This window comes from Oncorhynchus kisutch, linkage group LG21 (assembly GCF_002021735.2).
Source record: "Oncorhynchus kisutch isolate 150728-3 linkage group LG21, Okis_V2, whole genome shotgun sequence".
Taxonomy (NCBI): domain Eukaryota; kingdom Metazoa; phylum Chordata; class Actinopteri; order Salmoniformes; family Salmonidae; genus Oncorhynchus; species Oncorhynchus kisutch.
Window position 1 is genome coordinate 29014766 of NC_034194.2, and position 72089 is coordinate 29086854.

Consider the following 72089-nt stretch of genomic DNA (forward strand, 5'->3'; position numbering starts at 1 on the left):
GGTTGTTGACTAAGACAGTGTACCAGTGGGTTGTTGACTAAGACAGTGTACCAGTGGGTTGTTGACTAAGACAGTGTACCAGTGGTTCGTTGACTAAGACAGTGTACCAGTGGGTCGTTGACTAAGACAGTGTACCAGTGGGTTGTTGACTAAGACAGTGTACCAGTGGGTTGTTGACTAAGACAGTGTACCAGTGGGTTGTTGACTAAGACAGTGTACCAGTGGTTCGTTGACTAAGACAGTGTACCAGTGGGTCGTTGACTAAGACAGTGTACCAGTGGGTTGTTGACTAAGACAGTGTACCAGTGGGTTGTTGACTAAGACAGTGTACCAGTGGGTTGTTGACTAAGACAGTGTACCAGTGGTTTGTTGACTAAGACAGTGTACCAGTGGGTCGTTGACTAAGACAGTGTACCAGTGGGTTGTTGACTAAGACAGTGTACCAGTGGGTTGTTGACTAAGACAGTGTACCAGTGGGTCGTTGACTAAGACAGTGTACCAGTGGGTCGTTGACTAAGACAGTGGACCAGTGGGTCGTTGACTAAGACAGTGTGCCAGTGGGTCGTTGACTAAGACAGTGTGCCAGTGGGTTGTTGACTAAGACAGTGGACCAGTGGGTCGTTGACTAAGACAGTGTGCCAGTGGGTTGTTGACTAAGACAGTGTGCCAGTGGGTTGTTGACTAAGACAGTGGACCAGTGGGTCGTTGACTAAGACAGTGTACCAGTGGGTCGTTGACTAAGACAGTGTGCCAGTGGGTTGTTGACTAAGACAGTGTGCAAGTGGGTTGTTGACTAAGACAGTGGACCAGTGGGTCGTTGACTAAGACAGTGTGCCAGTGGGTCGTTGACTAAGACAGTGTACCAGTGGGTCGTTGACTAAGACAGTGTACCAGTGGGTCGTTGACTAAGACAGTGTACCAGTGGGTCGTTGACTAAGACAGTGTACCAGTGGGTCGTTGACTAAGACAGTGTCCCATGGCTTCTAGTCCTTCCTGATGGAGGATATTAGTATACAGGGATTCAACATCAATGCAATCCATTGATATTGTGCATTGTCTTGAGGGTGTTAATCATGTCCATAGAATCCCGTACATATGCAGGGAGTGACACTACACTTGGCTTTAGAAAGAAATCTGCAAAAGCAGATAGTTTTTCAATGAGCCAATGGAGGCCACAATTAGGTCTCCCTGGTGGCATATCCAATTGTTTGCAGATTGCCCCTTTAAAGACAAACCCTATTTCACTAGAATAGAGGGAGACTAATTATACTTTTAGTCTTTAGACTATTGCAATCATGTTGTAAGTTAAACACCGTGCAAGACAAGAGATTCATACATTATATGGGAGAGACAATATGTATAACATTATCAGGACAATGCAACCAAAGATGTTGCCACTGGGCACAGATGCCAGCTCAACATCTCGTTTAGAACAAACTTGAACACCAATGGTTAAAAGTTGCATGGAAGAAAGACAGAATTCCCTTACTTTAATGACTTTTTGCAAATCCAATCAGTTTTCCACATTGATTCAACATCATCACATTGATTTATTTTGTTAAAATGATGTGGAAACAATGTAGATTCAACCAGTTTTTTCCCAGTGGGTTATTATGTGTTGTGATATCTACTGTGTATTTCCTAAGTTAGTTTTTCTATTTGATTTTCACCCAGAAAATACTTTCAGTTTTACAGGGAACTGTTATCTCTTCTGTTCTGTTCATTTGATATTCATATATTTCTTCCCCCACATTCTCATCTCCCTAAAGAACTTGTTAGCAGAGTTTCTTCAGTTGGCTCTCACAATCCTTGCCCAGGCCCAGGGGTTGTGATTAAGCTGCTTTGCATTAGAACCCATTGCCCTGTCAATGAGTGATTCCGCGAAAAAACATATTCACTCACCATAGGTACTTCTCGCTTTCTCTGGTTCACACAGACCTACATATAGGACTGCGTGTCACAGATACACCATTATCATTTCCAACAGTATTTATATTTAGAGAGAGAGAGATTGTGATTCAAATGCAAAAGAGAACCAGGTTTCTGCAGTCTCATTTCTTTGAGTCATTTGTGTCTGTCCATAATATATTCCAAGGGCAATGCTAATTTCTAACCAGGAGAACTGAATGATACAGAGATGAGATGGAAGGATCAGCTAGTAATTAACAGAAACTATTGTAATCAGGCATCGGCTAGTCTAGTCTAGCCTACATATTCATTGAGCTTTTCCCAATGGCTGTAAAATTATTATTATCTGAATCTCCTTGAGGTAAATATGTACCAGTTTGGTCTCTGCTGATGGCCTGTTGCTAGCATACAGATGGGTCCTGATGTGCAGTATCTTGATAAGGCATCCTAAGTTACAATGGTGATTCTAGGATCGTGGGGATTGTAGTTATCTGGTGTGGGTGTGGAGAAACAATAGCAGTGGGCACTACAAAGACACAGAGACAAAGCGGCCTGCTCCAATCATCAGTTTCCTGAATGCATAAGTAATCAGAGAGCTTTGAAATCACACCTGCACAGGTCATAATGACCCTACTCCCAATTTGTCTCCTCCCTAGTCTCTCTCCTCCCCCACCTCCCCCTCATCCCTCTCTAGCAACTGTTGATTCAACTGTATCTGAGAAGAGACCCTAGTATTGCAGAGGGATTAATTATAGGTTCTCTAAGTAATCATTTGATCGGAGTACTAATCAAAGTTTTACCCCTTGCAGACTCAATGTGGTGCTTCAATGGTTATTTTCAGATAAATATAGATGTGCTTGTACTGTAGCTGAATGTTTTCTGAGGGAGCTGAATATTTTCTGAGGGAGCTGAATATTTTCTGAGGGAGCTGAACATTTTCTTAGAGAGCTGAACGTTTTCTAAGGGAGCAGAATGTTTGCTAAGGGAGCAGAATGTTTTCTAAGGGAGAATAATGTTTTCTGAATGAGCTGAATGTTCTCTGAGGGAGCTGCATGTTTTCTGAGAGAGCTAAATGTTTTCTGAGAGAGCTGAATGTTTTCTAAGGGAGATGAATGTTTTCTAAGGGAGCAGAATGTTTTCTAAGGGAGAATAATGTTTTCTGAATGAGCTGAATGTTCTCTGAGGGAGCTAAATGTTTTCTGAGAGAGCTGAATGTTTTCTAAGGGAGCTGCATGTTTTCTAAGGGAGCAGAAGGTTTTCTAAGGGAGAAGAATGTTTTCTGAATGAGCTGAATGTTCTCTGAGGGAGCTGCATGTTTTCTGAGAGAGCTGAATGTTTTCTGAGAGAGCTGAATGTTTTCTAAGGGAGCTGAATGTTTTCTAAGGGCGCTCAGTGTTTTCTAAGGGAGCTGGATGTTTTCTAAGAGAGCAGAATGTTTTCTGAACAAGGTGAATGTTCTCTGAGGGAGCTGAAAGGCCTATATGAACAATCACAATAATTACAACAGAAAGTGCACTCAGCTGAGAACTCACACAAAAACAAACAACAGTGTATCTTTTGACCAACATCACTACACAGACTCTTCCATTGTTGTGGTTGCCTGATGCATCATCTTCTTTATCCCTCTTGAGTCAGAGATGAGCCAAGTGTAATGTATCGTCGGCACAACGATCAAAGCTCCATTAGGCTTTCATGGTTAATTTCTTGTTCCTGGTGCTTTTTGTCCTTGCATGTTAATGGGATGAAAAGCCAGAGTTGGTTGCCATACACAGGGACAGTTGAGAAGCTTGTTGACAGTGCCTGTCTGAATGCTTTGGGTTCCTGTCCCAATCCCCCTTCACTATTTATGGATGGATGAAGTATTAATGGGGATCTAAGCACAGGGAGAACATGCTAACACGGAGGTGGGTGCACACACACACACACAGCCTTTGGAGAGCATGATGCCTTTATAATTCATTGCATCTGAGCTGGTAAGATCTCGCGTGGGAACCTCTAGAGGTATAGCAATAGACTTCATTCACACTCATATACATCTCTCTGTTTTTCTCTTTCTTCCCCAACCAACTCTCTCTCTGTTTTTCTCTTTCTCCCCCACCAACTCTCTCTCTCTCTCTCTCTCTCTCTCTCTCTCTCTCTGTTTTTCTCTTTCTCCCCCACCAACTCTCTCTCTTTCTCTCTCTCTGTTTTTCTCTTTCTCCCCCACCAACGCTCTCTCTCTCTGTTTTTCTCTTTCTCCCCCACCAACGTTCTCTCTCTCTCTCTTTCTCTCTCTCTCTGCTTTTCTCTTTCTCCCCCACCAACGCTCTCTCTCTCTCTCTTTCTCTCTCTCTCTGTTTTTCTCTTTCTCCCCCCACCAACTCTCTCTCTCTCTCTCTGTTTTTCTCTTTCTCCCCCACCAACCCTCTTTCTTTCCCTCTCTCTGTTTTTCTCTTTCTCCCCCCACCAACTCTCTCTCTCTCTCTATCTCTTTCTCTCTCTATATATATTTTTTTCTCTTTCTCCCCCACAAACGCTCTCTCTCTCTCTCTTTCTCTCTCTCTCTGTTTTTCTCTTTCTCCCCACCAACTCTCTCTCTTTCTCTCTCTCTGTTTTTCTCTTTCTCCCCCCACCAACTCTCTCTCTCTCTCTCTGTTTTTCTCTTTCTCCCCCACCAACTCTCTCTCTCTCTCTGTCTTTCTCTTTCTCCCCCACCAACTCTCTCTCTCTCTCTCTCTGTTTTTCTCTTTCTCCTCCAACCAACTCTTTCTCTCTCTCTGTTTTTCTCTTTCTTCTCCCACCAACTCTCTCTCTCTCTCTGTTTTTCTCTTTCTCCCCCACCAACTCTCTCTCTCTCTCTCTCTCTCTCTGTTTTTCTCTTTCTCCCATCACCAACTCTCTCTCTCTTTCTCTCTCTCTATGTTTTTCTCTTTCTCCTCCAACCAACTCTCTCTCTCTTTCTCTCTCTCTCTCTGTTTTTCTCTTTCTTCTCCCACCAACTCTCTCTCTCTCTCTGTGCTTTTCTCTTTCTCCCCCACCAACTCTCTCTCTCTCTCTGTGTTTTTCTCTTTCTCCCCCCACCAACTCTCTCTCTCTCTCTCTTTCTCACCCCTATCTTAAGCCCTAGATATTCATTTAACATGTAATATTGGTGCCATATAGATTCAGACTTGGCAGAGCCATTAGTATATGTCAAAAAGGAGGCTTCAACTATTGAAAACCAAGAGATCATCATCAGATATCCAGCAAAACAGTATTACTACGAACCCCCACTCATTCTACTGCCAACCAGCTCTGAATCATTTATGCTTCTCTGTTAAATGCGCTGGTGTTTTCACAACATTATCTCTCCTGATAGCCCTGAGCATGACTTCCTGTGTATTTGTGAAAAACATTGCACTAGTTTGCTTGGTCGGCTAATTTATACATATCAGATGAAACGGAATGAGGTATGAGAAAATCAATAGATGAATTCAGTTAACAGGCATTCCATACAATGTGGACCGTGAACATTAAGGAGTTGTTTATTTTAGATTCAGCAAATGCTGTTGAATACTATTCAGTAACCATTGCCATTCTTTAGGCTACATGTGTGCAATATTGTAAACCCTGCCTACTGCACTATTGTCTCCTATGGAATTTTTACTGCTTACTTAAATGGCATGTTCTGATGAATTATTCACAGATGGTTGGCTATATACTGAACATGGTGTCTCTGAAATGTATAAGACATACAGTACCAGTCAAAGGTTGACACACCTACTCATCCCAGGGTTTTTCTTTATTTGGACTATTTTCTACATTGTAGAATAATAGTGAGGACATCAAAACTATGAAATAACACATATGGAATCATGTAGTAACCAAAAACATGTTAAACAAATGTAAATATATTTTATATGTGATTCTTCAAAGTAGCCACTCTTTCCCTTGATGACAGCGTTGCACACATGGAATAAGGATTGTGAAATGATAGTCATATTGAACATATATTTATTTATTGTATTGTGGCTTCCCCAGCTGTGAAAGCAATACTAACTTTGCTGATAGCTACTTACATGACACTTTGAAATGTTCTGGAGAGATGAAATGGTTTCTTTATTTCGTGGCCTTAACCTTTCTTTAATGAAATTAAACTTCTTGTTTTGCACCCAATTCTGTGTTGCTGACCACTAGCCTGTTGTAAATCCACCGACACAGCTTAGAATCGGGGTGCCAGTTGTTGCGTTCCTCAAACAACTTTATTAAAACGACCGTTGACGTCTTGCTGTAGGCTATTGCCTTTTTGACTGCGATCTAATCTAATAATGACGCAGGTGACGTCCACATCCCTCCTACACCTCTTCCAGTTCAGTCCTGATATATGGTGTGCCTCCCTCTACTTCTCAGACTACAAGAGTCCAGCTACCGCAGCAGAACCCACACAACCGCCCCTACACACACGGATGGAGAACGGGAGCTGGCTTGGCGGTGATGTGGTTAGACTTTGTGCTCTATTTATCAGCTCTTTCTTAGGTCATTTCTACAGGGAGAAAATCTAAGTCTTCCATGATGAAACTTGTGTTTGTTTTTGCTGTGGTTGCGTATTTCTTTGCAGGTAAGCTATTGGTAAATTCAATGTGTTTCGTTGTGCGTGTACTGTAGGGTGTTGCGTGTACTCTAGCGCGTTTCAGCACCACGGAGAGCGCCACTGCTTGAGAGAGTTGCATGCAGTAGTCAGTCATGCATTGTATGGAGCATTTTCTCTGTTAATCTTCTTGAGAAATGTTTTTATAATTGCTCATCTATATCACATATTTATTTTGCAAAACTAAATGGAATGTAATATCATATAGTTATGGAGAAGTTTTTTTCAACACAGAACCATATTCTGACCCATTTTCTCACGAATTTACAGAAAATCTATCACTTCCCGTTGGAGAAGAACGAGAGCGAGAGGATGTGGTACGCGAAATGTTTTTCGTCTCATGTTGGATAACTCAGATTAAAAATAAATAGCATTATTATATGAGGGAAAGTGCACTGTATGCTTTAATGAGAGAGTCGTGACAGGTTGCTTGTTACTGTTTTCCAGGTAACACGGTGCTTGGTTGAGGTCCTGTCCAAGGCGTTGACCAAACCTGACTCTCACCCTCTGGATCAGGAATGTAAAGATATTCTCAAAGCAGGCAAGTCGTTTTTACATGACTAATTGTTGTATTTCAAAGGCAGCAGATAGGAAGGATTTTGAAAAGATAGCATTATATCATTTCATAAACGGTGAAAGCAATATGATGTCAGTGTTTGTTTACAAGACTGGAGTTAATGAACCTTGCACTTGCCTTTCATAAACTAACACGTGCACTTGACTCACCCATCCCCCGCCCCTCCACCAGCACTGACTTTGCTGATAGCTATTCTTTCAAGGAAAAATGTGGTTGTCCCAACTAGCTATTTTAAGATGAATGTACTAATTGTAAGTTGCTTGCATAAGAGCATCTGCTAAATGAATAAAATGTAAAATGTTGGTCTGCCATGATGCTACCAATAAATCACTTTTGCCTGTCTTTCTCTGTAATGTCAATGGAAATGAAGGAAAGGAGACGAGCAGATAAAGCCACTTTAGACTATTGAGATGCAGACTGGAGGAAGAGATGGTGAAAGAATGAGTACAACCAGAGATACCAGTACTGTATATAATGAGGAGATGGTCTTGTCTCCGCCCTAACAATGGGAGTCATTGTCCTGAAGGCTGGAAGGCAGGTGATCTGCTTATCGGTCTGCTTAATGCTGTATTCCTGTGTGGACATATTTTGACGGGAGTGGACCCTTTTGCTTGACAGTAACATTACACAGGGTTACTGCTGTAGGTCATAGGACCTAGTGGGGCTTCGGCTGACACAGAGACCAGAGCTATAGAGCTACAACCTGGCAACCAACTGAGGAGATGAGTAGAGACACCTAAATTAGCATTTGCTTCTTTATTGATGGAAATTCTACTTAGCTGAATTTAAATATGCTACTATGGGAGACAGATAATGCTTTCCCCATATATTGTTGAGAGCCATTTTACAATGGTCCCCAAAATGAACTAATCAAGGGTCTATGAGTAGCTGATTAGTTGAATCAGGTGTCAATGCAGTGCTGGAAAAAAGTGCCATTGCCTCCGAGTAGCTCTTCTGTCTCTGTAATGTTTGAATCGAGGGGGAACTTGCAGAGTTGGGCTTGAGTTGGACAATATGAGACAAGGATAAAGTAGTAAACACTGTGGATATTGTCCACCCCCTCTACAGGTGCCCAACATGCTGCTCCTGTGGAGAAGACAAGCGATGAGCTGCTGACTAATGAAGAGGAGGGCAAAGAACATGAACCTAAGCCTGAGGCACCAGGGGCCGACGTGAAAGACATCGAGGCCCTCCTGAAGTCTGTGGAGGAGAAGAGGGAGACACCGGAGGACGAAGATCGCAGCCAGGAGTCATGGGACCTCAACTACGAGAAGGAGAAAAGGATTTGGAAACCAACGCACAGGTATCATCATAAGAAACCCAATCACAAACGTGATGAGGAGGTTTCTGAAGAAGTGAGAGAAGAGCCAGACGAAGAACGTAGTCAGGAATCCTGGAGCCTGGGCGATGAGAAGGAGAAGAGATATAGGCCTACCTATCGGTACACCCCAAAGAAACACCACAAACGAGACGAAGAGGGTTTAGAGGAAGAGAGAGAAGAGCCAGAAGAGGAACGTAGTCAGGAATCCTGGAGCCTGGGCGATAAGAAGGAGAAGAGATATAGGCCTACCTATCGGTACACCCCAAAGAAACACCACAAACGAGACGAAGAGGGTTTAGAGGAAGAGAGAGAAGAGCCAGAAGAGGAACGTAGTCAGGAATCCTGGAGCCTGGGCGATGAGAAGGAGAAGAGATATAGGCCTACCTATCGGTACACCCCAAAGAAACACCACAAACGAGACGAAGAGGGTTTAGAGGAAGAGAGAGAAGAGCCAGAAGAGGAACGTAGTCAGGAATCCTGGAGCCTGGGCGATGAGAAGGAGAAGAGATATAGGCCTACCTATCGGTACACCCCAAAGAAACACCACAAACGAGACGAAGAGGGTTTAGAAGAAGAGAGAGAAGAGCCAGAAGAGGAACGTAGTCAGGAATCCTGGAGCCTGGGCGATGAGAAGGAGAAGAGATATAGGCCTACCTATCGGTACACCCCAAAGAAACACCACAAACGAGACGAAGAGGGTTTAGAGGAAGAGAGAGAAGAGCCAGAAGAGGAACGTAGTCAGGAATCCTGGAGCCTGGGCGATGAGAAGGAGAAGAGATATAGGCCTACCTATCGGCACACCCCAAAGAAACACCACAAACGAGACGAAGAGGGTTTAGAGGAAGAGAGAGAAGAGCCAGAAGAGGAACGTAGTCAGGAATCCTGGAGCCTGGGCGATGAGAAGGAGAAGAGATATAGGCCTACCTATCGGTACATCCCAAAGAAACACCACAAACGAGATGAAGAAGACGAAGAGCGCAGTCAAGAGTCCTGGAGTCTGGGCGATGAGAAAGAAAAGAGAGAGGAGGATGATGAGGAAAGAAAGAAGAGGATCTGGAAACCCACCCATCGGTACCACCACAAGAAGCACCACAAACGCAGTGAAGATCCTTCAGAGGAAGAGGAGGAGGAGAAAGATAAGAGAATTTGGAAACCCACACACAGATATCACCACAAGAAACACCACAAACGAGGTGCTGACTCATCGGACGAGGAATCAGAGGAGAAGAGATCAGAAGAGTCAGAGGAAGAGGAGGAAGAGGATAGAGAGAAGAGAATCTGGAAGCCCACACACAGATACCACCACAAAAAACACCACAAACGTGATGAGGAGCTTTCAGAAGAAGGGAGAGAGGAGCCAGATGAAGAACGCAGCCAAGAGTCCTGGAGTCTGGGTGATGGAAAGGAGAAGAGAGATGAGGATATGATGAGAGATGAGGATGAGAGTGAAAAGATGATTTGGAAACCAACTCACAGGTACCACCACAAGAAGCATCACAAACGCAATGGGGATTCCTCAGAGGAGGAAGACGAGGAACGAAGGGGCGATTCGGACGAACACGAGGAGGAGAAGAGGCATGGAGATGTCGAGGAGGACGAGCGACAGAGGGATAGGCTGGAGGCTCTGAGGTGTGTATCTACATATTCATATTTTTTCCAGGCTATAAATCTTCAACCATAACAATTTTTACCAAAGGACATTTTAGACAGATGCTTTTGAGACCAAGGACTAGGCTTAATCTGTGTCCGGGAAACACTGAGTATATAGGTTGAGCTGGTGTTTGTGTGACAGGTACCTGGCAGAGAAGAGTCGTCTCCTGGGGGAGGGCGAGGTGTATGAGAAACGTTCTCCCTGGGCTTACAGAGGATACTACCACCCCGCCTGGTGGAAGAGAAGCATAGACCCACACACACCATTGCATAAGGTTTCTATGTACAACCTACATTTTTAGACTGGACTGCTCCTGTATTAGTTTGTATAGTTTGAGCTATTTTAATTATTTTTTTCAATCACTTTTATTATTCTTTACTTTATATATTAAGGTTCCACTTTAAATGATGTTCAGTCCATAAAAGGCTCCATAAAGCCTTCACAATGCCTTTATAAGCGCTACGGAAATGTGTCACACAGCATCTATAACTGTATGTCATGCTTTATAAAGGGTTAATACATGTGGCATAACTGTGTAACATAATCACCAATGTCAAATGTGACATAACCCACTATGTCAAATGTGACATAACCCACCATGTCAAATGTGACATAACCCACTATGTCAAATGTGACATAACCCACTATGTCAAATGTGACATAACCCACTATGTCAAATGTGACATAACCCACTATGTCAAATGTGACATAACCCACTATGTCAAATGTGACATAACCCACCATGTCAAATGTGACATTAACATTTGCTTTATAAAGGGTGACATGTTGTGCTTGATGAAGTCATGTTAGTCACGTTACACCTAATCTCCTTCCAAGACTCTCTGTCCACGGAGGTCTAGTGGACCAACACATAAACCTTCATTAGGGAAATAGGTCCTACAATTGTTTTAGAGTAATAGAACATTTAAGCTTTTATCCAAAGCAACTTAGTCATACATTTTTATGTATGGGTGGTCCCGGGAATCGAACCCACTATCCTGGCATTGCAATACTCTACCGAGATGGTTATAAATGCTTTGTGAAGCCTCAATTTAATATGATTTATAAAGCCTTTAGTAAGCAATGCTTATGGCACCTTTTGTAAAGCACAGGTTTATGTCATATTTGACATAGGTGGTTATGTCACACAGTTATGCCACATTTAATGAACCCTTTATAGAGCATGACATACAGTTATAGATGAGTGATTTGTGGCACATGTATGTAGTGTTCATGAAGGCTTTATGAAGCCTTTATAAGCTGCACGTCATTTAAAGTGGGATCTATATTAATATATCATTATGCTTATCAATTGTTTCCAATTTGATTTTTAATTGTACAGAAATGTTTTAATACACTAAAGTGTGATGTGATTTGATTGGCTAAGATGGAGGAACTGGCGAAGTTGCTGTCCTATAAGAATCACCAGCTGGCCAGCCAATCAGAGCTGGCAGACGAGGAAAAGAAGAGGAGCGTATCTCTAACCCCAGAGGAGGTAACATTTGAACATCACAAATAACCTTTATGAAACATGACACAGAACAATTCAATGGTGAATTACCTTTTCATAAGCCTCCTCTTCAACTTCTCAGAAAATATATCTTGAAAGATGACATATCAGAAGGTTTTGGATGTTTCATGCTCTTAGACACCACAATCCTGCTTTATATTGAAGTAAGAAAACCTTTTTCACGTTATGAAAATTATGAACCAGTCCAATATTGGATGTTGCCCTCTCTGTAGTCTGCTATGGGAAGAGACTCTATTTTTTTATTTTACCTTTATTTAACCAGGTAGGCAAGTTGAGAACAAGTTCTCATTTACAATTGCGACCTGGCCAACATAAAGCAAAGCAGTTCGACAGATAAAACGACACAGAGTTACACATGGAGTAAAAACAAACATACAGTCAATAATGCAGTATAAACAAGTCTATATACAATGTGAGCAAATGAGGTGAGAAGGGAGGTAAAGGCAAAAAAGGCCATGATGGCAAAGTAAATACAATATAGCAAGTAAAATACTGGAATGGTAGTTTTGCAATGGAAGAATGTGCAAAGTAGAAATAAAAATAATGGGGTGCAAAGGAGCAAAATAAATAAATAAATTAAAATTAAATACAGTTGGGAAAGAGGTAGTTGTTTGGGCAAAATTATAGGTGGGCTATGTACAGGTGCAGTAATCTGTGAGCTGCTCTGACAGTTGGTGCTTAAAGCTAGTGAGGGAGATAAGTGTTTCCAGTTTCAGAGATTTTTGTAGTTCGTTCCAGTCATTGGCAGCAGAGAACTGGAAGGAGAGGCGGCCAAAGAAAGAATTGGTTTTGGGGGTGACTAGAGAGATATACCTGCTGGAGCGTGTGCTACAGGTGGGAGATGCTATGGTGACCAGCGAGCTGAGATAAGGGGGGACTTTACCTAGCAGGGTCTTGTAGATGACATGGAGCCAGTGGGTTTGGCGACGAGTATGAAGCGAGGGCCAGCCAACGAGAGCGTACAGGTCGCAATGGTGGGTAGTATATGGGGCTTTGGTGATAAAACGGATTGCACTGTGATAGACTGCATCCAATTTGTTGAGTAGGGTATTGGAGGCTATTTTGTAAATGACATCGCCAAAGTCGAGGATTGGTAGGATGGTCAGTTTTACAAGGGTATGTTTGGCAGCATGAGTGAAGGATGCTTTGTTGCGAAATAGGAAGCCAATTCTAGATTTAACTTTGGATTGGAGATGTTTGATATGGGTCTGGAAGGAGAGTTTACAGTCTAACCAGACACCTAAGTATTTGTAGTTGTCCACGTATTCTAAGTCAGAGCCGTCCAGAGTAGTGATGTTGGACAGGCGGGTAGGTGCAGGTAGCGATCGGTTGAAGAGCATGCATTTAGTTTTACTTGTATTTAAGAGCAATTGGAGGCCACGGAAGGAGAGTTGTATGGCATTGAAGCTTGCCTGGAGGGTTGTTAATACAGTGTCCAAAGAAGGGCCGGAAGTATACAGAATGGTGTCGTCTGCGTAGAGGTGGATCAGGGACTCACCAGCAGCAAGAGCGACCTCATTGATGTATACAGAGAAGAGAGTCGGTCCAAGAATTGAACCCAGTGGCACCCCCATAGAGACTGGCAGAGGTCCGGACAGCAGACCCTCCGATTTGACACACTGACTCTAACCTCTCTGTAGTCTGCTGTGGGAAGAGACTCTAACCTCTCTGTAGTCTGTTATAGGAAGAGACTCTAACCTCTCTGTAGTCTGCTATGGGAAGAGACTCTAACCTCTCTGTAGTCTGCTATGGGAAGAGACTCTAACCTCTCTGTAGTCTGCTATGGGAAGAGACTCTAACCTCTCTGTAGTCTGCTGTGGGAAGAGACTCTAACCTCTCTGTAGTCTGCTATGGGAAGAGACTCTAACCTCTCTGTAGTCTGTTATAGGAAGAGACTCTAACCTCTCTGTAGTCTGCTATGGGAAGAGACTCTAACCTCTCTGTAGTCTGTTATAGGAAGAGACTCTAACCTCTCTGTAGTCTGCTGTGGGAAGAGACTCTAACCTCTCTGTAGTCTGCTATGGGAAGAGACTCTAACCTCTCTGTAGTCTGCTGTGGGAAGAGACTCTACCCTGGTTACATAACCATGCAGAAGCCATATGTTTATCTCTAGGAGACCTGGCTCGGGTTGAGGCTTCACAACTCAAAATGAGCCTTGATATTCTGGAATGGAAACAGCCTGTGTGTGAATGAGCGCAGGTACAAATGCCTACAGAGAAAAGGCCTTTGACTCCAGGCATGTCTTCCTAGATAGTGGTGGTGGCTCACTAAGCAAATTAATAATGTAATGAATATATTATTCTGCAACATTGTTCTTTGGCACTGACAGTCTTCACTGTGATGATAGTAGGCTAAACAAGAGATGTGTGTCCCTGAAAGAAATGGTGTCCTCTGCACTGTGGGATTCATCTGAAAGCAATACAACCACACGTTTAGAAAATGTGCATCTAGCTGCAGAGAAAAAGGCTCTCCCTCGCATGGTTTTCATGGCTGCAGCAGCGATTGCACCAAAACCTAAGTTATTGCATCCCCTCACAACCCACCCCTATTAGAGCCGATAGTGGTCGGCCCGGGTATAAACTCTCTATCACACCACCTGCTCTGGAGCGAGGAAATACAATGGGGAGGGGGGAGAATGGATGACTCTAGGGTATTATTTTTCATCCTGACAGTCTTCAGACTACACTGCAGCAGCATCCCCTACAATGGGACTCCGGTATTGGGAATATCTACACTATTGACTGTATTAAGATTCAGGGAAAGCAGTGGCTAATTAAGGGGAGAGTCAGATTCCAGGAGCAAGGGGTTTAATTGAAAGGCTTGCACTTTTACGGAATAAATGTCTATATGTTCTTTCTTCCTTGGATGGAGGCCAACATTAAGCTACACTGAACAAAAATAGAAATGCAACATCTAACAATTTCAAAGATTTTACTGAGTTACAATTCATATAACGGAATCAGTCAATTGAAATAAATAAATGTGTCCCTAATCTATGGATTTCAATGACTGGGAATACAGATATGCATCTGTTGGTCAGAGACCTTAAAAAAAGATAGGCCTGGATCAGAAAACCAGTCAGTATCTGGTATGACCACCATTTGCCTCATGCAGCTCGACACATCTCCTTCGCATAGAGTTGATCAGACTGTTGATTGTGGTGCGTGGAATGTTGTCCCACTCCTCTTCAATGGCTGTGTGAAGTTGCTGGATATTGGCGGGAACTGGAACACGCCGTCGTACAGGTTGATCCAGAGCATCCCAAACATGCTCCATGGGTGACATGTCTGTTGAGTATGCAGGCCATGGAAGAACTGGGACATTTTCAGCTTCCAGGAATTGTGTACAGATCCTTGTGACATGGGGATGTGCATTATCATGCTGAAACATGAGGTGATGGCGGCAAATGAATGGCACGACAATGGACCTCAGGATCTCGTCAAGGTATCTCTATGTTCATGTCCGTAGTGTTATGCCTGCCTGCCCATACCATAACCCCACCACCACCATGGGGTACTCTGTTCACAACATTGACATTAGAAAACATTTTCCACACGACGTCATACCCGCTGTTTGCCATCTGCCCGGTAAAGTTGAAACCGGGATTCATCTGTGAAGAGCACACTTCTCCAGCGGTACACCGTACTGCAGTCAGGTCAAGACCCTGGTGAGGACAACAAGCACGCAGATGAGCTTCCATGAGACCATTTCTGACAGTTTGTGCAGAAATTCTTTGGTTGTGCAAACCCAGTTTCATCAGCTGTACACGTAGCTGGTCTCACACGATCCCACAGGTGAAGAAGCCGGATGTGAAGGTCCTTGGCTGGAGGTGGTTACGGTTGTGAGGCCTTTTGGACCTACTGCCGAATTCTCTCAAACGGCTTATGGTAGAGAATTTAACATTGAATTCTCTGGCAACAGCTCTGGTGGACATTCCTGCAGTCAGCATGCCAATTGCTCGCTCCCTCAAAACTTGAGACATATGTGGCAGTGTGTTGTGTGACAAAACTGCACATTTTAGTGTCCTTTTATTGTCCCCAGCATAAGGTGCACCTGTGTAGTGATCATGCTGTTTAATCAGCTTCTTGATATGCCACACCTGTCAGGTGGATGGATTATCTTGGCAAAGGAGAAATGCTCACTGACAGGGATGAAAACACATTTGTGCAGGAAATTTGAGAACTTCGCTTTTTGTGCGTATGGAACATTTCAGGGATCTTTTATTTCAGCTCATGAAACATGGGACCAACACTTTGCATGTTGTGTTTATATTATTGTTCAGTGTATTTAGCAGTAATTACGCTCTCTGTGTGTGTGTGTGTGTGTGTGTGTGTGTGTGTGTGTTGTGTTTTCAGGAGAAGGAGCTGGAGAACATAGCAGCTATGGACATGGAGTTACAGAAGATATCTGAGAAGATGCAGGAGGACAGGAGTGAATAGATAAGACATGCAGAGGCATGCAGACAGGGATGCTAAGATACTATCTCAGTGTGCTAACCTTGTGTAACAAAAGACTAGAGAGAGAGATAGACTGACCTGTCAGGGTTCCGGACAAAAAAACACTAACATCCATGAGCCTTGCTGCAAATTCTGCCGTGTTAACCTTTGAACCTGTGAAATGTTGATGTTCTCAAAAGAGACTGTTTAGTTCATATATAAGTATAATAGTATAAAGATAAAGTAGATGCTTTGCTAATTTGTCCGGATATCTATATATTTAAAGTACGCATGACAGTTTTGTTCAAACCTTTGAATGGTTGTTTGTTTGTTCAGTCTGCATTTAATAAAATGAATTATTCTGGGACCAAAATGAACACGTATCTCAACACAGTTGGTTATCAAGAGTAATAGTATTTTAACAGTACTGTATTTATAGAAATTCCCACTAATGCAGCACAGTAAGGAGGCTGTGATAGCAAATGGCTGCTTTACATCATGGCACTTTCTGCTAGAAGACTATAAAATACAAACAAAATGATACATTTGGGAGCTTAGAGCTTTGGAGAGCAGCTCCAGGGCTGAATAACAACCATGAACGTTTAGAACTGGTAGCAGGAGGGAGACACACTTCAGTGATTCTATCCCCATCTCCACAAGTACATGTAAATCACGTCATCAATGATTTAAATTAGACAAACTCTGGGCCTCCTTCAATATTGTCATCTCTCTGTGGTCTCTGAGTACGTCTCTTTGTGGCCGGCTCTTCTGCTGTAGTTGAGCCTGTCTTTGCTTTAGTCGTATCTGTAGTAACGGTCATCCCGGAGAGGAGGTAAGCCCCGCCCCCACTCATCAGCAGCACAGGGTGCGTCCTGTTAGGCAACACCTACACACAGAGACAGTGAGGTCAGAGGTCGTGCTGATATTACAAACATGGACGCTTCCATAGAGACAGTTGTATAAGCCTTATCAAACTGTACCTGGTAATGTCTGATCCAGGAAGGCTGACCAATCCGCCTTGTTCCCTGAGCTTTGTACAGCAATCTATCAGAGGCTGTGGGAGAGAGACAGACAGACAGAGATGGAAATGACAAGAGTTTAATAACAACACGACTGGGGTGAACACGACTGGGGTGAACACGACTGGGGTGAACACGACAGAGGTGAACACGACAGAGGTGAACACGACAGAGGTGAACACGACAGAGGTGAACACGACAGAGGTGAACACGACAGAGGTGAACACGACTGGGGTGAACACGACAGAGGTGAACACGACAGAGGTGAACACGACAGAGGTGAACACGACAGAGGTGAACACGACAGATGTGAACACGACTGGGGTGAACACGACAGAGGTGAACACGACAGAGGTGAACACGACAGAGGTGAACACGACTGGGGTGAACACGACAGAGGTGAACACGACAGAGGTGAACACGACTGGGGTGAACACGACAGAGGTGAACACGACTGGGGTGAACACGACAGAGGTGAACACGACAGAGGTGAACACGACAGAGGTGAACACGACAGAGGTGAACACGACAGAGGTGAACACGACTGGGGTGAACACGACTGGGGTGAACACGACAGAGGTGAACACGACAGAGGTGAACACGACTGGGGTGAACACAACAGAGGTGAACACGACAGAGGTGAACACGACAGAGGTGAACACGACAGAGGTGAACACGACCGGGGTGAACACGACAGAGGTGAACACGACAGAGGTGAACACGACAGAGGTGAACACGACAGAGGTGAACACGACAGAGGTGAACACGACTGGGGTGAACACAACAGAGGTGAACACGACAGAGGTGAACACGACAGAGGTGAACACGACAGAGGTGAACACGACCGGGTGAATACGACAGAGGTGAACACGACAGAGGTGAACACGACAGAGGTGAACACGACAGAGGTGAACACGACAGAGGTGAACACGACAGAGGTGAACACGACTGGGGTGAACACAACAGAGGTGAACACGACAGAGGTGAACACGACAGAGGTGAACACGACAGAGGTGAACACGACCGGGGTGAACACGACAGAGGTGAACACGACAGAGGTGAACACGACAGAGGTGAACACGACCGGGGTGAACACGACAGAGGTGAACACGACAGAGGTGAACACGACAGAGGTGAACACGACAGAGGTGAACACGACAGAGGTGAACACGACCGGGGTGAACACGACTGGGGTGAACACGACCGGGTGAACACGACAGAGGTGAACACGACAGAGGTGAACACGACAGAGGTGAACACGACTGGGGTGAACACGACCGGGTGAACACGACAGAGGTGAACACGACAGAGGTGAACACGACAGAGGTGAACACGACAGAGGTGAACACGACAGAGGTGAACACGACCGGGTGAACACGACTGGGGTGAACACGACAGAGGTGAACACGACCGGGGTGAACACGACAGAGGTGAACACGACAGAGGTGAACACGACAGAGGTGAACACGACCGGGGTGAACACGACAGAGGTGAACACGACCGGGGTGAACACGACAGAGGTGAACACGACCGGGGTGAACACGACAGAGGTGAACACGACCGGGTGAACACGACAGAGGTGAACACGACAGAGGTGAACACGACAGAGGTGAACACGACCGGGTGAACACGACAGAGGTGAACACGACAGAGGTGAACACGACCGGGGTGAACACGACAGAGGTGAACACGACAGAGGTGAACACGACAGAGGTGAACACGACAGAGGTGAACACGACCGGGTGAACACGACAGAGGTGAACACGACAGAGGTGAACACGACCGGGGTGAACACGACAGAGGTGAACACGACCGGGTGAACACGACTGGGGTGAACACGACCGGGTGAACACGACAGAGGTGAACACGACAGAGGTGAACACGACTGGGGTGAACACGACCGGGTGAACACGACAGAGGTGAACACGACAGAGGTGAACACGACCGGGTGAACACGACCGGGTGAACACGACTGGGGTGAACACGACCAGGTGAACACGACAGAGGTGAACACGACAGAGGTGAACACGACCGGGTGAACACGACAGAGGTGAACACGACAGAGGTGAACACGACAGAGGTGAACACGACAGAGGTGAACACGACAGAGGTGAACACGACCGGGTGAACACGACAGAGATGAACACGACAGAGGTGAACACGACAGAGGTGAACATGACCGGGTGAATACGACAGAGGTGAACACGACAGAGGTGAACACGACAGAGGTGAACACGACAGAGGTGAACACGACAGAGGTGAACACGACAGAGGTGAACACGACCGGGGTGAACACGACAGAGGTGAACACGACAGAGGTGAACACGACCGGGTGAACACGACAGAGGTGAACACGACCGGGTGAACACGACAGAGGTGAACACGACAGAGGTGAACACGACCGGGTGAACACGACAGAGGTGAACACGACAGAGGTGAACACGACCGGGTGAACACGACAGAGGTGAACACGACCGGGTGAACACGACAGAGGTGAACACGACCGGGGTGAACACGACAGAGGTGAACACGACAGAGGTGAACACGACAGAGGTGAACACGACCGGGGTGAACACGACCGGGTGAACACGACAGAGGTGAACACGACAGAGGTGAACACGACCGGGGTGAACACGACAGAGGTGAACACGACAGAGGTGAACACGACCGGGGTGAACACGACCGGGTGAACACGACAGAGGTGAACACGACTGGGGTGAACACGACCGGGTGAACACGACAGAGGTGAACACGACAGAGGTGAACACGACAGAGGTGAACACGACTGGGGTGAACACGACCGGGTGAACACGACAGAGGTGAACACGACAGAGGTGAACACGACAGAGGTGAACACGACAGAGGTGAACACGACAGAGGTGAACACGACCGGGTGAACACGACAGAGGTGAACACGACAGAGGTGAACACGACAGAGGTGAACACGACAGAGGTGAACACGACCGGGTGAACACGACTGGGGTGAACACGACAGAGGTGAACACGACCGGGGTGAACACGACAGAGGTGAACACGACAGAGGTGAACACGACAGAGGTGAACACGACCGGGGTGAACACGACAGAGGTGAACACGACCGGGGTGAACACGACAGAGGTGAACACGACCGGGGTGAACACGACAGAGGTGAACACGACAGAGGTGAACACGACCGGGTGAACACGACAGAGGTGAACACGACAGAGGTGAACACGACAGAGGTGAACACGACCGGGTGAACACGACAGAGGTGAACACGACAGAGGTGAACACGACCGGGGTGAACACGACAGAGGTGAACACGACAGAGGTGAACACGACAGAGGTGAACACGACAGAGGTGAACACGACCGGGTGAACACGACAGAGGTGAACACGACAGAGGTGAACACGACCGGGGTGAACACGACAGAGGTGAACACGACCGGGTGAACACGACTGGGGTGAACACGACCGGGTGAACACGACAGAGGTGAACACGACAGAGGTGAACACGACCGGGTGAATACGACAGAGGTGAACACGACAGAGGTGAACACGACAGAGGTGAACACGACAGAGGTGAACACGACAGAGGTGAACACGACCGGGGTGAACACGACAGAGGTGAACACGACAGAGGTGAACACGACCGGGTGAACACGACAGAGGTGAACACGACCGGGTGAACACGACAGAGGTGAACACGACAGAGGTGAACACGACCGGGTGAACACGACAGAGGTGAACACGACAGAGGTGAACACGACCGGGTGAACACGACAGAGGTGAACACGACCGGGTGAACACGACAGAGGTGAACACGACCGGGGTGAACACGACAGAGGTGAACACGACAGAGGTGAACACGACAGAGGTGAACACGACCGGGGTGAACACGACAGAGGTGAACACGACCGGGTGAACACGACAGAGGTGAACATGGCAGTAATAATAATAACAGTAATATGCTTATTAAATACACAACACACACACTAGAGCACACTAGGAAGCATACTAGAGAACACTCAGATACATACCTCTTTATATTGAGAGTACACTGCAAAGGGTCGAGGAGGAGGGGGCGAGGAACTTGATGAGGCCCAGTAGAACTGGACAGGGGTTAAACCGACTGGCTATCACCAACCTGAGGAGAAGAACCAGAGATATTATACTGTAGAACTGGACAGTAGAACTAGACAGTAGAACTAGACAGTAGAACTCACCTAACCAATTTGGTGAGATTAGTGAGTACTTCAAAGGAGGGAGGATGGAAGAAGGCCTGTTGAAAGTATTGGAACTCATGTGTAGAGACATACTAGGGTTGTAGACTACATGGAAACATGAGTTTCCCCAACCCTCTACAAACCTATCAATAAACACAGGATCAGATGACATCTGCTGTAGCCCCACCATCAATCATCTTTAACTAGACATCTCACTTCGGATCAAGATTACTGCTAAACACACCTGTTTTGTTACTTGTGTTGACATGAAGATGTTAACATTGCCATGTTTGACTGATTTCAGACAGTGCAAGACGACACCGACAGAGCAAAACTGGTGTGTCAGGGGGATGTAATCTTAGTGCCAAGCAGCTGTTATACTGTTTATTACTGCTTATACATGTCTACTGACAGCACGTTCATGCTTTAGAGTTCACTCTGTAACTTAGTGGCATTATGCGGGGAGGTGAGAGCGAGACAGAATAACACTCACCTGCAGCAGCAGCAGTTTCTTCCTCTTCTCCATCTTCTCCTGGGCCTGAAATGTAACACACAGTTGCTCTTCAATTGTACACCGTTGAAATCTTTGGAGCACACAAGCACCAGGAAGTGTGACAAATAACAGAGACAACTTGCTGCTTCACTATGTGTTGTCATACTCTGATCTCTCTCTGTTTCTCCCTCTCCTTGTCCTCGGCAGGGTCTGTACTGGTACTAGTCTCCATGCTCTGGTCCTCTGTGTCTGGGCTGCCCCCATTGCCTTCTGCTTTCTCTGGGTCAGGTTGGACTTATCTCCATTGGCCTGTCCAGCATCTAGAGTGGTGACAATACATCAATCAATTCAATAGATGAGACAGTATAGCATTGATTCAATGAGACAGTATAGCATTGATTCAATGAGACAGTATAGCATTGATTCAATGAGACAGTATAGCATTGATTCAATGAGACAGTATAGCATTGATTCAATGAGACAGTATAGCATTGATTCAATGAGACAGTATAGCATTGTTGGTCTGTCAAAGGATTATATTCCCCACACCCACGTCTATGTATTTAGCCTCCGTGCCCATTGTCCCTGCCAGCAGTGCGTTGACATGACAGATGGGAAGCTCACGGAGCATATCGTGGAAGTGGGAGGGGAAGCCAAAGCTCTCTGCCCCCGCCTTCCCAGGGCCTCCTCCTGGGTACATCTGCATCACTGACCCATAGCTTGGAGGAGAGAGGATAGAGACACAAGATGGAGTCTGTTCGGGTGTCTCCAGACGAACGCAACATTACAGTACGTTCCGATAGAATTGACATAAAATGTTGACATACTTGTGGTTATGTAGTGTATGTGGACACCTGCTTGTCAAACATCTCATTCCAAAATCATGGTCATTGATATGGAGTTGGTCCGCCTGTTGCTGCTATAACAGCCTCCACTCTTCTGGGAAGGCTTTCCACTAGATGTTGGTACAGTGATGCTGGGACTTGCTTCCATTCAGCTACAAGAGCATTAGTGAGGTCGGGCACATAGCTTGCATGTTGGTAGTACAGGCAAATATTTGACCTGACTGTCAAGCATTGTTAGCTAATGCACACCAATAGATAATGTGATTGTGCATGAGCACAGTTGTGTAACGACTAACTTTTTCTTTTGAATCCGCAGCTTTGTAACGTTAGATGTCTCCCCGTTTCAGTACAACGGAGTCACCCTCATTCGCTCTGTGCTGGGAGTCATCATCTTCCTTGTCCGTCATTAGAAAGCTTGTCTTCCTGCTTAATAGCAAGCTGAATAGTACATTCTAATTTTTACCCAATAATATGAGTTTTTAATCACCAAAGATAACAGTAAAGTACTGAAATAAATTATTTTTTGGAGGTCGCCTACTGAATTATCTAACCCACGTGCTAGTTTTCGTTTCCTTAGCATTCAGGACGATTAGCCAATAGCAGAAAAATCAATCGCTCACCGTACTCGGCTCTGATTGGCTTATTTGCTGTGCGTAATGCGTATCCGCCAATGGTAGAGAAGTGCTAGGATTTTCTAGGTTCTGATAGGTAAGTCTGAGAACACAGAGGGAAAATCTCACATGGGGTTATAACTGATCTAAAGGCTGGAAAGACTATTCTATGTGGACATGTCATGAATTGCTCCCAGGGAATCACCATTGCAGAGAAAACAACTGACCAAAACATGTTTCTCAAGTTTATTTCAGTGCATCTCAGTCAGCAGAAATTCCAGTGTTTTCTCTGAAAACAAATGTCTCCTTCAACACGATAATAACCCACCACCAGAACTCTCTCTGAAATATACAGGTATTTTGGACTTGTTAATAAAATTGCAAAAAAGTTACATGCTAAAACATCAAACAAGTAACATGTATAAAACAAAGCAATGAACGTATATTGATTGTGAAAGTAGCCGACAACATTGAATTCAAAGACTGGGCTACACCAAATCAAACAAGTGACAAGATGTAAAGCTCATGTGCTGAATTAATTGCTGTCTCTGCAGATGGACCATGGAATCAAAGCAGTAGGCCAGACCGTCAGACAAAGTGGCCTTGTAGAGATGGTCTACCCATCCTGTAGAGATGGTCTACCCATCCTGTAGAGATGGTCTACCCATCCTGTAGAGATGGTCTCGGGATGAAATATAGTGACAAAGACATTCTACTTTTCTCTGCAATTTACAATGTGAACAAATAATTGATGTAGTCTGCAAAACCATATCAACAATGCATTTAAATGATTTCTTGCCAGCAGCACTAAGTGAAAGCTGATGACCAGGGTTCATTCCTGCCCTCCAGTGAGTTTGTGGAAGAGTTCCTCATCCAGTGTCTCGTTCTGGTCTTTGGAGCGTGTTGAGAGGAAGATGTATCCTCCTATGTACTCATGGACCACCTAACAGTCACAGCTCACACAGGAGAAGGCTATCGACACATTCTGGTCAAACTCTATAGCCACCTGAAGACAAACAGTATGGATTCATATTGATTCATGTACTTTATAGATACAGTACCTTGCAAAAGTATTCATAACGCTTGGATTTCTTCACATTTTATTGTGTTACAAAGTGGGATTAAAATATATTTGTCATTTTATGTCAACAATAAACACAAAATACTCTGTAGTGTCAAAGTAGAAGACCATTTGAAATATATATTTTTTTACATATATAAATTAAATAACTTAAATGTTATTTCGATACTTGTTAGAAAAACCTTTGGCAGTGATTACAACTGTGAGTCTTCTTGGGTAAGTCTCTAAGAGCTTTCCTCACCTACAGTTGAGTCTGCTGCCTCAGTTTGTATGATGGCAATTTGCATATACTCCAGAATGTTATGAAGAGTGATCAGATGAATTGCAATTAATTGCAAAGTCCCTCTTTGCCATGCAAATGAACTGAATCCCCCCCCAAATAAAATTTCCACTGCATTTCAGCCCTGCCACAAAAGGACCAGCTGACATCATGTCAGTGATTCTCACGTTAACACATGTGTGAGTGTTGACGAGGACAAGGCTGGAGATCACTCTGTCATGCTGATTGAGTTCAAATAACAGACTGGAAGCTTCAAAAGGAGGGTGGTGCTTGGAATCATTGTTCTTCCTCTGTCAATCATGGTTACCTGTAAGGAAACACGTGCCGTCATCATTGCTTTGCACAAAAAGTTCTTCACATGCAAGGATATTGCTGCCAGTAAGATCAACCATTTATCGGATCATAAAGAACTTCAAGGAGAGCGGTTCAATTGTTGTGAAGAAGGCTTCGGGGCGCCCAAGATAGTCCAGCAAACGCCAGGACCGTCTCCTAAAGTTGATTCAGCTGCGGGATCGGGGCTGCTGAGGACTGGGGTAAAGTCATTTTCTCTGATGAATCCCCTTTCCGATTGTGTTTGGGGCATCCGGAAAAAAGCTTGTCCGGAGAAGACAAGGTGAGCGTGAGCATCAGTCCTGTGTCACGCCAACAGTAAAGCATCCTGAGACCATTCATGTGTGGTGTTGCTTCTCAGCCAAGGGAGTGGGCTCACTCACAATTTTGCCTAAAGAACACAGCCATGAATAAAGAATGGTACCAACCATCCTCCGAGAGCAACTTCTCCCAACCATCCAGGAACAGTTTGGTGATGAACAATGCCTTTTCCAGCATGATGGAGCACCTTTCCATAAGGCAAAAGTGATAACTAAGTGGCTCGGGGAACAAAACATCGATATTTTGGATCCATGGCCAGGAAACTCCCCAGACCTTAATCACATTGAGAACTTGTGGTCAATCCTCAAGAGGCGGGTGGACAAACAAAAACCCACAACTTCTGACAAACTCCAAGCATTGATTATGCAAGAATGGGCTGCTATCAGGATGTGTCCCAGAAGTTAATTGACAGCATGCCAGGGCAGATTGCAGAGGTCTTGAAAAAGAAGGTTCAACACTGCAAATATTGGCTCTGCATCAACTTAATGTAATTGTCAATGAAAGCCTTTGACACTTATGAAATGCTTGTAATTATACTTCAGTGTTCCATAGTAACATCTGACAAAAATATCTAAAGACACTGAAGCAGCAAACTTTGTGAAAATTAATATTTGTGTCATTCCCAAAACTTTAGGACACGACTGTAGATTGATAGTTCTTCAAAGCTCTGTCAAGATATTTGGGACCATATCTAGACACCAATTTTCCAGTCTTGCCAGATTTACAAGCAGATTTAAGTCCAAACTGTAACTTGGCAACTCAGGAACATTCGCCATCTTCTTGGTAAACAAATCCAGTGTTGTTTTGGCCTTGTGTTGTAGGTTATTATCCTGCTAAAAGGTGAATTCCTCTCCCAGTGTCTGGTGTAAAGCAGACTGAAGCAGGTTTTCCTCTAGGATTCTGCCTGTGCTTAGCTCCATTCCATTTATTTTTATCCTGAAAAACTCCAATGTCAAGCATACCCATACCATGATGCAGCCACCGCTATGCTTGAACATAAGGAGGCAGTTACTCAGTGATATGTTGTGTTGGATTTGCCATGGTTTTTTTCCAGTATTACTTTAGTGCCTTGTTGTAGACAATATGCATGTTTTAGAATATTTTTATTCTGTATATTTGTATTGTTCTTTTCACTCTGGTGGATTCACTACAATGTTGTTAATCCATCCTCTGTTTTCTTCCATTACGGCCATTGAACTCTGTAACTGTTTTAAAATCACCAATGGCCTCATGTTAACATCCCTGAGCAGTTTCCTTCCTGTCCTGCAGCTCAATTCAGAAGGACGACTGTATCTTTGATGTGTCTGGGTGGTTTATGTATAATCCACAGCATAATTATTAACTTGACCATAATACTTAAAAGAGATATTCAATGTCTGATTTGTTATTGACACCCATCTACAAATCACTGCCCTTCTTAATGAGACTATTGAAAAGCTCCATGGTCTTTGTAATTTAATCTATGCTTGAAATTCAAAACTTGCCTGAGGGACCTTACAGATGTTGTATGTATGGGGGACAAGTGGAAGAGTTACTCATAAAAAAGTAAACTCCTATTATTTAACACAGTGAGTCCATGTAATTTTTATGTGATTTCTTAAGTCAAATGTTACTCCTGAACTAATTTAGGCTTGCCTGAACAGAGGGGCTGAATGCTTACGCAACGACTATATTTTAGTTCTTCATTTTGGGGGGGATTTTCTCTTCCATTTTGAGATTACAGAGTATTTTAAGCAGATTGTTGGAAAAAAATGACAATTAAATTAATTTTAATCCCACTTTGTAACAAAATAAAATGTGAATTCATCTAAGGGGTCTGAATACTTCTGCAAGGTTAAGTATATTTTCAGTAAAAAAAACAGTTTCTCTTATTACAAAGACAACTATTATCCTTGCTTTCTAATCTGTAAAAAGCAATCGATCAATCAATCTAGAGCCATTTACCTGTCTGATCTCCCAGTTGACATTCCACTGTTTCATGTTGGCGAATCTCCAGGTGGTGACAGGCAGGCCAGTGGACATGTCAATACGGATCAGACGGTTATAGGAGATACCCATCAGCTCATCCTTCTTACTGCCTTGGAACCTGGCACACACACACACACACACACACACACACACACACACACACACACACACACACACACACACACACACACAATGATTGTGTGATAAGTAACTTTACCTGGGACCTGAAGATTTACATTAGCTCGCTGAGCTAACGCCTAAGGCTAAGGCATTATCTCAGCAGGCTAACACAGCCTTGAGGTGTTTGAACCTGGTCGGTCACATTTACGTACCTGACAATGTAGTATTTGATACCAAACTCAGCCAGGGACTGCCAGGCACGGATGAAGCGCATTTTAGCTTCATTGAGAGAGAGACTGGCAATGTTCTGATGGGCCTCCAGGATCCTCGCTGTCAGCTGGACAGCAGACAGAACAGGGACATTTAGGCTACTTTACACAGACATTATGTCAGTCCTTTAACAAATACTGAGAGGGTAAGTGAATGGAATAGAATGATCTGGATGTCGACAGATTGTCAGTCTGAGATTATAAAACCACTGGAGAGCTCTGATGACATCCTCTCCCTGTCTGTGGCTCACAAACACTGAATCATGTTTGATTGATCATCACCCTATATTGCAGATAGACCCCCACCTGTTTGGTCTTGTACCTCTTGGTGTATCTAGGAGAGACAAAGCACTCAGCGTTCATCTCCATGGCATCCAGGTCTGACCAGGGGGGGGGGGGGGGGGGGGGCGCCAGACTCTTCATCTGCAGGAACGACTGGATGTTCTTCACCTCCGAACTAGACCAATCCCAGTTTCTCCTCGTCAGTTTACAGTCAGAAGCCTATTAATGTGGTAAGGCATGGGAAGGATGAAGTAAGAACGTGTGACCTGTAGGAGCTGTAAGCCATGGTCTGGCCCTTGGAGGCCAGGGTAGGGTAGATGGTCTGGCCCTTGGAGGCCAGGGTAGGGTAGATGGTCTGGCCCTTGGAGGCCAGAGTACACACTGCCTTCCACTTGGCATACTGCGTCTCCTGGATATCATCACAATATGTAAGGGGAACAATGGATTCATGTTCTTAGTGCCCCACTCCAAAAAAATGTTTTAATAATAATTTGGTTCAATAAGAAATTGCATCTTACGTTGTCACAGCGGATGTAGACCTCATTCATCCCATCAGCCACTGGGAGAAGCAGCTTGATGCCAAACTTCTTGTCCGTCACATTGACGTCAGGGACCACCTCACATCCTCGGAGATGCAGCTGTTCTATCGGCTCTCCGCTGGCGGTCTCTTTGTTCTTGTAGTAGGAGATGGTGGTGTCTTTAAACACGAACCAGTACTCCTTATATGAACGCAATGCCAGCCTTTTAGGCCTGGGGTACGAAACAAAAACAACAACCAAAACGATTTGAGGAAAAATGTGAACAGGTTGTGTCCCCACACAGTCACACTGTTGCACGTTGCTGTGTGAACTGTCTGTGTCATGGACTATCTACAGTGTAGCATACTAACCTTTCCTTCTGTAACGTGTAATGGCATTTTACTTCTACGACTTAGTTTCTAAAACCCATGTTTCCATTTGTTACACAGATACAGTACCCTATTAATGTGTGTTTCTGGCCATATACAGCGGCCTTTAGGATTTACCTGAACAGCTTGAGGGAGTCTGCCAGCTTCGGAACGTCTGTGATGTCTTCCTGGGGAGGGGGGGGGGGGGGGGAGCAACTGTCAATTATCCTGTGACATCATCATGTTGAGACATGCAATCAAATCAGACAACCTATCAACCCTTGCTTAAAAGACAGGTGTTGCACCCTCTGAAACTGTTGAAATCATACAGACTTGTTTATCATTTATACTGTATATAAAGAATATGAATCGTTTAAAATAATAAAAACTCCACTTACCAATATTCTGTCTGTTTTTCCTCCAAGTGTGACCTCTAGATTGGATAAGGCAGCCTCTACTTCATCTATCTCCAGTTCATTGGAGAAGTCCAGAGGTTCTGTCGAAATGGTCATCTTACATATGTGATACTGAAACAATATTAACAAAATCATTAATAATCAACACTTAATGATGGGAATTGGGGGATATATCATACTAAGAGCAACAGGAGATTATTGTACAATACACAGTAGATAAGAATACACAGTAGATAAGAAGAGTATAAAACTAACAGACACGTTTGAAAACCTAAATATACCCAGTCTTTAGTGTAAAAGGCAGGTCTGAACCCAGAAACAGTTAGTTCAACACTTGAGGCCAGACAATGACACAGACTGGGAGAAGAGAGAGAGAGTCTTGTGATTCCAGTAACAATGCAGGTGAGAGCAATAACCATCTCATGGATTTAATCATTTTTATAGATCAGTTGAGAATAAATCAGTCAGAGATGAAGAACAGTTGAAATTCTATGTTTTTCACTTAATACCTTTGTGTTATTTATATTTTATCACCCAGAGGAGTTCAGGAGGATAACCAGACTCCCTCCCTCCCTCCTATGGGATTGTCCTCTTTCCCATCATGCCTCCTTTGGGACTGAGACACCAAACCAGATGGATAATAGTGTGTGCGTGTATGTGCGCGCATATGTATGTGTATGTGTGTGTGTGTGTGTGTGTACCTGTAAGGAGGCGAACATGAGCATCTCCTCCTCAGTGCAGTTGATCTCCTCCAGTAGGATGGACCAGCGAGCCTGCTCATACAACTGGGTTATCCTCACAGCATCATACTGAAACACACATCAATAAATCAGTCAATGTTAGGGTTAGAGATGGTGTTATAGTTACAGTTAGTCTCACCTTCGGGTTGAGGTTCAGTGTTATTCAAACACTCACTTAGGTTTAAGGTTAGGGGTTAGTGTTACCTTTGGGTTGAGGTCGAAGAAGCAGTGGTATTTGAAGCGTAGCTGCAGTCTGTCATGTTCTCCGATGCCCTGTTCCATCAAGGAGCGGGAGGAGTCCAGCCACCTGTCAATCACATCAGCAGCCTATCACAGTAAACCAGGAAGTGTTCAGGGAAGAGACAGAGAACTGCCCTCCAGCATAGCAAAGCCAACAACTAGTAAGTCTTCTACATGTACAGCCATAGTCTGGTTCATCTCAAGGTTTTTGTTTCTGAGTAACTCTTACTGCGTTGATGATGGCTTTGTCCACCATGGACAACTGCTGGTACATCTTGGCCAGCTCTACAGGGGGCAGGTTGGGCTGGCTGGAGGTCAGGGGGTTGTCCCCAAACCATAAGCTGGTGGCCGAGGCTGGAGTCCCATTCTCTGGGTCATAGGTGGGCACCATGGTCTTACTGTACAAGGGACTGCCTGAAGGGGTCAGGTGGAGGAGGAGACACAGTTCAGGGACCATGTTATAATGAGAGTGCTGACCTAGAATCAGTTTTGCCTTTTAGATCATAACGAATAAGATTATATCAAAACCTTTGAAATGGTTCAGAACTACAGTCAAAATGAGGCTGATTTTATGAGTTGGAATCGTCAGCTGCTCTATACTGTAGCTACTCAGACAGACTCAGAAAGTGTGTGTGTCTGCGTCTCAGCGTACTGTACTATTCTTTCAGATATCTGTCATGATCGCTCTATTCTTTCAGATCTTCAGAATTCTCCATTCCTTCTTAGATTGTTTCAGAAGTCAACAGAAGCCACCATGTGGGCTGAATCTGGTGGTGTGAGACATACAAGTCAGAAATGATCCACTTTGAGTTCGCCTGAGGTTCTAAACATTGACTGTGTTGCCATGGTGGTGAATGAAATAGCTTCACAGCATGATTGAAGATGACCTTCGAGATATGAGGAAAGTTTACGCCAGGCTAACGTCACCATGTGGATAACTTAGCCTGAGGGCCTGATGGTTTCTGTGATTCAATAAAGGTATATTGACAAAGAGACAACAACAATGGGGTTGGGTAAAGCAGAAACAGGCAGTCACCTAGGATATGGCTAACTTGGTTGAAGTCTTTACATGAAAACAGAAGGGAAGAATCTGACGGTCTACTGAAAATATCCATGTCTAATAACACGATTAACACATAATTGTAACTCTGCTTCTCTCACCCGTTCTCCCAGAGCTTCCATTGAAGATGTCCATATCTAAGATGTCTTCCAGCGCTGGGTTCTTGTCTTTCTTCATCTTCTTCTTCTTCTTGGGCGGGTTATCTGGAGGCTTCAGCAGGGACAGCTCCTCTGGCCTCCTGATGTCTAGAGGAGAAAGGATGTCAAGGAGAGTTCCTGCCCCTAAACCCTACATCCTTACCCCTAGACCAGTGGTTCTCAAATGTATCCTCGGAGACCCCCAGACGTTTCCCAATTTTGCTGTAGAGCTGAACCAGCTCACCTGATTCACCTATTCAAAGGCTTGATGATTAGTTAACAAGTTGAATCAGGTGTGCTGGCTCTGGAATAGATAAAATACATGGAAGGGCCGGGGGTCTCCGAGGAGAGGTTTGAGAACCACTTCCTTAGACCCCTAAACCCTAAATCGCTATACCTAGATTTAAATCCCTAACCACTAGGTCCTAGCCCCTACCCCCCTCAGTCCCGGTGAAGATGTGAGAGGACTGGAGAAGTATAAACAATATGACAAACATTTTCCTTGCCACCAATCAGTAATGGGAACTTGAGCATATTAAACACTGATCCAATCCTTTCAGATCTACAGTACACTAGTGCAAAGGGACTAGTGCTTAGGGACTAGGGGGTGAGGATAGGGCCTCATATCCGGCTAGGGTACTCACTGACTCACTGAGTGCTCTGCAGATCTTTACGACGGTCTTGAAGACGACGGCAGAGTAGCTGACGGTGAGTTTGACCATCTTCATGTTGGGCAGCTGCAGACACAGGGGTTTGTGCTGGGGAGTGTATCGCAGGTCAGCGTCTGCCTGGACACCGTACTTGTCCAGGGTCCAGTGGGTCTTCAGCAGCCAACAGCTCCTCTGCTCCCACCACAGAGCATGGTCTGACCAGTCCTGAGGGGCCTCTGACGGAGAGATGGAGATGGGGGAAAGAGAGAGAGGATATATGGTTGGGTAAAAGGACAGTATTTTCACAAGGCACAAACATTGCCATTTAAACATGTTCAGCTGTATGTATTATCCACAATTAAAACCGATATTCTCTCGTCTAATAGGAAACAGGTACAAAAGTATCTATATCCACAGTAAAACGAGTCCTATATCGACATAACCTGAAAGGCCGCTCAGCAAGGAAGAAGCCACTGCTCCAAAACCGCCATAAAAAAGCCAGACTACGGTTTGTAACTGCACATGGGGACAAAGATCGTACTTTTTGGAGAAAAGTCCTCTGGTCTGATGAAACAAAAATAGAACTGTTTGGCCATAATGACCATCGTTATGTTTGGAGGAAAAAGGGGGAGGCTTGCAAGCTGAAGAACACCATCCCAACCGTGAAGCACGCGGCTGGTTAGCATCATGTTGTGGGGGTGCTTTGCTGCAGGAGGGACTGGTGCACTTCACAATAGATGTCATCACGAGGAAAGAACATTATGTGGATACTGTATATTAAAGATAAAGCTTGGTCACAAATGGGTCTTCCAAATAGACAATGACACCAAGCATACTTCCAAAGTTGTGGCTAAATGGCTTAATGACAACAACGTCAAGGTATTGGAGTGGCCATCACAAAGCTCTGACATCAATCCTATAGAACATTTGTGGGCAGAACTGAAAAAGTGTGTGCGAGCAAGGAAGGCTACAAACCTGACTCAGTTACACCAGCTCTGTCAGGAGGAATGGGCCAAAATTCATCCAACTTATTGTGGGAAGCTTGTGGAAGGCTACCCGAAACGTTTGACCCAAGTTAAACAATTTGAAGGCAATGCTACCAAATACTAATTGAGTGTTCTGACCCCCTGGGAATGTGATGAAAGAAATAAAAGCTGAAATAAATAATTCTCTATACTATTATTCTCACATTTCACATTCTTCAAATAAAGTGGTGATCCTAACGGACCGAAGACAGGGAATTTTTACTAGGATTAAATGTCAGGAATTGTGAAAAACTGAGTTTAAATGTATTTGGCTGAGGTGTATGTAAACTTCTGTCTTCAACTGTATATGGCTTAGTCATATAAAGTACATGTCATACACCCCCTTACCTCCACTGTAACAAACACAACACACCTTGTATCTATGTGAAATAAACCAAGGCTTAGGTCACTATAATACCATCTTACACTAGGGGAATTCCATAGTGTCTAATCCTCCTGAATGAAGGCAGGATGTGTCTTAAATCACACCCTATTCTCCATGTAGGACACTCATATTGTAGAAGTAATAACTGTCAAAGGTAGTGCACTACATAGGGAATAGGGTGTCTTTTGAGATTTCTCCCAGGTGAATAAACATGAGATAAAGTGGTGGACTTTAGCCCCTCTGGCTGTGGTACTGAAGCATTGTGGGAGAACAATACTACTCAGCACTATAGATGAATGTAGGGCAAACAAGGGTGTGTTCTCCAGGCTAGTACTGTGTCTGAGAGAAGGGGGGAGACATAGAGAGAGAGACAGAGAGGGTTGGAAGATAGAATGAAAGAGAGACTTACTGATCTTCTCCACCAGTTTGAGCATGAGTCCTCCAATGTGCAGGTCTCCCTTGACTCTGAGTTTAAACCTCATGCCCTCGTCTCCATCTCTCTGGTCTACCTGGACTGACAGCTCCCACGACGTGTTGCCATACTCTGCCGTGTTAATCATGACCCTGACTGGAGAGCAGGGAGTTTAGGTGAGAGATAGAGGACTTATTAACAAATGTATTTGTGAAAAGTGTTGTATGACTAAAATATGATTGAGCGACTGATCCTGCTGTGGCTTCCCCAAAACACTGACTGAAGAGACAGGTCAGCAAAAGGGCATGTTCAGTCTCATTTGCAGTACTGACTGACTAAAAGAAATATAGCACCCTATTTTCTATATAGTAGGGCTGTCCCCAACTAAAACAAATCTTGGTCAACCAAAAGTTGTCTGTTCATCAATTGGTTGAATTTTTTAAATGTGTATTTTTCCATATATAGACACAACCTACGTGAAAAAAAATCTACTATATACAGTGCTTTCTGAAAGTATTCAGACCCCTTCCCCTTTTCCAAATGTTGTTACGTTACAGTATTCTAAAATGGATTAAATACATTTTTCCCCCCATCAATCTACCTACAATACCCCATAATGACAAAGCAGAAACCGGTTTTTAGACATTTTATTCACACTTTGATATGAGACTGGAAATTGAGCTCATGTGCATCCTGTTTCCATTGATCATCCTTGAGATGTTTCTACAACTTGATTGGAGTCCATCTGTGGTAAATTCAATTGATTGGATATGATTTGGAAAGGCACACATCTGTCTATATAAAGGTCCCACAGTTAAGAGTGCATGTCAGAGGAAAAACCAAGCCATGAGGTCGAAGGAATTGTCCGTAGAGCTCCAAGACAGGATTGTGTCGAGGCACAGAAGGGTAAGTCACTCCTCAGTAAAAAGGCACATGATAGCCAGCTTGGAGTTTGCCGAAATGCACCTAAAAGACTCTCAGACCATGAGAAACAAGATTCTCTGGTCTGATGAAACCAACATTGAACTCTTTGGCCTGAAAGCCAAGCGTCACGTCTGGAGGAAACCTGACACCATCCCTACAGTGAAACATGGTGGTGGCGGCATCATGCTGTGGGGATGTTTTTCAGCGGCAGGGATTGGGAGACTAGTCAGGATCGAGGGTAAGATGAACGGAGCAAGTACAGAGAGATCCTTGATGAAAACCTACTCCAGAGTGCTCAGGACTTCAGACTGGGGTGAAGGTTCACCTTCCAACAGGACAATGACCCTAAGCACACAGCCAAGACAACTCAGGAGTGGCTTTGGGACAAGTCTCTGAATATCCTTGAGTGGCCCGGACTGAATCCGATCAAACATTTCCGGAGACCTGAAAATAGCTGTGCAGTGACGCTCCCCATCTAATCTGACGTAGCTTGCGAGGATCTGCAGAGAAGAATGGGAGAAACTCCCCAAATACAGGTGTGCCAAGCTTGCAGCGTCATACCCAAGAAGACTCGAGGCTGTAATCGCTGCCTTAGGTCCTTCAACAAAGTACTGAGTAAAGGGTCAGAATACTTATGTAAATGTAATATTTCTGTTTTTTATTATACATTTGCAAAAAAATAAAAAATAAAATAAAAAAATCGACCCGTTTTTGCTTTGTCATTATGATATATTGTGCAGATTGATGAGCAAAAAAAATACTATTAAATTAGAGTAAGGCTGTAGAGTAACAAAATGTGGAAAAGTCAAGGGGTCTGAATACTTTCTGAATGCACTGTATACAGCAGTTTCTTCCATTAAAAGTGCTCTACATTGTAGTGGTAACTCACACTGTAGCGTAACAAAATGTTGAAACTCAATACTTTCCGAATGCACTGTTTATTTGATTAAAACACTGATGTTATACAGCATAAAGGGAACACTAAAATAACACATCCTAGATCTGAATGAATGAAATATTCTTATTAAATACTTTTTTCTTTACATAGTTGAATGTGCTGACAACAAAATCACACAAAAATTATCAATGGAAATCAAATTTATCAACCCATGGAGGTCTGGATTTGGAGTCACACTCAAAATTAAAGTGGAAAACCACACTACAGGCTGATCCAACTTTGATGTACCGGTAATGTCCTTAAAACAAGTCCAAATGAGGTTCAGTAGTGTGTGTGGCATCCACGTGCCTGTATGACCTCCCTACAACGCCTGGGCATGCTCCTGATGAGGTGGCGGATGGTCTCCTGAGGGATCTCCTCCCAGACCTGGACTAAAGCATCCGCCAACTCATGGACAGTCTGTGGTGCAAAGTTGGTGGATGGAGCGAGACATGATGTCCCAGATGTGCTCAATTGGATTCAGGTCTGGGGAACGGGCGGGCCAGTCCATAGCTTCAATGCCTTCCTCTTGCAGGAACTGCTGACTCACTCCAGCCACATGAGGTCTAGCATTGTCTTGCATTAGGAGGAACCCAGGGCCAACAGCACCAGCATATGGTCTCACAAGGGGTCTGAGGATCTCATCTCGGTAACTAATGGCAGTCAGGCTACCTCTGGCGAGCACATGGAGGCCCCCCAAAGAAATGCCACCCCACACCATGACTGACCCTCCGCCAAACCGGTCATGCTGGAGGATGTTGCAGGCTGCAGAACGTTCTCCACGGCGTCTCCAGACTCTGTCACGTCTGTCACATGTGCTCAGCGTGAACCTGCTTTCATCTGTGAAGAGCACAGGGCGCCAGTGGCGAATTTGCCAATCTTGGTGTTCTATGGCAAATGCCAAACGTCCTGCACGGTGTTGGGCTGTAAGCACAACCCCCACCTGTGGACGTCGGGCCCTCATGGAGTCTGTTTCTGACCGTTTGAGCAGACACATGCACATTTGTGGCCTGCTGGAGGTCCTGCTGCTGGGTTGTTGCCCTCCTACGGCCTCCTCCACGTCTCCTGATGTACTGGCCTGTCTCCTGGTAGCGCCTCCATGCTCTGGACACTATGCTGACAGACACAGCAAACCTTCTTGCCACAGCTCGCATTGATGTGCCATCCTGGATGAGCTGCACTACCTGAGCCACTTGTGTGGGTTGTAGACTCCGTCTCATGCTACCACTAGAGTGAAAGCTCCGCCAGCATTCAAAAGTGACCAAAACATCAGCCAGGAAGCATAGGAACTGAGAAGTGGTCTGTGGTTACCACCTGCAGAACCACTCCCTTATTGGGGGTGTCTTGCTAATTGCCTATAATTTCCACCTGCTGTCTATGCCATTTGCACAACAGCATGTGAAATGTATTGTCAATCAGTGTTGCTTCCTAAGTGGACCGTTTGATTGACTTGGAGTTACATTGTGTTGTTTAAGTGTTCCCTTGATTTTTTTGAGCAGTATATATATATATAAAACAGACGACTCACCCCTTATAGCCTGGTTTCTTCCTAGGTTTTGGCCTTTCTAGGGAGTTTTTCCTAGCCACCGTGCTTCTACACCTGCATTGCTTGCTGTTTGGGGTTTTCGGCTGGGTTTCTGTACAGCACTTTGAGATATCAGCTGATGTAAGAAGGGCTTTATAAATACATTTGATTTGACGACTTGGTCGACCAAGTTTTGTTTACATTTTTTACCCAATATGCTGCATAGTTATGATATACAGTGTACTTCGCAAATATACACATTCCTATTAAACCCAGATTCCATGTTTACTTAGCACCAATAGCTTGGTTTCCATGCAATTGTTGACATATTTTAAAATTAAATAAAACATGCGCATTTTCCCCCAAATGTACTTGTTGCCGGTAAAAGGTTGTGCGCGATGACTTTGGGCACATAATATCCATGTACCGTCTAAAAAATACAAGTTAAATGGATTTTCATCCCATTTTCAACTTTACTGATGGTTTTCTCACAACAAAAACATGTGTTATATTGCGAGTGTGCCCACTGGTAATGGCACGTGCTCTGCGCACGTGTACATTATGAGATTATTATAGTGGGAGAGCAAGAGTTTTTAGTTTTGACATCGAAGTATCGATTAACATGTCACCAGAATAAGACCTTCGATATTTATTGGAAAGGATCACCACGCTCATCACCTTGCACTTCCACCACTATATGAAGTTCAGAATGTATTTCATCTGTAGCCTAATACACTGCATGCTTTTCCGACGTCGTAGTGGGAGCATAATCCATTTTACCGTCACAAAAAGTTCCTACCTTGTCTAGCGTAGGAACTTTACCTTGTCTAGCGTTTCCATCAGGCCTGTCATGATTATTATTGAATTTTTTTTTACCGATATTTTCTTTACGCGCATAAAACGTTTCGATGGAAACCTGGTTATTAAATAAATCTTATTTTTATTCTCAGGAGGAAATCTGGAACAAAAAAAACGTATTTAGGTCTCATAAAACTGTTGTGAGAAACATCTATGGTGAAATATGAATTTAAAAAAATATAAAAGGACTCAAGTCGATTTATAATAGAGTAGGTTAAATTCAGTAGCACATACCATAACAAATGTGAAATGTTGGCTTACATTATAAACGATAGGCTAGATTATATACTAGCCCAGTTGTTTCTCAAACCTCCTCGGGATCTCCAGACGTTTCACAATTTTGTTGTAGCCCTGAACTAGCTCACCTGATTGACCTAGTAAAAGGCTCAACTGCGAATGAGCCGCAACTGAAACTTCATCCATGCGTAGGCTACACTCTCTTTTATCGTGCTAAAGCCGTAACAGAACACAGGTATGTTAGAAAACTCACCTTGATAAAAGTTTGAAACCTCTTCTCTCTTTTTTTCTGTGGTGTGTGGTGCGGCCTCATGCGGTCTGCTGTCCCGTTCGCTCAGGACAGGTACCCGCCCCATACACACGGTTAAGGAAGTAGGCTAGCCTACTACTTTCAGCCTTGTCTTATAAAATGTCTCAGTAGCATGACGTTCTGCTGTCTGTATTACTCTTAAAACTACCAACAACTACACAACCACTTCAAATGAGTGGATTCGGCTGTTTCACCGACACCCGTTGCTGACAGGTGTATAAAATGGAGCACACAGTAATCTCCATAGACAAACATTGGCAGTAGAGTGGCCGATACTGAAATACTCAGTGACTTTCAACGTGGCACCATCATAGGATGCCACCTTTCCAACAAGTCAGTTCATCAAATGTCTGCCCTGGTAAAGCTGCTCCGGTCAACTGTAAGCACTGTTATTGTGAAGTGGAAAACTCTAGTAGCAACAAAGGCTCAGTGAAGTGGTAGGCCACAATCAAATTTATTTATAAAGCCCTTTTTACATCAGGCCACACAAGCTCACAGAACGGGACCACCGAGTGCTGAAGCGTGTAAAAATCGTCTGTCCTCGGTTGCAACACTCACTACCGTGTTCCAAACTGCCTCTGGAAGCAACATCAGCACAAGAACTTCATGAAATTGGTTTCCATAGCAGAGCAGCCACGCACACAAGCCTAAGATTACCATGTGCAATGCCAATTGTCAGCTGGAGTGGTTTAAAGCTAGCCACCAATGGACTCCTGGAGCAGTGGAAATGTCTTCTCTGGAGTGATGAATCATGCTTCACCATCTGGCAGTCCGACGGACGGATCTGGGTTAGGTGGATGCCAGGAAAACGCTACCTGCCCAAATGCATAGTGCCAACTGTAAAGTTTGGTGGAGTAGGAATAATGGTCTGGGGCTGTTTTTCATGGTTCATGTGTCCAACTTTGTGGCAAAAGTTTGGGGGCTCTTTCTTGTTTCAGCATGATAATGCACCAGTGCACAGAGCGAGGTTCATACAGAAATGGTTTGTTGAGATCGGTGTGGAAGAACTTGACTTGCCTGCACACAGCCCTGACCTCAACTCCATCTAACACCTTTGGGATGAATTGGAACGCCAACTGCCAGCCAGGCCTAATCGCACAACATCAGTGCCCGACCTCACTAATGCTCTTGTGGCTGATGGAAGCAAGTCCCCGGAGTAAAGTACCAACATCTAGTGGAAAGCCTTCCCAGAAGAGTGGAGGCTGTTATAGCAGCGAAGGAGGGACCAACTCCATATTAATGACCATGATTTTGGAATGAGATGTACGACAAGCATGTGTCCACATACTTTTGGCCATATTGTATTTTATAATCTTGTTTACTTCTCAAAGGCCGACTATAATTTGCAATAGGTGTGAGGAAGAAGCACAGGTAGCCTAAACTACCTATTTAGGATAGTCTGAGTTTTATGAATCAGACAGTCAGCGCATCTTCCCTTACTTTAATAACATCCTGTCTCTATGTGTAAATCCGTACAGTATGAATCATAACACTACACTTACAATATGTAATATAGCCTATTTAATGATTGATTGATGTAGTGGCATTACACATCCATTCACAAAACTAAAGATCAAATATAATTTGAGTTACTGTCCAACATGTTACATAAGAATGTACACATTTAGAAACTCCAGTCATTGAAACACAGAAGTTGAATTGAATAGTAGGACAACATAGGTAATAATGACTCAAGCCTGCCATCCACTGGATACTTGTGGTGGACTGACAGCATACAGGAGTGGCCAACCCTCCTCCTACAGAACTACTGGGGAATGCAGGATTTTTCTCCTGCCCCCTCTAAAACACCTGATACTACTAATCATCTGCACATTTGGACCGTGATTAGCTGAATCGAATGTGTTAGAGCAGGGCTGGAGCAAAAGCCTCATTCTGAGAATCTACAGTCACTCAGATGGCATCCATGTAATACTTACCACTAGATTATAAAGCCATCAGTGAGTTGGAGGATCCTAAAGGGGAGTGGATCAAAGAGTTTCTCTCCCCCTCAAACGTATAAAGCAGTGAGTCAGTCAGTCAGTCAGTCATGCAGGTCAGGCCAAACTACTACTTAGTGAATATAAGCAGTTCAAAGCCATGAGGGATGTGGTCGATCCTCTAAAAAGAACAAGGCTTTCAAGTGAGGAGTTCCATGTAGTATTATGTTACGATGTGGTGGTGTGACCAGCAGAGGGAGCTACTATATAATTCTGAAACAAACTAGGAAGGCCCTCTCTCGGTCTCTCTCTCTCTCTCTCTCTCTCTCTCTCTCTCTCTCTCTCTCCTCTCTCTCCTCTCTCTCTCTCTCAATTCAATTCAATTCGAGGGCTTTATTGGCATGGGAAACATGTGTTAACATTGCCAAAGCAAGTGAGGTAGACAATATATAAAGTGAAAAACAACAAAAATTAACAGTAAACATTACACATACAGAAGTTTCAAAACAGTAAAGACATTACAAATGTCATATTATATATATATACAGTGTTTTAGCAATGTACAAATGTTTGAAGGACACAAGATAAAATAAATAAGCATAAATATGGGTTGTATTTACAGTGGTGTTTGTTCTTCACTGGTTGCCCTTTTCTCGTGGCAACAGGTCACAAATCTTGCTGCTATGATGGCACACTGTGGAATTTCACCCAGTAGATATGGGAGTTTTTAAAAATTGGATTTGTTTTCGAATTCTTTGTGGATCTGTGTAATCTGAGGGAAATATGTCTCTCTAATATGGTCATACATTGGGCAGGAGGTTAGGAAGTGCAGCTCAGTTTCCACCTCATTTTGTGGGCAGTGAGCACATAGCCTGTCTTCTCTTGAGAGCCATGTCTGCCTACGGCGGCCTTTCTCAATAGCAAGGCTATGCTCACTGAGTCTGTACATAGTCAAAGCTTTCCTTAATTTTGGGTCAGTCACAGTGGTCAGGTATTCTGCCGCTGTGTACTCTCTGTGTAGGGCCAAATAGCATTCTAGTTTGCACTGTTTTTTTGTTAATTCTTTCCAATGTGTTAAGTAATTATCTTTTTGTTTTCTCATGATTTGGTTGGGTCTAATTGTGCTGTTGTCCTGGGGCTCTGTAGGGTGTGATTGTGTTTGTGAACAGAGCCCCAGGACCAGCTTGCTTAGGGGACTCTTCTCCAGGTTCATCTCTCTGTAGGTGATGGCTTTGTTATGGAAGGTTTGTGAATCGCTTCCTTTTAGGTGGTTGTAGAATTTAACGGCTCTTTTCTGGATTTTGATAATTAGTGGGTATCGGCCTAATTCTGCTCTGCATGCATTATTTGGTGTTCTACGTTGTACACGGAGGATATTTTTGCAGAATTCTCTCTCTCAATTCAATTTAAGGGCTTTATTGGCACGGGAAACACATGTTGACATTGCCAAAGCAAGTAAAGTAGATAATTAAAATGAAATAAACAACAAAAATGTCTTTATTCCAAAAGAATAAAGACATTTCAAATGTCATATTATGTCTATATACAGTGTTGTAACGATGTGCAAATAGGTAAAGTACTCTCTCTCTATCCCTCTCTCCAATAACATCATTGTCCATTAACTCCACATTCCTCAACAGTGACTAGCATAACATGGAACACATGCACTTGAAAATGATACATCAAAAACTCAACAGCTTGCAGGGCTGCAACCAACCCGGCACAGTTCAAGTCAAATTATGAGTTTGGAGGCAAATGCTGAAACGTTTTTGGTCCCCAACGCTGCAGGCATGAAAGACAATGTTTTTGTAGCACTTTTCACACCTGGTGTGTGGAGGCAACCTTGTAGGTGAGAAAGGAGAGGTTTACAGTGTCTGGACCCAGCTCTGCCTCTCTGTCTGTAATAAGACACCTCTACAGATCCTATTGTCTTATCTCAGATTTACCTAGAAAAAACCTGGGAGGTGTTTTTACCTTCAGGCTAAAGACTTCAGAACTGAAGGAAATCGGGGATGGGAGAAGGAATGAAAGGGAACACACGGAGCACACACACACAAACATACACATACATACACACACACACATACACACACACACATACACACACACACATACACACACATACACACACACACACACACACACACACACACACACACACACACACACACACACACACACACACACACACACACACACACACACACATACACACACACACATACACACACACACACACACACACACATACACACATACACACACACACATACACACATACACACACACACACACACACATACACATACACATACACACACACACACACACACATACACATACACGCACACACACATACAGGTCTCAGTCAGTCCATGCTGTTACATGCAGTACAGTTGAAGTCGGAAGTTTTCATACACCTTAGCCAAATACATTTAAACTCAGTTTTTCACAATTCCTGACATTTAATCCTAGTAAAAATTCCCTGTCTTAGGTCAGTTAGGATCACCACTTTATTTGAAGAATGTGAAATGTGAGAATAATAGTAGAGAGAACGATTTATTTCAGCTTTTATTTCTTTCATCACATTCCCAGTGGGTTTACATACATTCAATTAGTATATGGTAGCATTGCCTTTAAATTGTTTAACTCGGGTCAAACGTTTCGGGTAACCTTCCACAAGCTTCCCACAATAAGTTGGGTGAATTTTGGCCCATTCCTCCTGACAGAACTGATGTAAATGAGTCAGGTTTGTAGGCCTCCTTGCTCGCACACACTTTTTCAGTTCTGACCACAAATCTTCTATAGGATTGAGGTCAGGGCTTTGTGATGGACACTCCAATACCTTGACCTTGTGGTCCTTATGCCATTTTGCCACAACTTTGGAAGTATGCTTGGGGTCATTGTCCATTTTGAAGACCCATTTGCTACCAAGCTTTAACTTCCTGACTGATGTCTTGAAATGTTGCTTCAATATATCTATATATTGAAAATATATCTATATATTTTCCCACCTCATGATGCCATCTATTCTGGGAAGTGCATCAGTCCCTCCTGCAGCAAGCACCCCCACAACAGGATGCTGCCACCCCCGTGGGATGGTGCTCTTCGGCTTGCAAGCCTCCCCCTTTTTCCTCCAAACATAACGATGGTCATTATGGCCAAACAGTCCTATTTTTGTTTCATCAGACCAGAGGACATTTCTCAGAAAAGTAAGATTTTTGTCCCCATGTGCAGTTGCAAACCGTAGTCTGGCTTTTTTATGGCGGTTTTGGAGAAGTGGCTTCTTCCTTGCTGAGCGGCCTTTCAGGTTATGTCGATATAGGACTCGTTTTACTGTGGATATAGATACTTTTGTACCTGTTTCCTCCAGCTACTTCACAAGGTCCTTTGCTGTTGTTTGGCCATAATGGACAAGGTCCTTTGCTGTTTGAAAAACAAGTTTTAATTACACCAACCTAAGTGTATGTCAACTTCCGACTTCAGCTGTATAAACAGAGGGAGATGTGTGAGGGTTTGTATTATTAGTAGTCATTAAGAAAACCTGAACAGAAATCCAACAAGAATACAGGTTAGTAGAAGGAAGGAAGGCAGGGGGGACAAGGAACCTCTGACCTGTGACTAACTCAGGTCACACTGCTCAGCTCAGAAGGTACTGGCACTGTTAGTGTTCAACTCTCTGATGGACCAATCCAACCTCATTTCTGTGTGTGTAATGCACATATGGATTTCAATAGAACGTTTGGGCATGAAGTCAATATATCAAGTATTTAGGCTTTTTAGGGGGGATACTTCTTATTTTAAGCAGTATTCATTTTTCTGTCCAGTAACACAGGCACATTTTCACAACACACATTTTCACTCATCGCAGCAGTTGTAGGATCTCCAATTGACTTCATTGAGTAAACCATTTGCCCTGAAGTCTCAAGATATGCACACGTACTGTATCTTAAGATAGGACGTTTCCCTGAGGTAGTGAAACTCTCACATCACACAGAGGTCATTCACAGCTACATCCTGACGTAGACAGACACCTATTTACCCTGACTACAACACTGTACACATATGTCCTGGAGACACTCACCAGGCCTGGGACAGCAGCCACAGCTGTGAGAATTTCACTCTCTACTTTCTGACGTCATTACCTTATTTTTGTAACCTTAAAGAATGTGTCTGGTTGTAGGTGTGAGAATGAATTTATTTCTCTCCATCAACTTAAAGGGATAGTTCAATTTTGTCAATGAATAAGCTACAAATGTCTTCTTATGTAATCATTGAAAGCGTGCATGTTCAAAATAGCATGTAAAGGTCGCAGGTCTGTGGAGATCTTCACAATTGCTCTAATAATCTGCGCAGAACAGCATTGATCACTTGCACTATGTACTTTTAATGTAATCTCAACTGGCAATTCATGTCATTTGGTTGTGCTATTAGATGAAACACAGTGAAAACACATTAAAAGGGATAATTCAGTATTTTGGCAATTATCTACTTCCCCAGAGTCAGATAAACTCATGGATACAATTTTTATGTCTCTGCGTCTAGTATGAAGGAAGTTAGAGGTAGTTTCGTGAGCCAATGCTAACTAGCTTAGATTGCGAATCTACCTCTAACTTCCATCATACTGGACGCAGAGACATAACACTGTTATCCCACGAGTTCATCTGACTCTGGGGAGATAGATAGAGTGCTTAGTTGCCAAAATCCTGAACTACCCCTTTAAAGGGGAAATCTGGGATTGGTAAATCGGCTTTGTTATTGTTTAAATCGCAGATTGCCCCTTTAAGTAAGTGGAGTCAGTTAGTAGTGTATCTGTGAGCCACATTGCTCCCACACACTGATCTAAAATCAGTTTGATGTTTTCTTACGTTATGGTTTCGGGTTAGAATTCTGGATCATGAACTGATCCTAGATCTGTGTTTAAGGCCAGCCTCTACCTGGTAGTGTTTAGTGCAACAGTAGATGGGGCTGAAGGTCCATAGCAATATACTAGGCTGCCAGTCTATGTCCTGGGCTTTCTCATAGTGCAACAAGTCCTTACGGACACAGTGTGGATGGGGACAGAGGGGGGACAGGGACGGAGGGGGGGGCGGGGAAGGAGGGGTCACGGGGACAGGGGAGGGACGAGGACGGAGGGGGGACGGAGGGAGGATAGGGATGGAGGGAGGTTGAGGACGGAGGGGAGACGGGGATGCAGGGGGGATGGGGACGGGGACGGAGGATGGGGACGGAGGGTGGATGGGGACGGAGGGGAAGGCAGGGACAGGGACGGAGGGGAGGATGGGTACGGAGAAAGGACGGGGACGGAGGGTGGATGGGGACGGAGGGGGACGGAGGGGGACGGAGGGAGGACGGAGACGGAGGGAGGACGGGGACGGAGGATGGGGATGGAGGGGGGACGGGGATGGAGGGGGGGTGGACGGGGACGGAGGGAGGACGGGGACGGAGGGGAGACGGGGACGGAGGGGGGACGGGGACGGAGGGGAGACGGGGACGGAGGGGGGACGGGGACGGAGGGGAGGACGGGGACGGAGGGTGGATGGGGACGGAGGGGAAGACGGGGACGGAGAGGGGGACGGGGATGGAGGGGGGACGGGGATGGAGGGGAAGACGGGGACGGGGATGGAGGGGAAGACCGGGACAGGGATGGAGGGGAGGATGGGTACGGAGAAAGGACGGGGACGGAGGGTGGATGGGGACGGAGGGACGACGGGGACGGAGGGCGGATGGGGATGGAGGGGAAGACGGGGACGGAGGGGAGATGGAGACGGAGGGAGGACGGGGACGGAGGGGGACGGAGGGAGGACGGGGACGGAGGGGAGATGGAGACGGAGGGAGGACGGGGACGAAGGGGGACGGAGGGAGGACGGGGACGGAGGGGGGACGGGGACGGAGGGGAGACGGGGATGGAGGGGGGACGGGGACGGAGGGGAAGACTGGGACGGAGGGGAGACGGGGAGGACGGGGACAGAGGGGAGATGCTGACGGAGGGGGGATGGGGACGGAGGGGGGACAGGGATGGAGGGGAAGACGGGGACGGAGGGGAGGACGGGGACGGAGGGGAGATGGAGACGGAGGGGAGGACGGGGACGGAGGGGGGACGGGGATGGAGGGGAAGACGGGGACGGAGGGGAGGACGGGGACGGAGGGGAGATGGAGACGGAGGGGAGGACGGGGACGGAGGGGGGATGGGGACGGATGGGAGGACGGGGACGGAGGGGAGATGCGGACGGAGGGGGGATGGGGACGGAGGGGGGATGGGGACGGATGGAGGGGAAGACGGGGACGGATGGGAGGACAAGGACAGAGGGGAGGACGGGGACGGAGGGTGGATGGGGACGGAGGGGAGACGGGGACGGAGGGGAAGACGGGGACAAGGACGGAGGGGAAGACGGGGACGGAGGGGAGACGGGGATGGGGACGGAGGGTTTGTTTGTTCTCAATGAGTTATCTGGCTAAATAAAGGATTCATGAAAGTTACAGAGTTGTAAATCGCTGGTACAACACTAAACCCTGTTTTGAGCTCAAACAACTTCCACTTCGCATTCTGAAAACCGTCAGCTCAACATGAAGCCAAAGAAACTTTCAGTTGTGACTGAGAGCCTTTTCTTTACCCCCACATTGACTTCCCCATTTAGTGTGTTTGTAATGATCAGATAGTCCAATCAGGGAGTCACAAAGGATCTATTGTCCGCTCCCTGCCATGGCCCTGCTCCAGAGAGGGTGTTAAACCCTGACTGTTCCGATAGCCATCTCAGGGTAAAGCCCCTCTCCCAATCCCTGACCTCATGGGCAATCGCCAACCGCCCACGGAGTATATATATGATGAAGCTGTCCCTAGATGCTGATTTGTGGTCAGTTTGGCATTTTACTCCCTAATGGTTAAGTTTAGGATTTAGGGAGGGTTTAATCTGATTCTATATCGACGCCTCAGGGCGACTTTTAGCCATTGGATCAGGCTTTCTACTGCTGTAGGGGCCTTTCATGTGGCCTAAATCCATTTAAGAAAGAAATGGTTGATGTTTACATCCTGGTAATGACCACTCCTGGCCTCTCCTCTTAGCATTCCTGCAATAGCTGTGACATTTAAACATCAGGACACGCAGAGGACAGGGACATTCTCTTAATCACAGCCATAGGGCACAGCAGAAACAAAACAACCTCTTTACCCCCCAAGGAGTGTGTGTGTGTTAATAATACAACCTCTTAACCTCTCAGTTCAGGGGACAACGTACGGTAACCCATGTCTGAGTCTGTCACTCGTTTGATTTCCTCGTCCCTGAATGCACGGCTCAGTCAGGATGAATCCCTCACAGATTTAATCCCTTTAATCTGAAAACCTATAGGGTATTCCTATAAAATGTATTTTTTTTGCCCATTTTACAGTTTCTAAGCCAGGAAAGGTTTCTAATAGAAGGATTGTAATAGCCACAGACTCCTCAAGTCATGACCTTCTCTTACAGGTCACTACAGCATTTAGATCAGATTATATTCCCAATCTACACAGATGGGGATTGGTTGTTAATGTTGTCTTGGATCTTGATCCGGGCAGAGACAGCTGAGGCTGAACTGAGAGGTCGCAGCAGGTCAACCAAGTCCAGCTACACACCACACACAATCACAGAAGACATTTCCTGTCAATCCACAGGCTTTTCCTTCACACTCTGACAACATCTGGCTCCCGAGTGGCGCAGCTGTCTAAGGCGCTGCATCTTAGTGCAAGAGGTGTCACTATAGTCCCCGGTTCAAATCCAGGCTGTATCACATCCGGCTGTGATTTGGAGTCCCATAGGGCGGTGCACAATTGGCCCAGCGTTGGCCGGGTTTGGCCGGGGTAGGCCGTCATTGTAAATAAGAATTTGTTCTTAAAGCTTCTTGATGCACCCATGCCATTTTCATCAACATCTGCTGAATTGCATAGCGCCAAATTCAAATTAAATTACTACAAATATTTAATTTTCATGAAATCACAAGTGCAATAGCAAAACACATCTTAGCTTGTTGTTAATTCACCTGGCGTGTCAGATTTCAAAAAAGCTTTTCGGCGAAAGCATACCAAGCGTTTATGTAAGGACATCTCTCTCAGTAGACAAAATATTACAAACAGCTAACAGCCAAGTAGATTGGTCACGAAAGTCAGAAAAGCAATAAATTAAATTGCTTACCTTTGATGATCTTCGGATGTTTACACTTCCGAGACTCCCAGTTACACAATAAATGTTCCTTTTGTTCCATAAATATTATTTTTATATCCAAAATACCTCCATTTGGTTGGCGCGTTATGTTCAGAAATCCACAGGCTCGAGTGGTCACGACATCGCAGACGAAAATTCCAAATAGTATCCGTTAAAGTTCGTGAAACATGTCAAACGTTTTTTATAATCAATCCTCAGGTTGTTTTTACAATATATAATCGATAATATTTCAACTGGGACTGAAGCTTCTTCAATAGGAGAGAGAGAGAGAAATGTATGTTCCAATCTGTTGCGCATGCAAAACGCTGCTGGCACCCAGCCATCCACTGACAAAATGTGATCTTTCTCGCTCATTTTTCAACATAAAAGCCTGAAACTATGTCTAAAGACTGTTCCCACCATGGGGAAGCCATAGGAAAAGGAATCTGGTTGATATCCCTTTAAATGGAGCGAAGGCAGGCAATGGAACAGAGAGCTTTCAGGAAAAACAGCACTTCCGGGTTGGATTTTCCTTAGGTTTCCGCCTGCAATATCAGTTCTGTTATACTCACAGACAATATTTTGACAGTTTTGGAAACTTTAGAGTGTTTTCTATCCTAATCAATTATATGCATATTCTAGCTTCTGGGCTTGAGAAATAGGCAGTTTAATTTGGGCATGTTTTTCATCCAAACATCAAAATACTGCCCCCTACACTCAACAGGTTTTAACTGACTTGCTGTGTAAAGCCATGCAGCGTTTCAAGTTGCCTCCCTGCCATAATTCCTCCTACCTCTCTGCCTCGTTTACCAACTGCAACACACTATGGAGCTCTATTTCCTGTTCACACACACACACACACACACACACACACACACACACACACACACACACACACACACACACACACACACACACACACACACACACACACACACACACACACACATACATACACACACACACACACACACACACACACACACACACACACACACACACACACACACACACACACACACACACACACACACACACACACACACACACACACACACATCATACAATTGTTCTTATGGTTGCTAGGCGCTGTAGTAATTTATGGCTGGATAGAGTTGCAGTCTTAGTGCCATGCCAGTGTTTTAGGGCCAGGTGATGAACGCTCAAAGGGCTTCAGACTCTCTGGTCGAACTCAAAGTAGACACAAGTAGACACAAGCTCCACTACACACAACACTCCCAGAGTCCCTACCAGTCAATAGGACAATGTCATTAACTTGTGTACACTATAACATAATGAATCCAATCGGTAGCTAAAACTTGAATGAATTTGTCCACATAGGAACCACTGCTTATGCGCTGCTATTAATACTTCTTGAAATTTTGTGTGTAGTGTTTTTGTAGCAACTTTAACAGATCTGGTAACACACAAAGAAAAGTTCCACAATGCATTAAAAAAAAGAATAATACTGTTAAAGTTGATGAAATTATGAAATTAACTACTCTGGTTTTATACACATTGTATATGCAATTCCTTCGAGCTATTTCCCAACTCTATAAATGTGTTTTTCAACATTTCATTGAACTCTTTTCTCTTTCAGTGACACCACGTGCCATGTAGACCACGGTGAACAGTTTGGCGGACTGTAGTAAACATGCCAATCTTATCAGCGTTGTCATAAGTATTGCATGGATGTGTCACAGTACGTAACCCCTCTATCTCCAGCTGTGGAACATCCTTTGATCTTCTAAAGGTCAAACAAGTCCTCTTCCTCTCTGCTGCTGGACCTGAGGGGTGTGTGTGTGTTTACGTGTGAGTGAGTTTGTGCATACGCATGCGTGCATGTGTGTACATGTGTGTCACGGCCGTCGTAAGAAGCGGACCAAGGTGCAGCGTGGTAAGCGTACATATTCCTTTTTATTAGAATGTCGCCAACAATACAATAAACAATACAAAACAACCGTGAAGCTTTTCAGGGCTCTAGTGCCACTAACAAAAGTCAACTACTCACACTGAAAGGAGGGAAAAAGGGGCTACCTAAGTATGATTCCCAATCAGAGACAACGATAGACAGCTGTCCCTGATTGAGAACCATACCTGGCCAAAACATAGAAATAAAGAAACATAGAAAACAAAAAATAGAATGCCCACCCCACATCACACCGTGACCTAACCAAATAGAGAAATAAAACGTCTCTCTAAGGTCAGGGCGTGACAATGTGTGTGTATGTGTGTATGTGTTCCTGGGTGGACCACCCCACACACCACCACCCATGCAGCAGAAATGTTCAATCATATGAAAGCCAACAGGGGGAGGTATGCAGGCAGGGCGAGGAACTTCCATCTGCCCTGTCCACTTCCATTAGTGGGGCCTCGCATCCAGCAGCATCTGGTTCCAATATGGAGACCGGCGGAAGGGTGGGTGCCCCGCTGCACAGCGGAACATATAACCTACTGTACCTTTAAATAGCCCAGGGGAGGTTGGTGCTGGCCCATATCGGCCTATCACAAGACTCTCAGTATCTGGCCCTAGCACTTCTCCTCTTTGAAATGACGCCAAAATGTACAATTAGGAAGGAATTCCTGCAATGCTGTTTTTGAGCCTGCCGTTGGTCTTTACAGAAGCTTGTGCATGGTGAGAGGGCTAGCAGTAACCTCCTCTTTACCTCACACACACACTGTGCATGCATACAAGCACGCTCAAGCACACAAACACTGTCGAGAACAACCAATGTTTCTGATAGTTTGTTGAGTATAGTTCTATAGTGAATGCTGTGCCACAAGGCTGTAGACGTCTGTCTCTCTCTCTCTCTCCCTCCCTCCCTCCTCCCACGGACAAGAGTCCCTGCAGCTCACCCATAATTCCACAGTTTCCATTTGGAGACCATAACTCACACACTGCTCGGCCCTAACTAAAGGGGCTGTCTGTAGCGAGGTTGATTGTATATTTGTCCACCAAATTGTCGGTGCAGCAGAGAGACTGCAGAGAGGAGAGCCAGAAACATGAAGATGACATGGTCACACAGGACGGATATCCAGAGCAGTCCTTTCTCTCTCAGTCATATAAATCACCTAGTGACACCAAGCCAGACCCACAGAGACAGAGAGAATAAACCCTGCACTGTAGACAGTAGACACACGTAGCCTGGACATGCTAGGAGCCAGCTGACATGTTGTTGAGACCGGAGTGGGTGGTTGGTTATAGTTTCCATGTGATTGGAACCACTTCCAAGCACATGGTGCATGAAGGACTCATCTCCTAGACCACAGAGATGGTCTAGGCCACAGTCTACCTGGAGTTTTAACATTAGAGCAATTCAAACCTTGTCAAATGAAACATACTAAGGCTTTTCACAATGTATTACATATAACAATATGGTCTATTAAGGGAAGTGAAGGTGCTATTGAGAAAATATTAGCATGTTCTGTTCCCAAAACAGCAGACGTAAAACGTGAAGTCATCTGGTGAAAGGTGAAGCCACCTGGTGAAAGGTGAAGCCATCTGGTGAAACGTGAAGCCATCTGGTGAAAAGTGAAGCCACCTGGTGAAAGGTGAAGCCACCTGGTGAAAGGTGAAGCCATCTGGTGAAACGTGAAGCCATCTGGTGAAAAGTGAAGCCACCTGGTGAAAGGTGAAGCCATCTGGTGAAACGTGAAGCCATCTGGTGAAACGTGAAGCCATCTGGTGAAAGGTGAAGCCACCTGGTGAAAGGTAAAGCCATCTGGTGAAATGTGTAGCCATCTGGTGAAATGTGAAACCATCTGGTGAAAGTTGAAGCCATCTGGTGAAACGTGAAGCCATCTGGTGAAAGGTGAAGCCATCTGGTGAAAGGTGAAGCCATCTGGTGAAACGTGAAGCCATTAAGTTAAACGCGAAGCCATCTGGTGAAACGCGAAGCCATCTGGTGAAACGCGAAGCCATCTGGTTAAACGCGAAACCATCTGGTGAAACGCGAAGCCATCTGGGGAAAATCGAATCGTTTCTTTGTTGTTCTAATACATACTTTACATTCCCAAGAGGACAGATCCCATTTTTATATTTGCTCCAAGAGAGGATGAGGGGGATGCGAGGAAGAGGAGTAGCAGGAGCAGGACAAGGAGAGCATGGAGGAAGAGGAGGAGGAGGGGTGCATGGAGGGGGAGGAGGAGAGTGCATGAAGGGGGAGGAGGGCATGGATGAGGAAGAGGAGGAGGGCATGGAGGGGGAGGAGGAGGGCATGGAAGAGGAGGAGGAGGATGGCATGGAGGAAGAGGAGGAGGGTTGGAGGAAGAGGAGAAGGAGTGCATGGAGGGGGGAGGAGGAGGGGGAGGAGCAGTGCATGTAGGAGGAAGAGGACATGGATGGAAGCATAAATGTAGCAGGATCAGATAAAGTGGATGACAAGGAAGAGGGATCGATGACAAATCCCCTGACAGGTTTGGCTGGTCTCTTCAGACCTCGGCTCAGCAGGCTGCTGACATGTAGATCACTCACACAGCTCCATCTCTCAGCTCTACAGATACCCCTGTAATGTGGGAGAGAGATAACTAGGCGCTAGCAGACAGTGCCAAGCCATTCAGCCTGCCTTGTCAGAAGTTACATAGTTACAGACATAGTTACAGACATAATTGCAGACATAGTTGCAGACATAGTTACAGACATAGTTACAGACATAGTTGAAGACATAGTTGAAGACATAGTTACAGACAGAGTTACAGACAGAGTTACAGACAGAGTTACAGACATAGCTGTCTAAATGCTCAGGGGGTTTGATTCCAGTACGATTGTTTGTTTAGAGCTGGAAAATGTGTGCGGGGTTAACTTATACTATGACAAGTAAGTGTTTGAAAGTTAATGGTTGCTTATGTTGGAACGGTTCTAGCTGCTTGAGTTTGTGCATTAAACTAACTGACGGTGTCATAGAATTATTGATGCTTACATGTATGAGTTGTATATGTGTTTAGCTGTTGATTCCAGTCCCAATGTAATGCTATAACTGGTGTTTACTGGTGAAGTTAACTGTCTGTGATTTAGCTTCAGTTCAAACTTGTTGAGTATGTGTGTGCCAATGCTAACAACCTTTGATTCAGCCATGAAGTCAGTCACTTGAGCTCGAGTGGAAATATTTACTGCATACATTCGAGCATTCAAATACAAACTCACTGCTTAGGTCACATCATTGCATGTGTTTAAGTGTAAAAACAAACCACCTGTCCACTGTTCTTTGACTGGGTGGGTTGGAGAAGCCTACCAAAAGGTTACACAGTGAACTAGCCATAGAATCCAAAAGAACAGGGATGCAGACTAATGCAAGGTCTTTCCATCACAGATACTGAAGACAGAAACACAGCACATTTGTAAACACAGATTTTAAACTGCAGAATATTTAGCCATTTCTGTTTTTGTGATTTCACTGTTGAGTCAAGCACTTATCAAAGTCAGAATCATTTGGTCATCTTTGTGACATGAATTCATTATCTCTGTCCTAAACGGTGGCAGTCAAAGTACTGCCACCTTCTCTACAACAGAGACCCCTGCTGAACCCTGACCTGTGAGGTTGTTTTATTAAGTTGTCACTTCCTGTCATTCCTCCCTTAACTTCAGGGGTCAGAGGTCAAGAGGATCTGTCGATGGTGACACAGGGGATTATGGGAACAGGCAATCAATTGGCAGTCATTACCTTCAGTCAGAGCAAAGGGATCCTCTCTCTCTCTCTCTCTCTTTCTCTCCCTCTGTCTCTCTCTCTCTCTCTCTCTCTCTCCCTCTGTCTCTCTCTGTCTCTCCCTCTGTCTCTATCTCTCTCTGTCCCTCTGTCTCTGGCTGTATCTCTCTCTCTCTCTCTCTCTCTCTCTCCGGCTGTATGTTTCTCTCTCTCCGGCTGTATGTCTCTCTCTGTCTCTCGCTGTCTCTCCCTCTGTCTCTATGTCTCTCTCGCTCTGTCCCTATGTCTCTCTCTGTCTCTGTCTCCCTCTGTCTCTCTCTCTCTCTGGCTGTCTGTCTGTCTGTCTCTCTCTGGCTGTATGTCTCTCTCTCTGTCTCTCCCTCTCTCTCTCTGGCTGTATGTCTCTCTCTCTCTCTCTGTCTCTCGCTGTCTCTCCCTCTGTCTCTATGTCTCTCTCGCTCTGTCCCTATGTCTCTCTCTCTCTGTCTCTGTCTCCCTCTGTCTCTCTCTGGCTGTATGTCTCTCTCTCTGTCTCTCCCTCTCTCTCTCTGGCTGTATTTCTCTCTCTCTCCGGCTGTATGTCTTTCTCTCTCTCTGTCTCTCCGTCTGTCTCTCTCTGTCTCTCCCTCTGTCTCTATCTCACTGTCCCTCTGTCTCTGGCTGTATCTCTCTCTCTCTCTCTGTCTCTCTCTCTCTCCCTCTCTCTCTCTCTGTCTCTCCCTCTGTCTCTATCTCTCTGTCCCTGTGTCTCTGGCTGTATCTCTCTCTCTCTTTCTCTCTCTCTCTGTCTGTCTCTCTGTCTCTCTCTCCCTCTCTCTCTCTCTCTCTCTCTCTCTCTGTCTCTCCCTTTGTCTCTATCTCTCTGTCCCTCTGTCTCTGGCTGTATCTCTCTCTCTCTCCGGCTGTATGTCTTTCTCTCTCTCTGTCTCTCCCTCTGTCTCTCTGTCTCTCTGTCTCTCCCTCTGTCTCTATCTCACTGTCCCTCTGTCTCTGGCTGTATCTCTCTCTCTCTCTCTGTCTCTCTGTCTCTCCCTCTGTCTCTCTCTCACTCTGGCTGTATGTCTCTCTCGCTCTGTTTCTTTCTTTCTGTTTCTGTCTATCATTCTCTTTATTCCCCTTTCTCTCTTTCTTTTTCTCCTTTTCTTTCTCTCTCTCCATCTCTCACTATCTCCTTCTCTCTCCAGCATCAAGGAGCAATTACTGTTGTATTACTGATAAGCAGAGCCTGTTACCAATCTGCTGCAACAAAATATTTCTTATGAGGCGTAGGCTTCTTTAGGCTTCCTCCTCCATGGCCAGATACTGTAGGTAGCTACAGTACCTCATGGAGTGACGTTTCACTGTGGTCATGTGGGTCATTCTAATTAGATTGCCTTGTTAATTCTCATAGAAGAAAGCAAATTGGCACAGACAGAGAGGGTTGCCTCGTTTCTAGTCCTTAGGAAACTATGCAGTATTTTGTTTTTTTAATGTATTATTTCTTACATTGTTAGCCCAGAAAATCTTAAGTGTTATTACATACAGCCGGGAAGAACTATTGGATATCAGAGCGACGTCAACTTATTAACATTACGACCAGGAATACAACTTTCCTGAAGCGGATCCTTTGTTCGCACCCCCACCCAGGGCATTTGATCTGATTCCAGAGGCCAACTCAAAACAAAGTCACCGCAGAAGAAGTAGACGGGGCGGCCTTCTGGTCAGACTTCGGGGGCGTGCACACCACCCACCGCCTCCGAGTACATTACTTACCAATGTTCAGTCTCTAGATAACAAGGTAGACGAAATTAGGGCAAGGGTTGCTTTCCAGAGAGACATCAGGGATTGTAAGATTCTTTGTTTCACGGAAACATGGCTCTCTTGGGATATGTTGAAGGAGTCGGTACCGCCACCGGGATTCTTTATGTGTCGCACCGACAGAAATAAACATCTCTTTGGGAAGAATATGGTTGGGGTGTATGCTTCATGATTAACGACTCATGGTGTTATCGTAACAACATACAGGAACTCAAGTCCTTTTGTTCACTTGACCTAGAATTCCTCACAATCAAATGCCGACCATATTATCTCCCAAGAGAATTCTCGACTGTTATTGTCACAGCCGTGGATATCCCCCCTCATACCGATACCAAGACGGCCCTCAAGGAACTTCACTGGACTCTATGCAAACTGGAAACCATATATCCTGAAGCTCCATTTATTGTAGCTGGGGATTTTAACAAAGCAAATATGAGGACAAGGCTACATAAATTCTATCAGCATATTGATTGTAGCACTCGTGCGGGCAATACACTGGATCACTGCTGCTCTAACTTCTGCGATGCATACAAGGCCTTCCCCTGCCCTCCTTTTGGCAAATCTGACCATGACTCCATCCTCCCGTCCTATAGGCAGAAACTCAAACAGGATGAACCTGTGAAAATAACTATTCAATGCTGGTTTGACCAATCGGAATCCACGCATCAAGATTGTTTTGATCACGCGGACTGGGATATGTTCCGGGTAGCTTCAGAGAATAATATTGATTTATACGCTGATTTGGTGAGTAAGTTTATAGGGAAGTGCATTGGAGATGTTGTACTCACTGTAACTATTAAAACCTAACCTAACCAGAAACTGTGGATAGATGGCGGCATTCGTGTAAAACTGAAAGAGCGAACCACCGCATTTAACCATGGAAAGATGACTGGGAAGATGGCCGAAAACAAACAGTGTAGTTATTCCCTCCGCAAGGCAATCAAACAAGCAAAATGTTGGTATAGGGACAAAGTGGAGTCGCAATTCAATGGCTCAGATAGAGACGTATGTGGCAGGGTCTACAGGCAATCATGGACTACAAAAGGAAAAACAGCCACATCACAGACACTGACATCTTGCTTCCAGACAAACTATACACCTTCTTTGCCCGCTTTCAGGATAATACAGTGCCACCGACGCGGTCCGCTACAAAGGACTGCAGGCTCTCCCTCTCCTTCTACGTGGCAGACGTGAGTAAGACATTTAAACGTGTTACACGGAACCCAAGCCGGCTGCGCGCGTGTGCCATCGTGCGCTATCGTACGCTATCATGCACACATTTATTTTGTCCCCCTACACCAAAAGCGATCACGTCACGCAGGTTAAAATATCAAAACAAACTCTGAACCAATGACATTAATTTGGGGACAGGTCGAAAAGCATTAAACATGTATGGCAATTTAGCTAGTTAGCTGGCACTTGCTAGGTACTTTGTCCTATTTAGCTAGCTTGCTGTTGATAGCTAATTTGTCCTGGGATATAAACATTGAGTTGTTATTTTACCTGAAATGCACAAGGTCCTCTACTCCGAGAATTAATCCACACATAAAACGGCCAACCGAATCGTTTCTAGTCATCTCTCCTCCTTCCAGGCTTTTTCATATTTGAATTTATGTGGTGATTGGCATCTACACTTTCATAGTATTACCACGACAACCTGCAAAACAGTTCGTCTTTCAATCACCCACGTGGGTATAACCAATGAGGAGATGGGAGAGGCAGGCCTTGCAGCACGATCTGCGTCAGAAATAGAAAGGAGTTCTATTTTAGCCCTTCGCGCGCGCGAGCAGTGTGGGTGCAATAATTGAATAACATGGATTTCTACATTTATTTTGCGACACTCGCTCATGCGACGTGTCCAGTCTGGTCTGCATGTTAGCCCTCGCTTGGCTGTCGGCCCAGACGGCATCCCTAGCCGTGTCCTCAAAGCACGCGCAGACCAGCTGGCTGGTGTGTTTACGGACATATTCAATCTCTCCCTATCCCAGTCTGCTGTTCCCACATCCTTTAAGATGGCCACCATTGTTCCTGTACCCAAGAAGGCAAGGGTAACTGAACTAAATGGCTAGCACTCACTTCTGTCATCATGAAGTGCTTTGAGAGACTAGTCAAGGATCATATCACCTCCACCTTACCTGCCACCCTAGACCCACTTCAATTTGGATACCACACCAATTGGTCCACAGACAATGCAGTCGCCATCACACTGCACACTGCCCTATCGCATCTGGGCAAGAGGAAGTCGGAAGTTTACATACACTGAGGTTGGAATCATTAAAACTCATTTTTCAACCACTCCACAAATTTCTTGTTAACAAACTATAGTTGTGGCAAGTCGGTTAGGACATCTACTTTGTGCATGATACAAGTCTTTTTCCCAACAATTGTTTACATACAGATTATTTCACTTATAATTCACTGTGTCATAATTCCAGTGGGCGGGAAGTTTACATACACTGAGTTTAAACAGCTTGGAAAATTCCAGAAAATTATGTCATGGCTTTAGAAGCTCCTGATAGGCTAATTGACATAATTTGAGTCAAATGGAGGTGTACCTGTGGATGTATTTCAAGACCTTCAAACTCAGTGGCTCTATGATTGAAATCATTGGAAAATCAAAAGAAACCTCAGAAAAAAAATTGTAGACCTCCGCAAGTCTGGTTCATCCAAATTTCCAAACACCTGAAGGTACCACGTTCATCTGTACCAACAATAGAATGCAACTATAAACACCATGGGACCACGCAGCCGTCATACCGCTCAGGAAGGAGATGCGTTCTGTCTCCTAGAGATGAACGTACTTTGGTGTGAAAAGTGCAAATCAATCCCAGAACAACAGCAAAGGATCTTGTGAAGATACTGGCGGAAACAGGTTCAAAAGTATCTATATCCACAGTACAACGAGTCCTATATAGACATAACCTAAAAGGCTACTCAGCAAGGAAGAAGCCACTGCTCCAAAACCACCATAAAAAAAGCCAGACTACGGTTTGCAACAGCAAATGTGGACAAAGATTGTAGTTTTTGGAGAAATGTCCTCTGGTCTGATGAAACAAAAATAGAACTGTTTGGCCATAATGACCATCGTTATGTTTGGAGAAAAAAGGGGAGGCTTGCAAGCCCAAGAACTCCATCCCAACCGTGAAGCATGGGGGTGGCAGCATCATGTTGTGGGGGTGCTTTGCTGCAGGAGGGACTAGTGCACTTCACAAAATAGACGGCATCATGAGGTAGGAAAATTATGTGGATATATTGAAGCAACATCTCAATTCCTCAGTCAGGAAGATAAAGCTTGGTCACAAATGGGTCTTCCAAATGAACAATGACCCGAAACATACTTCCAAAGTTGTGGCTAAATGGCGTAAGGACAACAAAGTTAAGGTATTAGAGTGGCCATCACAAAGCCCTGACCTAAATCCGATAGAAGATTTGTGGGTAGAACTGAAAATGCGTGTGCGAGCAAGGAGGCCTACAAACCTGACTCGGTTACACCAGCTCTGTCAGGAGGAATGGGCCAAAATTCACCCAACTTATTGTGGGAAGCTTGTGGAAGGCTACCCGAAACGTTTGACCCAAGTTAAACAATTTAAAGGCAATGCTACCAAATACTAATTGAGTGTATGTAAACTTCTGACCCACTGGGAATGTGATGAAAGAAATAAAAGCTGAAATAAATCATTTTCTCTACTATTATTCTGACATTTCACATTCTTCAAATAAAGTGGTGATCCTAACTGACCGAAGACAGGGTATTTTTACTTGGATTAAATGTCAGGAATTGTGAAAAACTGAGTTTAAATGTATTTGGCTAAGGTGTATGTAAACTTCCGACTTCAACTATATGTAAGAATGCTGTTCATTGACTACAGCTCAGCATTCAACACCATAGTACCCTCCAAGCTCATCATTAAGCTTGAGGCCCTGGGTCTCAACCCCGCCCTGTGCAATTGGGTCCTGGATTTCCTGATGGGCCTCCCCCAGCTGTGAAGGTAGGAAACAACATCTCCACTTTTCTAATCCTCAACACTGGAGCTGCACAAGGGTATGTGCTCAGTCCTCTCTTGTACTCCCTGTTCCCCCATGACTGCTTGGCCACGCACGCCTCAAACTCAATCATCAAGTTTGTAGACGACACAACAGTAGTAGGTTTGATCACCAACAACGACAAGACAACCTATGGGGGGGAGGTGAGGGCACTGAGTGTGGTGTCAGGAAAACAACATCTCACTCAACGTCAACAAAACAAAGGAGATGTCGTGAACTTCAGGAAACAGCAGAGGGAGCACCCCCCAATCCACATCGATGGGAGAGCAGTGGAGAAGGTGGAAAGTTTTAAGTTCCTCTGTGTACACATCACAGAGCTGTTCTTGCCATTATATGGAGTTGGTAATTTATCAAATAGGGCTCTCTTCTGTATACCACCCCTATCTTGTCACAACACAACTGATTGACTTAAACGCATTAAGAAGGAAAGAAATTCCACAAATTAACTTTTAACAAGGCTGTTAATTGAAACGCATTCCAGGTGACTACCTCATGGAGCTAGTTGTGAGATTACCACGAGTGTGCAAAGCTGTCATCAAGGCAAAGGGTGGCTACTTTGAGGAATCTCAAATATAAAATATATTTTGATTTGTTTAACACTTTTTGGGTTACTACATGATTCCATATGTGTTATTTCATAGTTTTGATGTCTTCACTATATTCTACAATGAAGAAAATAGTAAAACTAAAGAAAAATCCAAAGTTCTGACTGGTACTGTATATCATTCCCGACAATTGGACTGGTTATAATTGTAAACAATTAAGGCTTGGCTGAACTGCTTTCAAAGGGAAAGATTGCTTCCATACCCAGCTTCCGTGATTTTAGTTGAAAACGTAACATTCCCATGTGGACCTATAGCTCCTCAGATCCTTTTGGCCTGTATGGCCATTATGCTGTTGGACTGTTCTTGCTGCCCTACAAACCCTATTGAGCAGAAACAAACAGGTCAGAAAACTGGAGAAAGAGGATGAACACAGTATTAGGTCCAGATTGGACTCCAGTGTTGAGGTTGGATCCCCAGTAGTCTGGTAGGCTTCCGGATATTCCTGTAGGGCCTGTTATGTACTGTAGGATGGTAATAGATCTGGGAGACCAGCTGGTTTGTAGCCTGTCTTCATCCTACCATAATGCAGGACTTTTGTTCTTCTCTTACTTCACTTTTTCTATCATGTTCCACTGTTCTCCCTTTGGACAACTAGCTGAGAACAGTCCCAGGTACCATAAAACAGAAGGTTACTTAAGGTAAAAAAGTAAAGTAGTATGGTTGTTCAGGTTGGATGGGTAGGCGTATAACGCAAAACATCTAGCAACTTTAGCATTTTAGCTATTCAGCAACGTTGCAACTACTTACTACTTCTAGCATGTTAGCTAATCCTTCCCCTTTAACCTAACTCCTGGCCCTAGCCTTAAATCAAATCAAATCAAATGCATTTATAAAGCCCTTCGTACATCAGCTGATATCTCAATGTGCTGTACAGAAACCCAGCCTAAAACCCCAAACAGCAAGCAATGCAGGTGTAGAACCTTAACCCCTAACCCCTAGCTTAGCCAACGTTAGCATTAGCCACCTAGCTAACATTAGCCACAACAAATTGGAACTAGTAACAAATAACGAAATGGATGATGGACATCCACAAATGTATATTTACCATACAAAATTTAACATATCATATTAATTGGAGTGTCTCAGATTTAAAGTTACTATGTTATGTCTACTCTTGATTTCAGGTTGCAGCTACTGGCCCACCTTGCCTCTCTCCCTCCCTATCCTCAAAACCAGGCATGAATATCCTCCTGTCTTTTCGTCATCTGTCAGTTTCACTGGCTAATGTAAGTGTAACGTGATAGTGGGAGGGAGTTTACATCATGGCAGGAACAAGGGCAGGGTGTTTTGACAGTAATGCAATTAAGGGACTTGTTTATCTAACCTCGTGGGTCGTGGTGCAGTTCAGCATGGAATGAATGACTTCATTTTTCAGGGCTTAAATGAAAGGGTTCCTCCTCTCTTGAATTTAAAATGGGCAGATTTGTAGGCTGCAGTCTTTTGAGTGGATAGGCACACATAGCATCAAGTTATGTGCATTTCATAGCTGTAAAACCAAAGCACGAAATGTAACAATTATGTTGTCTTTCAGAGCAAACTCTAAACTTTGTATTTGTTTAATCAATCCCTAAAGTCCCTTGTATATTACATTATTTGCATTTGTAATTCATCATACATGAACACTAATGTATTATGCCTCAATAATGCAACATACTTATCTGAGATATCTCTTAGATTTACACGGACACTGTGTCAGCTTCTTCAACACTTGTTAGGCTATACCATATTTTGGGGGAAATTGCTCCCTTATGTCCCGTTTAAAAAAAGCCACAGGATTTTGAATGAGACCTTTAAAAGTGGGGTAGTGTTTCATTTGGAGTTGGTGGTAATTCTGGCATCGTGATTTTACTGCCAAGGAGCCTTGGAACCATTTACACTCACACATGGCTTCAAGGCCTGGGAGCTGTGCTGGGCTGCACTGCGGTGATGATCACGTAGTCTTCAGATGCCCAGACACCCTGAGAAGACAAATTAGAGCCCATCCCTTCCCTTCTACACCCACCAGCCCCTGTTGGTTAGAGCTAGGATGACCCCCCTCTGCCTTCTCCTCTCTTCTCTCCTCTTCTCTCTGGCCTTTCATGCTGCTCGTTCCCCTCGTTCGTCAAAGAGAAATTGATTAAAGGCAGTTTAAATGACTTCCTCTTCAGTGCTATTATTTCTCAATAACCAGAGGAGGCTAGATTAAGATCAGAGCTCTAATCTGTTGTTTCCTGCTCCACTCACTCTGCTCCGACCTATTGGTGTTTTTGGTAGAAGCTGGTTGAAGGGAGCTCACCCCATTTTTCCAGTCAGTTGTCGGGTTGTAATGCTGGTGCTCCTGGCCGTAATTTTAAACCGCCTCAGACACACACGCACTGGGCCCTTTCAGAAAGCAGAGTGAAACAAGTCACTCTCCAAACCCTCTTACAAATAGACCAAGCCACAAAGAGCCTGTAACTCTGCCACTCAGGGAAAAATGCTTTGAAGCTGCAGCAGAGAAGAGGGTTTCTTCAGTACAGGGATAGACCTAGGAACTCTGGATTACAATGACACAGGGTTTCCTACCCACAGAGTCCAGGGCGGATGACTACTAAGAGGCTCAGGAAAAGGCAGCAGGGTTGGATTTGATCTGTCCCCATGAAAAAGGTGATTGACAAAAAATATGGTTTGAAATGCTGGAAATAATATGATGTTAACTACTTGGGAAATATGTTATGTTGTTGTCATCGGTATTCATAAAATGCAAAGTAAATATGTTTGGAATGGCAAGGTCATGGTTCTCTGGTGCCAAATTGAGTTGAAAGAGGAGTACAGCTATGAAAACAGCTGTGAAATGAAAAGATAAGGAGGGATGAGGTTTCCTTGTGTTCTACAGTAACACCAACACATCGCCTGTCTTCCTCAGCCTCCAATCTCTCCTTTACCTTCAAACACACCTTCAATCTCCCTCCTTCACCTTCAAACACAAACACCTGCTTTTATCTCTGGCCTCATCAGTGTTGGGAAATATTTCCCATTCATGTTCATTTGTGTACAGACAAGACATCCGCTCCACTAGGCTAGCTACAACTTCTGCCTGCCCTGTCAGTCAGTCAGTCGTTTCTTCTGTAGCAACGTGTCGTCACATCTCCCCCTCTGTAGATGAAGAAGCCAGTAAAGATGAAAAGCTTAAACTGTAAAGGTGGAGGAAAGCCCATTGTAAAAAAATCTACAGGTGTGCAACGTGCGGTCTGGTAAACAGAAGTTCCATTCGTCCAGGTGGTCCCAGACACCTTATCCAAACAGAGCCCACACTGGCTTCGATCTAGTGGCGGCAGGATGATTGTGTAAAAACAATAACGAGGTGGGAGACATATCGCTCTTTAATGATTCATCTGATCGAGGCTCAACTTTCATCTGAAGACGCCATGTCGTTCTGGGAACAACACTGAGTTGTCAACTAGACAGGTAATAACAGGAGCTGTTTTGTCTCAATGCTTCTACAATTAAACTTTATAATCAATCAAGGATAGTGGGCCGTACCCACTGGGCACAGATGTTGGTTCAACATGTAGTTTTGATTTATATTTGGTTGAGTTGTCAACTAAAGTGAATTGAAGATAAATTCAGAAAAAAATGTTTTTTAAAAGTGAGTGAAAAAAAGACCAAATTCCCTGACGTTGATGACTTTTTGCAAATCCAATCAGTTTTCCAAGATGATTCAATGTCATCACATTGATTTTCTTGATTGAAATGACGTGGAAACAATGTTGATTCAACCAGTTTTTGCCCAATGGGGAGTGACACCTTAGATTACTAAAATGGTCTTAAATTAGAGCCTTCAGAGAGTATTCACACCCCTTAACTTTTTCCACAATATGTTGTGTTACAGCTTGAATTTAAAATGGATTTAAAGCTCACAGAGACTTACCCAGAAAGACTCACAGCTGTAATACCTCCCAAAGGTGATTCTAACATGTATTGACTCAGGGGTGTGAATACTTATGTACATGAGATATTTCTGTATTTTATTTTCAATACTTTGCAAAATGTTGTATTGTGTGTAGATTTTCAGGCTGTATGTAACACAACATAATGTGGAATAAGTTAAAGGGGTATGAATACTTTCTGAAGGCACTGTAGTACTTGTTATGTGGATCCTTTCATCAACAGAAAATAATCAAAAAGTTTAACAGAAGTTACATCTCACGTGCGCCATTACTCTGCCATGCCCTTCCAACTTCTGATACACAGGGTGTCGTATCACACCCAAAGCACTTACAGTAGCCAAGTCCATAACTCACACAAACTTCTACATTGTGGCTTAGCTTGATGGCTTAGCACTCACTTTACACTGCGTCCTCGCTGCACTCTGTGAGCATGCACTCTTCTCCTTCTCCTTAGGGCTCTGTCATGCCCTTCTGGCTACGCAAGTCACCGACCGATCCAACTGTCCAAATGGAAACATAACACTTTAGTTGTGACTTTCCTTCTAGAAATGGACCTTTCAACATAGATGGGAGCGTCAAAGCGATATCATGGTTTAACAAGCGAGGAGCCACAGATGACTTTTCTAACGGAGGGGGGAACAAAGCTGGCTTTATGCGTCGGATCTGGGAGGCTGCTCCGTTCTTGTCATGTACATATGAAATTAATTAGGAGGAAATACTAAAACACTTGGGTGTAAATTGCTTTTCACCAGATGTTCCGCATATGAGGATCAATTTAGTATTCTTAGCGTAGCAAAATGACTATATAAGTTCATTGGCTGGGCACTTTGATGAAAGCCAATCTGTCAGTCAAGGCACATAAGAAGAAGCCAGGGTCTCTATGCTACTGTTTGTTCCACTTTATAGAGTCTTAGGTAATGTAATTATTTAGCCAGGTTAGGAAAATAACATGTTTCATTCTTGGGTAAGATCTGGACATACTGACAAGGGTGCCAGTGTTTCTCAATGGACCATGCATAAACCGAGCGAGTGGTCTTTTCCTTGCCCCAACCACATACAGGCCAAATAATCACTGATCAATCATAGTTGGATGTGAGATAACCCGACAGAAAATGTTTTATTATTTGAAACTGGTTCAAGGGTAGAGGTAACATAATACATGTAAATCCAGGACACTCCAATTAGAATGATATGTTACGCTTTGTATGGTAGGTAGGCCTATGTATTATTTTGTGGATGTCCATCATCTGTTTCGTACAATATGTTACAGATTTGCTAAATGTTTGATATGTTACGAATTCCAATTTGCTGTAGCTAATGTTAGCTAGGTGGCTAACATTAGCTAGGCTAGGGGTTAGGAGTTAGGTTAAAGGTTAAGGTTAATGTAAGGGTTAGCTAACATGATATCTAGTTGCAAAGTAGCTAAAAAGTAGTAAGTAGTTGCAAAGTTTCTTATTAGCTAAAATCCTAACGTTGTCTGTGATTCAAACATGCAAACTTTGGGTTGCTAGACTTTTGCATTATACACTATCCCATCTACCCCGACCAACCACCCTCCTTTAATTTTTGCCTTAAGTAACTTTCTGTCTTTTTTGAATGTCCCGGATTTACATTTACTATGTTATACATGGGGCGGCAGGTAGCCTAGTGGTTAGAGTGTTGGACTAGTAACCGAAAGGTATCAAGATCAAATCCCTGAGCTGACAAGGTACAAATTTGTCGTTCTGCCCCTGAACAAGGTAGTTAACCTATTGTTCCTAGGCCGTCATTGAAAGTAAGAACTTGTTCTTAACTGACTTGCCTAGTTAAATAAAGGTTAAATATCTAGTCTATGAGACCAGGTTGAGCCATTGACTCTGTCTGTGTATGCATGTTTTTGTGTATTTTGGAAGAGCACCAACTCTCAGACATGTCTATTTGTAGTGCCATGGCAAGCCTCCACAATATGCGATGGGTGGTTTGATTTGAAAAGATCAAAAGTGCAGTTGTCGAATGACAAGGCGTGTAATGAGATGCATTCAGAGATCTGAGAGTTTCAGTAGTTTTTAACTAGATTACACTAGCTGCTCTGCTTAACATTGTGAAAGACATGCGAAGAACAAGGAAACTACTGCGGTACAGCACTCTCTGTCAGCCTGTCCAACTCAAACAACTCTACTGTATGTGACCCAAAGCAGAAACAACACAAACCTTACAATATGGCTGCTGTGTTTGTTTTTATACAGTTGCCTATTAGCGTAGGCTGTGGTGAATATAATTGATAAAACACATACAACATTTTACTTCAATACTAAACCTTTAAAATAATCATGGTTTTTACTTAACCAATGTAGCCTGGTTCAACTTTATGAGAATGCCTTAAAAAAACATCCACAAGTTGTTTAAGAGAATAGTTGTGTCGACTCCACACCACTAGGCATAGATCAGGGACATGATGTCCTTCTGTTAGTCTCACTGTGTTAAGCATCATGGCAGTGCTTCCATTCCCTTCACATTGCTGCTGCTGTTCCACTTTATCCATGTAGCAGGGGAATACGAACCAGCTGCTCTTTGTTTATTCTGATACAAATGGCACATAATGGTAATCTGGCATGTGATGAGAGAGCTTTGAATGACAGACGTGGGGCCTATAACGGGTATTAACCTTCATTTAATTTTCTTAAAGCCACTAGTTTTAATTGAAGGACACATTCGTTTTATCCACCTAATTATTCATTACGCTAAGCACACCCCGTAACCATATTAAATAGGGTAAACAAAGGAAACCGCCAATGAAAAGGCATTCCAGAGCAGATTGCGGGGCTTACTGCATACAGAACAGTTAGTTTCGTCATAGAAATATTTAGTCGATCTGCCACGAATGAAGACAAACGGATAAAGGAAATCTATTGTATTGTGAAGAACCATTAACAAAGTTTCTACGACTTTACTGGCTGTGAATGGCCCAAATCGCTCATACATATTTACAATTTCCACTGAAAGAGCTGAAGACTTATTGATGTTTGTATGGTATATTCTGAAACGGGTATTAGGCCTATCCTTTGAACCATGCTGGCAGCAGGTCAATGCTATAAACGCATCTGTCCAGCAAAACAAGTTTGTTTCATAAAAGTAAAAAAATATTCCAGAGGTTATGTCATAATTTTACAACAACATTTTGACATTTTGACATTTCCTACTGGGCACAAACTGGTTGAATCAACCTTGTTTCAATGTAATTTGTCAATCTATTGTGATGTGGAATCTACGTGGAAAATACATAGGATTTTTTTTTAAGTAGTCAACGCAAAGCTGTTGTTTTGAGGGTGAAATTTTAACCACAGATTGAAATCATTGTAATCAATTGTCAACATAGAAAAACCTTGTATAAAATATGTTGAATTTGTTCCTATGGTACAATGTCAGATCTTCAAAGTTATATACACTATCCCCAAAAAACAGGCTGGACAGCACCTTCTTGATATACAGCTATAAATGTGGTCTTCCATCCAGTGTTTTAACCAAGCCTAGCTTAGCTTTTATATTTGTCACTGACTACTACCAATGTGGGATAGTGAGAAAGCTTATTGAGAGACCTCTTAATAACTAAATATATTCACTGTTGCTATCGAAGTCATTCCAAAGTGTCACGCCCTGACCATAGAGAGCCCTTGTTTCTCTATGGTGTAGTAGGTCAGGGCGTGACTAGGGGGTATTCTAGTTTAATATTTCTATGTTGTGTTCTAGTTTATATTTTCTATGTTGGTGTTTTGTATCATTCCCAATTAGAGGCAGCTGGTATCGTTGTCTCTAATTAGCGGTCATATTTCCAGTCATTGCGCTATCACTATCACTAAAAAATGGTATCCATGAGTTCATCTGACTCTGGGAAAGTAGATATAGGGCCGGATTGCCAAATTCCCAAAGAATCCTTTTAAGTTGTTGTATAAATAAAATCTGACATTGTTTTCCCATTTGAACTTTGTTATGCTTTTAAATGGTTGAAAGCACAGTGATACCACATTTAGATGACAACTTAACCAAAAATCACAATGGTTTTTCCATTGGAATTTGGTTGTGCTTTTCAATGTTTGAAAGTGTAGTGAGAACACACTTGAAATTCAACAAACTTGTGGCTGTCTTTTTGGAATGGGAGAACAATTGTTGAAAATCTCATTGATCACCGTCTCAACCAAATATTACCAACATTTGCACGGTGAAATTACCTGGTGTGCCCAGTGGGTAATGTTGTAGAGAAAGTAACATAAATAAAGACGAAATATATCTGCTCAGAGTTGCATCAGATAGTACATAGTTAAAGAAGTCAAAGATAGATACTGCATGCCCTTGGAGTTGATGTAAGTTAAATGTTTAGACAGCTGCTCTGAAGATTATTATTATTGTAAAACCACACAGCTTTAATGTCACTGCTGTGGGGATGCCAAGACACAATCTAGTCCTCCCTATAGCTCTCCTCTACACACACACGCACGCACGCACGCACGCACGCACGCACGCACACACACACACACACACACACACACGTCTCTGCTCCCTGCGATAATGTGATAATGAATGTCTGTCACTTCTGACTTTGATTCTGTATAACCTGACATCGATATCAAGAGATGTCTTGAATAAATGGTGTCAATTTGTCTTGTTTGTTGGAATTGAGCTTGAAAAACTATGGCTCAATAATCATGCGCCAATTAATTCAAATAAAGGGAAATAGTCATGTGGCCATTCGGCAAATCAGGAATAAAAGTACAAACATTCAAATTGAAAGGACAGTTTTTAAATAGCCCAGAGGCTAAATATAGCTTTTTTCTGTGAAAACCCTTTGTCTTTATGAGTGCAGGGAGATAACATGTCATTTCACTATCTGTTCCTTATTTGGTAAGGGAAAACATTGTCATTGAACCACCATACATGGTGTCCCTTTATCTTTACACAACACTCAGTCTGTTTGACATCTTTAGCGTTGTGTATCCTCTCTGCCCTACACTTCAAATCAACCTTTGTGAGCAGCACGCCTACAGAGAGAGAGAGAGAGACCAACATCAATTGTGTCATCCTCATACCCTCCTGTAAGGACGCAATCCAATTCACTGGGGTTGAAACGGTTTTGTCAAAGTCACACAAACATTCAATGCTGTTATTACTTTTTGTGGCTAATGTCAGGGGAAATGAAAGAATATGAAATCTCTATGCCTCATCTTGATCTGAGGGAGATTGAAAATGCTGTCCACGTGAAGGTCAACATACCTCTACACGTAATCATATATTAAACATTTTTAAATAATAAACTCTGACGGAAGTTCCTTCAAGTAAACCTTCATAGCACCTTCATAAGCACTAAGAGATAGATTATCATCAAATGATCATATACTGTAGGTTAACTAATATTACTATACGCTGTCATTAATGAATGTGCCTCTCTACCAACAACATGTTTAAGCTATATTAGACCCCATTAAAATCCAGTTGAGCAATAGCAATGTTTAACTTTACATGGCAATTTAACTTGACATTAACGTTTGACGGTTTAAAAGCTGTGCCTCTCTATGTTATGTATAGATATAGATATAGATAGACAGCTTAAGGGTTTTTCTTCCTCCAGGCCTCAGCGTCTATAAACAGCTGTTTGTGCTTTAGGCAGTAAATATATAAATCTTGACGTTGGCTGTTTATGTAGCCCAGCTCTCCAATCATGCAGAGGTATAATTCAGTGACGCGTGGTGTCTTTATGAGAGGAGTTTGATTCAAAGGGCAGGTCCCTGTATTTATCTCTCTCTCTCTCTCTCTCTCTCTCTCTCTCTCTCTCTCTCTCTCTCTCTCTCTCTCTCTCTCTCTCTCTCTCTCTCTCTCTCTCTCTCTCTCTCCATCTCTCTCTCTCTCTCTCCATATCTCTCTCTCCCTATGTCTCTCCATCTCCATCTCCGTCTCCATATCTCTCTCTCTCTCTCTCTCTCACTCTCCATATCTCTCTCTCTCCATCTCTCTCTCTCTCTCTCTCTCGCTCTCTCTCTCTCTCTCTCTCCATATCTCTCTCTCTCTCTCTCTCTCTATGTCTCCCCATCTCCATCTCCATCTCCGTCTCTCTCTCCCTATGTCTCTCCATCTCCATCTCTCTCTCTCTCTCCATCTCTCTCTCTCTCTCTCTCTCTCTCTCTCTCTCTCTCCATGTCTCTCTCTCTCTCTATGTCTCTCTCTCTCTCCATCTCTCTCTCTCTCTCTCTCTCTCTCCCTCTCTCTCTCTCTCTCTCTCTCTCTCTCCCTCTCTCTCTCTATGTCTCTCTCTCTCTCTCCATCTCTCTCTCTCTCTCTCTCTCTCTCTCTCTCTCTCTCTCTCTCCATCTCTCTCTCTCTCTCCCTCTCTCTCTCTCTCTCTCTCTCTCTCTCTCTCTCTCTCTCTCTCTCCATATCTCTCTCTCTATGTTTCTCCATCTCCATCTCTCTCCCTATGTTTCACCATCTCCATCTCTCTCTCTATGTTTCTCCATCTCCATCTCTCTCGCTATGTTTCTCCATCTCCATCTCTCTCCCTATGTCTCTCTCTCTCTCTTTCTCTCTCTCTCTCTCTCTCTCTCTCTCGAAAATGGAAGTGGTTGTCTGTCTCTCATCGCAACCCCTGGACTAAATTGAGCATGTGTTTACACTATCTACCATTATTGTTGTTAAAATTTGAGATGAGCACTATAGATAAACAGTTTATTGTGTACTTTCATCTTAAATGTTATAGAATTCCGGGTCCTATTGATGGCAACGGGGGTTTAATGGACTATTCAAAGCGTTTTATCCTCAGCTTCTCCAATGAGTGTGCATATGAATTACAGTTCCTTGGAAGTGCTGTTAGCATCTCTTCATCCCCTCCTGTGATCTCTGAGTGGCCGTATAATCTGGAGGTGGACTTGTTGCCTTAATTAGTGGGTAGAGGAGCGTGCCACATGTTCACTATCCATAAATATTGACTCTGGCTTTCAGGCTGGCTGGCTCTGACCTTGGTGGCTTTCCTTTCTGGGACCAACCTATAGGAAATGGGTCCCATTTCCCCCCACAAGCCCTTTCATGCACCATGTGCACTTATTCACCATGTGCAGGCAAGCAGTGTCCCTGTCAAGCACATGTCCATCGATAAAGTTTTACTCTATTGAAACTTAAGGCAAAGCAGCAAAGCACATCACATCGCTCAACCTTGAACCAAATAAAAGCCACTAATACCATTATATTCTACTGTATGTAATGTGTCCCTTACACTCAAAACAAATAATTGTTCATAGATACACACATAATCCTTACTCTGTACAACAAGCCCCAAACTGTGTTATCTCCTGGTATCTATGTTAGCGTGTGATAAGGTTTCATTTCTGTCCACGCAGTGGAATGTGGGCCCTGCATCCAGCCAAG

General features: G+C 44.2%; 2 protein-coding genes and 1 long non-coding RNA gene across 4 annotated transcripts; 1 reads left to right on the forward strand and 2 right to left on the reverse strand.

Moving 5' to 3' along the window:
• Nucleotides 1-6230: 6230 nt before the first annotated feature.
• LOC109866237 (trichohyalin) lies at nt 6231-16407 on the forward strand. The gene is made up of 7 exons (XM_031800802.1): nt 6231-6484; nt 6785-6831; nt 6962-7055; nt 8160-10041; nt 10205-10337; nt 11451-11558; nt 15950-16407. The coding sequence occupies exons 1-7, from the start codon at nt 6436-6438 to the stop codon at nt 16031-16033; spliced, it is 2397 nt and encodes a 798-aa protein (XP_031656662.1). The 5' UTR covers nt 6231-6435; the 3' UTR covers nt 16034-16407.
• LOC116356224 (uncharacterized) lies at nt 16355-23176 on the reverse strand. Its single transcript, XR_004204708.1, has 4 exons — nt 21748-23176; nt 21069-21175; nt 17011-17084; nt 16355-16916 (listed from the first exon to the last, which is right to left on the reverse strand). It is a non-coding gene; the product is annotated as an uncharacterized LOC116356224 (long non-coding RNA).
• Nucleotides 23177-23827: 651 nt separating this feature from the next.
• LOC109866238 (fermitin family homolog 1-like) lies at nt 23828-38808 on the reverse strand. 2 transcript variants are annotated; one of them, XM_031800961.1, is made up of 14 exons: nt 38540-38808; nt 33803-33961; nt 31986-32219; nt 31298-31441; nt 30366-30550; nt 30101-30223; nt 29858-29965; nt 29139-29267; nt 28879-28928; nt 28373-28604; nt 27879-28073; nt 27516-27640; nt 27160-27301; nt 23828-24209 (listed from the first exon to the last, which is right to left on the reverse strand). In XM_031800961.1, exons 1-14 carry the CDS (start codon nt 38640-38642, stop codon nt 24147-24149), a joined length of 1992 nt encoding a protein of 663 aa, XP_031656821.1. In that variant the 5' UTR covers nt 38643-38808; the 3' UTR covers nt 23828-24146. The 2 variants fall into 2 exon arrangements, with proteins under 2 accessions (XP_031656821.1, XP_031656822.1); XM_031800962.1 differs by lacking the exons at nt 23828-24209; nt 27160-27301; nt 27516-27640 and having other exon boundaries at nt 27976-28263; nt 38540-38806.
• Between the last annotated feature and the right edge of the window lie 33281 nt (nt 38809-72089).

Bases quoted from the DNA above. Each gene is read 5' to 3' on its own strand.
- LOC109866237 (XM_031800802.1), top strand. From the start codon at position 6,436: ATGATGAAACTTGTGTTTGTTTTTGCTGTGGTTGCGTATTTCTTTGCA. The intron at 6,485-6,784 runs GTAAGCTATTGG...ACGAATTTACAG, and splicing joins GGTTGCGTATTTCTTTGCAG to AAAATCTATCACTTCCCGTT. The intron at 10,338-11,450 runs GTTTCTATGTAC...TGATTGGCTAAG, and splicing joins CACACACACCATTGCATAAG to ATGGAGGAACTGGCGAAGTT.
- LOC109866238 (XM_031800961.1), bottom strand. From the start codon at position 38,642: ATGGGGCGGGTACCTGTCCTGAGCGAACGGGACAGCAGACCGCATGAG. The intron at 27,302-27,515 runs GTACGTAAATGT...TGTGTGTGCCAG, and splicing joins ATCAAATACTACATTGTCAG to GTTCCAAGGCAGTAAGAAGG. The intron at 24,210-27,159 runs GTAAATGGCTCT...GTTTGTCTTCAG, and splicing joins TCAACTGGGAGATCAGACAG to GTGGCTATAGAGTTTGACCA.